General features: G+C 49.5%; 4 protein-coding genes across 4 annotated transcripts; all 4 read right to left on the bottom strand.

Moving 5' to 3' along the window:
* Positions 1 to 3,241: 3,241 nt before the first annotated feature.
* kita (KIT proto-oncogene, receptor tyrosine kinase a) lies at positions 3,242 to 20,696 on the bottom strand. The gene is given in 22 exon segments (XM_062450452.1): positions 3,242 to 4,126; positions 4,430 to 4,535; positions 5,080 to 5,179; positions 5,249 to 5,360; positions 6,178 to 6,300; positions 6,600 to 6,727; positions 7,245 to 7,339; positions 8,551 to 8,692; positions 8,895 to 9,007; positions 9,251 to 9,352; positions 9,736 to 9,866; positions 10,158 to 10,225; positions 10,228 to 10,263; positions 12,419 to 12,603; positions 13,338 to 13,452; positions 13,591 to 13,706; positions 14,990 to 15,176; positions 15,906 to 16,101; positions 16,370 to 16,509; positions 17,008 to 17,292; positions 18,015 to 18,269; positions 20,583 to 20,696. Coding segments are annotated over 22 exon segments (2,985 nt in total). The 5' UTR covers positions 20,638 to 20,696; the 3' UTR covers positions 3,242 to 3,931.
* Positions 20,697 to 32,293: 11,597 nt separating this feature from the next.
* pdgfra (platelet-derived growth factor receptor, alpha polypeptide) lies at positions 32,294 to 50,230 on the bottom strand. Its single transcript, XM_062450443.1, has 28 exons — positions 50,005 to 50,230; positions 47,432 to 47,509; positions 47,043 to 47,330; positions 46,416 to 46,679; positions 45,519 to 45,649; positions 44,592 to 44,754; positions 43,875 to 44,097; positions 43,575 to 43,690; positions 42,908 to 43,204; positions 42,340 to 42,743; positions 42,033 to 42,201; positions 41,727 to 41,916; positions 41,381 to 41,496; positions 41,178 to 41,304; positions 40,858 to 41,054; positions 40,377 to 40,471; positions 39,968 to 40,100; positions 39,408 to 39,512; positions 38,930 to 39,040; positions 38,647 to 38,800; positions 37,824 to 37,978; positions 37,350 to 37,465; positions 36,689 to 36,811; positions 36,242 to 36,353; positions 35,867 to 35,966; positions 35,614 to 35,719; positions 34,579 to 34,802; positions 32,294 to 34,191 (listed from the first exon to the last, which is right to left on the bottom strand). Exons 2-28 carry the CDS (start codon positions 47,487 to 47,489, stop codon positions 34,053 to 34,055), a joined length of 4,416 nt encoding a protein of 1,471 aa, XP_062306427.1. The 5' UTR covers positions 47,490 to 47,509; positions 50,005 to 50,230; the 3' UTR covers positions 32,294 to 34,052.
* A 3,034-nt stretch (positions 50,231 to 53,264) lies between these two features.
* LOC134011039 (pancreas/duodenum homeobox protein 1-like) lies at positions 53,265 to 54,230 on the bottom strand. Its single transcript, XM_062450451.1, has 2 exons — positions 53,882 to 54,230; positions 53,265 to 53,710 (listed from the first exon to the last, which is right to left on the bottom strand). The coding sequence occupies exons 1-2, from the start codon at positions 54,228 to 54,230 to the stop codon at positions 53,439 to 53,441; spliced, it is 621 nt and encodes a 206-aa protein (XP_062306435.1). The 3' UTR covers positions 53,265 to 53,438.
* Positions 54,231 to 57,157: 2,927 nt separating this feature from the next.
* gsx2 (GS homeobox 2) lies at positions 57,158 to 58,472 on the bottom strand. Its single transcript, XM_062450735.1, has 2 exons — positions 58,087 to 58,472; positions 57,158 to 57,886 (listed from the first exon to the last, which is right to left on the bottom strand). The coding sequence occupies exons 1-2, from the start codon at positions 58,463 to 58,465 to the stop codon at positions 57,546 to 57,548; spliced, it is 720 nt and encodes a 239-aa protein (XP_062306719.1). The 5' UTR covers positions 58,466 to 58,472; the 3' UTR covers positions 57,158 to 57,545.
* Positions 58,473 to 67,569: the final 9,097 nt, after the last annotated feature.

Raw genomic sequence — 67,569 nt, forward strand, 5'->3', positions numbered from 1 at the left:
GGCTGGGTGATGGGGACCTCCAGGCTGGGTGATGGGGACCTCCAGGCTGGGTGATGGAGACCTCCAGGCTGGGTGATGGGGACCTCCAGGCTGGGTGATGGGGATCTCCAGGCTGGGTGATGGGGACCTCCAGGTTGGGTGATGGAGACCTCAAGGCTGGGTGATGGGGACCTCCAGGCTGGGTGATGGGGATCTCCAGGCTGGGTGAAGGGGACCTCCAGGCTGGGTGATGGGGACCTCCAGGCTGTGTGAAGGGGACCTCCAGGCTGGGTGATGGAGATCTCCAGGCTGGGTGAAGGAGATCTCCAGGCTGGGTGATGGAGCCCTCCAGGAGACCACCCAGGTCATCCTGGGTGATAAGGTGTTCATCAGCCCACACTGAGGAGACAACACCACACCTAACACGGGTGTAAAACAAATCCCAAACATGACTTGTGGACACAAATACAAGAAGTGAAGCCACTGATTTAGACACAGAATTGAAAAAGTCACAAAATCGAAGGAGAAAGTTGCTGATGTGTCGGAGGTTGTGAGGCCTTACTGAACACAGAGCAGCCAGCCATGCGGAACCCGTGTGTTCAGAACAGCAGGTGGCTGTGGCATGACAAGGCCGGTGTGTTCCTCAGTGTCTCATTCCAGACCACTCGCCAGTCTGAGTCATGAATGCATTCATTCAGCTCAGCTTCAACGGTGGGATTTCCTGCCTGTCTTGTCGAAGGCCTATGGAGGCAGAAACAATAGAGGCTAGGCCTCCCTCGAGAGACCTGTGGTGGAACTCTGGCTTGTCCTGTCCTGTAATCTGTCCCCAGGCTAATTTAGGTTCAGATCCCCCCCTACCACACAAGATTAAATCCCCGCTCCAATTTCAAGCCAAATCAAACTGTAGAGCCATTTTTACCACAAGCATTGTTACAGAGAGCTTGACAGAGACCTTGGATTCAGTCTCCTACTCCTGCATCAGATTTAGGATCCTCCTCGTTCAGGTGCTGATCTGTGAGCATCTGTGGAGCCCATTTTGGCTTTGTCCTTTGTAAAAAAGGACGACACAAGTGAAACTTGATTTGATTCTACAGTACATTAGGTTCAGATCCCCCACCACGACGACATGGCATCACAGCTCAGTGAACCACCAATCAGAGGCCTAGTAGGTTTCCGTGACTACGCTCCAGGGACCACCTGCTCCGTTTGGGCACAGATGGCTGGCAATATGCCTCCAATCTACCATGAGACTGGACACATCAAGCAGCTTCAGCGCATTCAAAAAGTCACCCTAATAATGAATGGGCAAGCTATGTCTTGATATTTTCTCTTCAGTTCAGATCATTTCATCGATGATTATTCCCAAAATGGTCAACCGAAACATTTGTAAGATTTGAAAAATGCTCATGCCAAAACGATTGAACACGTCTTTATTTAAATTAAACACAAGATGCAACTTGTCGTTTGTGTGCGTAATAAACACATAGCCTCATTGGTCACTTAAATATACAGCAAAATGCACACAATTGAGGAAAGCCTATTTTGATTGACCTGTCTAGAACACCCTGCTGTGACCAGAGGTGAGGCCTGCTGTGACCAGAGGTGAGGCCTGCTGTACACTGAGAGGATGGTTCAGTATCGTAAAATATAGATTTACTGTAGAATTCAACTTTGTTTTAAGGTGAAATGATGTGACATGTTTGTACAAGAAAAATGATGTGTCACTGAAGATAGAAGCCAGATCAACACTTTACATTATCTTCCATGGAACTACATAGCAATACCTATAGTAACAACTCTGTATGCACATAAGGAACTGCTATGTTTTTCAATTTCATTACAGTAAAAGTTAATACGCAGAAAACTGGTATTTTGTGTAGGTTGGGCTTTGTAGGGCTAAGTGGATGTTAACGATGACCTTGTTTGGTAACAACCTTCAACTGCCCCTTTCCAACATCCACTCACCCCTTCCACATATTGTGTCTTCTTACACTTTTGTAATAACTTAGACCACTTACACTTAATCTAACTTAATCATATAGCAATTCTTATGTGCCATGTTTTTCCAACAGGTATTGCTATCCATTTACATGGTACTTTATATAACCTTAACGTAAAGTTTTGCCAAAGGCAGTAATATAACATTATGGGATAGGCTGTGTACTACAGGCTGGTTGTTAGGAGTTACATAAATGTACCATATCATATGAAAACAACACGGATAAAACACTGCACCCTATACACATTCATATTTACAGAACATAGCCCCAGGGAGAAGACCAGGGAGAACGTTATGATTAGGATTCATTTTGTGGCACCTCTGATTTACAAATGGGACACGCATACACACACACTCTCTCTCTCATACACACACACACACACACACACAAATGAAACAAAGAAGCATACATACACACACAGAAACAGACACACGTATTCAATCAGAGAGGTCCCCAGGTGCTCTCCACAACAAGCCAGGATGAGTGAAGGGGAAGTCCTGGTTCGGGGAGTCTGGACAGACAGACCTCCGGTTGGGGCACGCTGAAGCCAGAGTTCCTGGCAGGAAGCAGCTGGAGGCAGACGACAGAGGCTTCTGGAAAGTCAGCGAGTGAGGGATGAGGGGGTGAGGGGAGCAGGGAGAGAGGACTACTGTAATCTGGCCTTGTCTCCATAGACACCTGAGCCATGATAACCATGACAACCCGCGGAATTCTACTGGCTATATATTTGAGCAGCACGCTGTCTTACAGTAAAGCTTATGATTGGTTTCCCCCCTGCACAGCAAAGTCCCCGATTGGCATCTTAAATTAGCTTGAAGCTTCCTATTGGCTGAAATGGAAAGACAGAAGGGGCCCTGGTGACTGGACGAGCAAACAGAAATGACAGTCACCATAGTTACCCTCCAGAGTTTCTGATTGACGTCTAATAGGCAGGGAGGGACAGGAGAGTGTATGTGTGGAAGTGTGTAGTAGAGTGTAGTGTGTGTACTGTAGGGGAGTGTGTAGGTCTATAGGAGTGTGTATGTGTGTATAGGGGAGTATAGGAGACTGTATGAGAGTATTATTGTGTAGGAGTGCATAGGTGTCTGTGAGTGTGTAGGAATGTTTAGGCAAGAACGTACCTGCTTAAAGAGTGTTGTAAACAAGGGCCTCCGATACAAGAATACGTATTTACACATTTACAAAGTCTCCCCCTGCAGCCAGCGTTCTGAAGCTGTCTTTGAGACGGGGAGAAGGAACATAACTAGTGCTGCTTAAGAGTCTCCCAACCGCTTACATCTTACATACGGTGGAACCACCGTTAAACGCTTTACCGAGGACAGTCTATACACAGGCAGACACACTAACACTGCAGTACCTTCATACCTGATCCAAACAGTTGGAAACACCGGAAATCTGAATACATCTGGACACACCTTACATTGCAGACCCCGGTTCAGCAACAGTAGCTGAAGCATTTGACTCGTGAAATATCAGACACGATAAGTTCTTCATATAACCATGGAAGTGAATGTTTGGAATAATAATACTGACAAAAGTTCATGCAGTTGAAGCAGCCAAGCAAGATGACAGTATAATCTCCGGGTTATTCAAATACGAAAACGATCACTTTTCCATCTCCCAAGGATTCCTTTAAATGCAACAAAACTTATCTTCAGAGTAATATAAAAACAAGGGGGGTGGAGCAGGAGCCGGGGCTAGAGTGGGAGGGCAAGGGGTCATTTGTGGATGGACAGGAGAGATAGATAGTGAGATAGTGGTCAGGGGCAGAACAGTCTTCCAGGGGAGCCCCAGTCCTTGCTGGCCAGACCTCCAAGTCTGGGGTGGGGTGCTGGCTGTGGAGCAGGTCCCTCTGCAGGTCCAGTCAGGACAGAGCGTGGGGGGGGAGGGGGGCTCAGGAGCAGCTTGGTGCAGGCACTTTGAGGGGCAGCCCTGGGTCAGGGTTGGGGTCCTTACACTCTGTGGGCCCTGAGGCCGGTCTCCTCCAGGAACACCACGTCGTGGAAGAGGAGGGGCTGGGAGGACACGTTGCTGCTGCCCGCTGAGTTGAGGCGCTGGAGCGCTGCATTCTGGGTAGTCTGGTCCTCAGGCGTGCTCGGCCCCGTCCCAGCATGCACTGGGAACCTGGAGCTGAAGTTCAGATAAATCTACACACAGACAGAGAGAGAGAGAGAGAGAGAGAGAGAGAGAGAGGGAGAGAGGGAAGAGAGGGGGGGAGGGTTAGCATCTATTCTAAAGACAGTTCAGCTCCACCCACATCACTTCAGCCCCACCCACATCCCATCCGCCCCGCCCACATCCCCTCAGCAGATCCTAGCTGGGAGACTGGAGAGGCGGGGTGTGGATGAGAGTAGAGGGAGGAGGGGTGGGCGCAGAGGGAGGTGGAGGAGGCGAGGTGGGAAGGAGTAGAGTGGAGGGAGCAGGGGCAAGAGAAGGGTGAGGTCACCTACGTGTTTGGTGGCATCAGACAGCTGCTGTTCAATCCTCTCCACCACGTCCCTAAAGGGAGGTCTCTGCACCGGGTCAGCCTCCCAGCAACACCTCATGATGTGGTACCTGCACACACACACACACACGCACACACGCACACACGCACACACGCACACACGGATTAAACATATCTGCTCCAAGCTGCTCCAGTTTCTTTTTTCTGGAATGTTTGAGTGAATGTTCAAACTTAATAGACCCCTTTAGAACTTTCAACCTTTCAAAAAAAAAACTAACCAGAGCAAACGCTGTTGTCAGGCAACATTTCCAATTATGCAAAGTATGGACTTCATATTTTGTGGAGTTCAACCTGCATGTCACAAAGTTTCTGTCTTTGTTTGATACATTTTCAATTAGCAGCTCTCCTCTCCCTACTTTCCTGGCTTTGAATGAGCCATCTGCTGATATCCCGTGTACCCAAACCCTCACATACTCTCACACCCACACATTTCTCTGCTCTCTCTCTCTCACAAGCACAGACACACTTTTACGCACACATACGGACACACAAACACACACCAACACCCACATGCACGCACACACACACACACACCCACCCACCCACACGCACACGGACACAGAAACACACACTGACACACCAAAACAAACTTACATTTCACTGGGAGCAAACTCTGGTGCCTCCATTCTGTGTCCTTCCTTAATCATCTTGTAGAACTTTGAATCCACCGGCATACCAGGATATGGACTGTTTCCTGTGTGACAGACAGGAGATATCAATGAACTACACAAACACACACACACACAGGTAGGGCAAACCTTACCTAAAGAGAAGATTTCCCAGAGCAAGATTCCGTAGGACCACACATCGCTCTCGAAGGTGTACACACACTCAAAGATACTTTCCGGGGACATCCACTTGACAGGGAGGCGAGCCTGAGCAGAACAAACATCGTCACACACCACAGACACACATACTGTACATCATCATACACACACCATCGACATCTGCAGCCTCCCGTGATCACACCCCAACCCACACACCTCCACACCCAGAGAGCTCTTGTTGAAACACCTTCACATCTCTCTCTGATGCAATTATTAGAGATTTCACTCGACACGCACAGTGCACACACAGATATTACTCCTGCCCTCCCCTCAGAGTAACATATCATGTTGAGAACATAACACCTGTCAGAGAACCTGGAGGCTTCAGAGTGTCTTGGGACTTGATGGATTGGTGAAACAAACGTGTTGTTGTTCATGCCTCGCTACCTCATCCCAGGAATCTCTGACATTCCAGAAAGATACAGACTGAGCTGAGGGCAGTTCCCCCCGGACAGGTGGGACACCTGACTGGGTTTTCCCATCGGACACCATGAACCTTTGTGTTTTGGTTTGTGAAAAGTACCAAGCTTTAAAAAAATACCATATGACGGAACTATTTGACATGCTAAATGTATGGAAATGTAATTTTTTGGCCTGTTTACAACAACAAAAAATAGCTTGCCACCCAGCTCACTGACCTGGGTATCATGGCTAATGCTATGAAGCGAGATTGAAATGCTAGTGTGGCCCGGGGTCCCTCAGAGCTAGCTGTCCCTCAGAGCTGGCTGTCACTCAGAGAAAGCTGTCCCTCAGAGCTAGCTGTCCCTCAGAGCTAGCTGTCCCTCAGAGCTAGCTGTCCCTCAGAGCTAGCTGTCCCTCAGAGCTAGCTGTCCATCAGAGCTAGCTGTGCGGCAAACACACTCACGTTTCCTTTCACCACATAGTTTGAGTCGGTGGTGATGTCTCTGGCCAGGCCGAAGTCACAGATCTTCGCCACCCTGCCCTGAGTCAGCAGGATGTTCCTGGCAGCCAGGTCTCTGTGGATGCACTGGAAACACACACACACACGCACACACACACACACACCCAAACACGCACATGCATATCAGCTTAGTGCTGGAATACCCTGGCTGGAAGTCTTGCATGTGTTACTGTGTGCTTTACACGCAACTCTCCGTGCCACATGAATGTGTCTCGTTTGATCTCGGTCTACTCACAAATGCGCGCGTGTTCATGAGTTGCAAGTGTAGCGTGTGTTACTGAAAGAGTGTGCTCTGTGGTTGTTCTGTGTGTCGCTGCACGTGTCGGAGGTGTTTCAGAGAGAGAGGCGTGCAGGTGTGGACTCACGTTCTTGGAGGCCAGGAAGTCCATGCCTTTGGCCACCTGGTAGGAGAAGCTGAGCAGGTCCTCTGTGTCCAGAGACTGCCCATCCTCCAGGAGCATCTCACTCAACGCCTCAGCCTCACCACAGGAGCCTGGAGAGGGGACGGGAGAGAGGGGACGGGAGAGAGGGGACGGGAGAGAGGGGACGGGAGAGAGAGAGGGGACGGGAGAAAGGGGGAGAGAGGGGACGGGACAGAGGGGACGGGAGAGAGAGAGGGGACGGGAGAAAGGGGGAGAGAGGGGATGGGAGAGAGGGGACGGGAGAGAGGGGGAGAGAGGGGACGGGAGAGAGAGGGGACGGGAAAGAGGGGGAGAGAGTGGACGGGAGAGAGAGGGAGAGATAAAGAGAGGGAAAAGAAAAGGGGGGGAGAGAGGAGGAGGAGAGAGGGGGGGCGAGGAGACACCGAGGGAACGAGGGGGGGGGAGAAAGATAAATCAAAATTAAATGTTGATTTATTTTCCTTAAATGTGTATTTTACCACAGTTAAGCGACACATGAGAAGCATAGGAGGATGTGCCACGTGAAAGTATTCACTGGAGTAAAGTGCCATATGCGTGCCTGTACTATAGTAAATATACGAGTGTGAGGCGTAGGAGGAAGTGTCTTGCCGTGTATGGAGCGTCTCTTCTCGGAGGAGGAGCCAGAAGGCATGGTGCCAGCGACAGAAGGCCTCATAGACATGTAGCCGTTTCTACTAGCGTCTCTGAGGAGGGAAATGAGCAGTTAGCCTGGCTTCATCTCCCTATGCCAGGGGTAGTCAACCCTGGTCCTCGAGAGCCGCTGTCCCGCATGTTTTAATGTTTAAGCCGGGTAATGACCATACATTAGAATCAGGTGTGTTGGAGCAGGGAAACATCTAAAACATGCAGGACAGCGGCTCTCGAGGACCAGGGTTGCCTACCCCCGCCCTATGCTGTCCCAGCAGCCTGGCCATACTCTCACTGCTCACCTGGACCCCCCTCACCTGGACCCCCCTCACCTGGACCCCCCTCACCTGGACCCCTCCTCACTTGGACCCCCCCCTCACCTGGACCCCCCCCCACCTGGACCCCCCTCAGCTGGACCCCCCCCCACCTGGACCCCCCTCAGCTGGACCCCCTCACCTGGACCCCCTCACCTGGACCCCCTCACCTGGATCCCCCTCACCTGGACCCCCCTCACCTGGACCCCCTCACCTGGACCCCCTCACCTTGACGGACCTCACCTGGACCCCCTCACCTGGACCCCCTCACCTTGACGGACCTCACCTGGACCCCCTCACCTGGACCCCCTCACCTGGACCCCCTCACCTGGACCCCCTCACCTGGATCCCCCTCACCTGGACCCCCCTCACCTGGATCCCCTCACCTGGACCCCCTCACCTGGATCCCCTCACCTGGACCCCCTCACCTTGACGGACCTCACCTGGACCCCCTGACCCTCTCTTTGTCTGTCAGCCTGTCTCATTCAGGACACTGTCATCACTCACGGTCCTCCCTCTCAAACCACTGGAGGGACTTTCCACTTTCCATGCCAGACAGGCACTGGAGCAAAAAACAGACCGCACACACACACCTTTTATGCACACATACACACATCCTCTGTACACACACACACACCTTGTACACACACAAGTCTGTTTTGCTGCATCTTGTGAGGACCCACAATTCAGTCAAATTAAAAATTGTGTTCTCCCTAATCCTAATGTAATTCCAAACCTAGCACTAATTCAAAACCCCTCACCCCTAGAAATACTATTGAAGTTCCCCAAGAAAAGATCCTTAATAATGAAATGTTCTCTTGGTTTACTGTTCTTTTGGGGACATCTAATTTTCACAAGAACAGTTAAACCAACACACACACACACACACACACACACACAAGTACACACACACACGAGTACACACACACACGAGTACACACACACAGTTGTACCCAGCAGCCTCTCTCTGAAGGAGGATGTTCCTGTAGTAGCAGTCGTCTCCCAGCTTGGAGCACAGGAAGTACTCTCTCTTCCTGCGCAGGAAGTTGAGGAGATCTCCGAAGCAGCAGTACTCTGTGATGACCAGAGTAGGACCTGGGGACAGAAGCACAGGAGTCACACACGCACACACACACAGACCTCCCTCTCTCTCACACACACACACACACACACACAGACAGACCTTGCTCACGCATACATGTAATACACACTCACACAGAGACCTCATACGCACACACCTCCTATGCATGCACGCACAGACACTCACCCTCCCAGAGGAGTAGCACCTCAACCTCACCTCCAACAGTGCAGGCTCCCAGCAAGTTAACAATGTTTATGTGGTTTCCTAGGTAACTCAGGACCTTCAACTCCGACATCAGAGCCTCCTTCTCTGTGGCATGGGCACTGGCTGTGGACACACACACACACTATGTGAACACACACACATCGACAATTCCTTCACACTGTAATTTGTATATTTACTCAGAATGTTTGAGTATATTGTTAAAAGGTTTACAGTGTAAAAATATGATTCCAATAGAAAATGATGTAATGATGTTAAATATTAGACAAATGTCAGTTGTGTAAAAATAAAACGTTTTTTTTTGGCTTAATCATAACTTGTTTTCTTTCAGGGTAGAAATCTGTCTTACGTTCAGCATTTTGACAGCAACTGTCATCACAGTGTCAGCTTTTGAGAGTCCGTACGCTGTCGCTTCCACTACCTTCCCAAAGGCTCCAGAGCCAAGAGTCTTGCTGAGGGCATGTACACACACACACACACACAGACACACACGCACACACACAGTTTTAATAGCAGGGTGTGAAGGCCCTGGGGCGAGCCAGCAGGAACCAGGACATGCGGGATCCTGCTCAGGAGGGCCAGCATCATTAACATACACGCAGTGCAGGTTTGGCTCTGGCTGCTGCTGTTACCCAGCCGAGAGGAGGGAGACCAGACAGGGAGAGACACGGGGTGGATTGGGGAGGTGACAAGGAAACTAATGGGGATGGAAGGAAGGGGGCGGGTGAATGGCAGGAACTGAGGGGGGCAAGGGAGACTGGAGGAGTGGACGGAAGGAAGTAGGAGGGGCAAGGAGGGGGGGGGGGGTTCAGGGAAAGGTGGGGGGGGCGGACACTCACCAAAGCGCAGCTTGTCCCTGGGGAACTCCCACTGGTGGTCATACGGAAGCTGGGTGGGGTCAATGTACACGTAGTTGTTTCCATGGATACCTTCGATGACCTTCCACTGGATCTGGTATTTGGGTTTCTGGGATGAAGGGGCAGGGATTGGGAGCAGAGGTGAAAGGTCAGGGTTAGAGAAAGGAGGTGAAGGGCAAGATATGGAGAAAGGCAGATGGTGACATCTCCATTTAAAGGTACAAAAATCTAAGGAACATCATAGCTATCTGCTGGGTCTGGGTCTGGGATGTATTTGTATGGGCTGAACTTCTGATGCTTGATATCACCTGTACTTTCTATGAGCACTATATGTCGCTTGGGATATAAAGCCGTCTGCTGGGGGAATAACATGTAAAAAGCTCCCAGCTCCAGTACCTACCTGCAGGTATTTGTAGATGAGCATCATGAGGACAAGGCAGAGGATGGCAGCTGCAGACACGAAGCCACCAGCAGAGGAGTAAAGAGATGGTGAGGCACCATCCTCTCTGTAGGGGGAGGGAGAGAGAGAGAGCGAGAACGAGAGAGAGAGAGAGGGGGAGATGAGAGAGAGAGAGAGAGAGAGAGAGAGGAGAGAGAGAGAGAGAGAGAGAGAGAGAGAGAGAGAGAGAGAGAGAGAGAGAGAGAGAGAGAGAGAGAGAGAGAGAGAGAGAGAGAGAGAGAGAGAGAGAGAGAGAGAGAGAGAGAGAGAGAGAGAGAGAGAGAGAGAGAGAGAGAGAGAGAGAGAGAGAGAGAGAGAAACAAAGAAAGAGACAGATGGAAATAGAAACAGAAAAAGAAAGATGGGGAGATAGAGAAAAACGGGTCTGAGTTGTGATGTCGGGACTGTCTGCCCTGACAGAGAGACAGCTCTGTCTAGCAGCCCAGAGCCTCAGGGTAAGAGTCAGACGCTCCACCCAGGTGAGCTGCACCAACAGATCCTGGTCCTGATTGTTAAACTGATAAGGGCTGTGTGCTGTATCACGGTGAACTGATGACAATCCTGAGCACAACAAAATAATTCTGTTATTCAATCCTGTTAGAACCCCTGTCTGAGGTAGGCCTGAGTTGCCAGTCTTAGTAGCTTCATATCCTCTGCGTTGTTCTGCATTGTAGCAAGGCTCTAAGACCGCCATGTCAGTGAATAGGTTCATTTAATCAGTGTTTGTGTGTTTGTGTGTGGGCGTGCTGTGTTATTGTTGTGCTCCTCTGTACAGTCGGTGTAATAAATAAGCTGTTTATCTCTAAGGAGCTTTCTCTCCATATCAAACCTGAGAATGCAGAGTCTGCAGGAAGTAATCCTAACTGAGCCTGTCAGCTCCCCATGGCTCCCTGCAGCTCTCTGACTACAGCAACACCCCCCCCCCCAACCTTAACCCTAACCCTCCAGCCAATGCAACACCTCCAGCTAACCAACCAGCCAATACAACAGCTTCAGCCATTCAGTCAGACAGCCAGACAATATAACGCCTCCAGCCAGCCAATACAACAACTCCAGCCAACCAGCCAATCAGCTAGCCAACACCTCCAGCCAGACCAGGCAGCCATCCAGTCAGTCCGTCAGCAGACTAGTCACCCACCCACCCAGCCAGCAAGTCAGCCAGCCAGACCAGTTAATCAGTCCGCCAATCACCCAACAAATGAGCAAGTCAAACCAAGTCCTCACTGGCTCCCTGGCGGCACAACTAGCCTCCCAGAAGGCCCACCCACAAGCCCACTGTGGCCTCCAACCCGCCCCTCCTCCTCCTCCTCCACACTGTTGCTCCCCTGTGATGACCTCCTCTCCGTCCAGACCTCCATAGAACTCCTGCTGCCACTGCCAGGGAGCCAGTGTGCTACTCAGTGGATTAACAGGTTGTTCTTGGGATTTGCAGTTGACGGGTGAACGAGGTTGCAGCAGAGATGACTGTGGTGACATGCTGACAGCGGACTGTCACGGATGTGGTATCTTTTCTTTGTTAAGGTTTACACAACAGGATTACAGCCTGGATCCGTGTTAAACAGTTGTGGGTCCCTGGGTAGAATATATATGTCAAAGTCTCAATCCTTTGTTTTTGATCTGTACGTTGCTGGATGTAGTGTAGATGGTGAAGATGGATGACCAGGTTCACATCACCTGTAGCTTCTAGTCTGAACAGGTTAACATCACCTGTAGCTTTTAGTCTGACCAGGTTAACACCACCTGTAGTTTCTGGTATGACCAGGTTGTCAGTGCAAGATTACGGATGTTTGGAGAGGGGGAAGGCAGAGAAAGTGTGGAGGAGCAGGAAACTCTCCTTGCATCGTCACCTTGTCAGAGATGTTGACAGTGCACGTAACATTAATCCCAAGGTGGGGATCTGCAGAGGATTAACACTGAAGTTTAAAAACAATCTGAGAGACGGCTGACGCCTGGACCCCCCCCACCCCCCCAGACACCCCCCCCATCCCCCCAGACACCCCCCCCACCCCCCCAGACACCCCGGCCCCAATCCCCCAGCTCCCACAGACACCTCTACCATCCCCCCGTTGCCCCGTTCTCCCGTTTCCCCCCTCCAGACACCTCCTAGACCCCTCCACGTTTGTGTGCGTGTCTATATGTGTGTGAATGTGTCCAGTACGTGTGTGTTTGTGTGTACAGAGTGTGCGTGTGCATGCGTGCGTGGGCGCGTGTGTCAGACTCACCGCTGATGGAGAACAGGGTGTATGCTTGCTCCCCCTCCACGGTGGCCACACACTCCAGGGTGCTGAACCTGCCTCGGCTGACGTTCAGACGGCTCTCCACCTCCGTCTTCCCGAACATGGGCCGGAACACCGTCACCGTGACGACGTCCTGCTGCTCCTCCGTGGCGTTGAGCTGGTGGGAGCACCTGGGGGGGAAGGGGGGGCGGGAAGGGGGGGGGGGAAGGTTGGGGCTGTCAGAAGCTGCACACCTGGGAGAGGGGAGGGGGGGATATGTACCTGGGGGGCGGGGCTGTGTGCCTGTGGGGGCGCGGTAAGTGTGTGTGTGTACGTGTGGAGTGTGTGTGTGTGTGTGTGTGGGGGGGGGGTGTAAGGGTTGCTGAGCACGCATGACTGACCTTCTCAGTGTCTTTGAGGGTTTCTGTTGCGTCAAACCGTTCTAGCATGTCAAGTCAGAATCATGTTGTGTACTATCACAGAGGTTACTGTGTCTGTGTGCACGGCTTCCTAAGTCCGCTTGATAATAATTCAAAATGATTGGATAATGATTGGGTAATCGCCTGTGACTAACTTCCTGGGATTGGTGCTGCCATGGACACCAGGTAGTCCTCCTACATGTTTACCATGACTCACTGTTACTTTACTAGGAACAGGATGTACTGCTATGACCTATCTCAATATAGTCCACCAATCACAAGTCACGCCTGTCCAGTTGCCCAGTGCAACATCCTATCAGCATCACCTCTGGTTCCTCAACACCGTCCCTTAGCTCTGTCTCCAGGACTGGGATGCTCCTGCCCCAAGGAGCAACCTGAGCAGCTAATTGACTTACCTGGATAGTTATCTGAACAGAAGTTAACTGAAATCTGAACAATTTATTGAGGAACAGTTACCTGAGCAGGAGTTACGGAGAGCGCCTCACCTCATGTACGGCTGCTCGCAGTAGAACCATGTGATCTGAGGAGCGGGGAACCCCTCTGCGACGCAGCGCACCTGGCCGTCCACCGGTCCCTCATGAGACACGATCTCCGGCTTACCTGGCGGGGCAGAGGAACGGCGCAGAAGAACATCAGAAGAACATCACAGCAACATACGGAAGCCAGTCCAGCCCCCTGTCTGTAATAACAGCACGGTTGCTGGGCAACACCGAACTTTTCGTCAAGCGTCCCACTTACTGATCACGTAGACGGTGAAGGAGCGGTTGACACTGGCGTCGCCGTTGGAGGCGGACAAGGTGTAGACTCCGCCCTCTGACATCTTCAAGCGCACCAGCCTCAGCTTGCTCTGGTACCTGTGGATGAGCACGAACATGAACTTCTCAGCTCACGCATGAACACACAGCTCACTGAGAACTGGCTGCTGGCAGGCCTAGCTGTGTCATAGGTAGCTGTGCACCAGCTAGCTGTGTACTAAGTACTGTGTGCCAGGTAGCTGTGTGCAAGGTTCAGGTCTAGCTGTGTGCTAGCTAGCTGTGTACTAGCTGAGGCTGTCTGAGGAGCATGCAGCATTACAGCACAGCACTGCTGTACAGCAGGGGGGCATTCTGCTCTCCACATCAGTTACTGCAGCAACACTGGGAATGTTTCACCTCACTGAACGCGCCACAAATCTTTCGTTTGTTTTTCAACTGCTAATTTCTTTCTCGGGCAGCCTCACACTGGCCCCGACCTCACTGCAGGACTCTGTGGTCCTAATGAACTCATGAGGTGTAACTCTCCTCCACTCTTCTACCCTTTTCTCCTCTCTGTCTACTCTCCTCTCCTCCACCTCCCCTTTCGTCTCCTTTTCGTCTCCTTTTCTCCTCCTTCTCTCCTCCTCCTCGTCTCCCCTCCCTCTGGACCTTCAGCAGGTCTGGAGGGAGCATGTGACAGGCCATCATCAGCCTGCCTGACCCAGGGCCAGCTGGACCCCGAGGTGTTACATTTCAGCCTGAGGGTGTAATGAACACACACAGCTATGCGGTATGGCCTATGTGCGTGTGTGTGTTTGTGTGTGTGTGGGGTCTGTGGTAGGGACTGTGTGTGTATGGGCTTGTTTAACTTTTCTTGTTGGGACCAGAAGTTTGTTTAACATAAAAGTCCCTGTGTGTTTGAAAGAAAGACAGTGTGTGTACAATGTTTGTATGTGTTTGAGTGAACACCCTTGGCTATGTGGTAATCCTCTGCGTGTTTGTGTGTTTAAGAAAGAGGAAGAGACAGCAGTGTGCGTGTACATGTGTGTGTACCTGTGTGTGTACCTGTGTGTGTGCGTGTACCTGTGTGTGTGTGCGTGTACCTGTGTGTGCGCGTGCGTACTTGTGTGTGTGCGCGTGCGCACCTGTGTGTGCGCGTGCGTACCTGTGTGTGTGCGCACCTGTGTGTGCGTACCTGTGTGTGTGTGTGCGTGTGCATACCTGTGTGTGTGCGTGTGCGTACCTGTGTGTGCGCGTGCGTACCTGTGTGTGTGCGCACCTGTGTGTGCGTACCTGTGTGTGTGTGTGCGTGTGCGTACCTGTGTGTGTGTGCGTGTGCGTACCTGTGTGTGTGTGCGTACCTGTGTGTGTGCGTGTGCGTACCTGTGTGTGTGCGTGCGTACCTGTGTGCGTGGTTGAGCGTGGTGATGACGTGCTCCGAGGTGTTCTTCAGCCTGTGGCTCATGAAGCTCCAGGTGAGGATGTGAGGCCGGGGGTAGGCCTCCATCTCCACCTGCAGGGTCAGGCTCTCCCCTGCCCGCACGCGGACGGTGCTGTTCTCCACGGGAGCCAGCTGGATGAAACCTTTCACTGCAAAGACAAATAACCAAACCGCTCTTTCATTCCGCAAACAGGTTCTGTATCGCATCCAAGTGTTTATTTACTTATTTTTAGGTCTTTCTGAGGTTGCACGCGGTATTCCTGGAAGACAACGAACATCGAGTCCTCAGTCTAACAGTCGTTCAACCTGTTTTGAGCTTTCCTGTAGGCTACGGACAAGAAACTTGACTTTCCGAGCAAATTAGCTCTATTACTTAATTGTGTATCTATATGTATGTATATACATACACACACAGGATGGCTGCACTAAGAATCCATTATACATACATAGACTTTACATGTATACTATATTTATAGTATAACATTATAAATCTATGGTGTACTGCACAGTATCTGTGTGGTATACGATCTGTCCCCATCAACTCGTGCTTCTCTCACTGTGTCCTCCTGAGACAAGCCCACCTGTTTACTTCTTGCCTGAGTCAAGATATTAGCCAGATATTAACAAGATTGATCTTGCTCACAGACCCAACTGGAATCCCTCCAGGTTATAAACAATGTTGAACTTGTTCAGATCTAGGGCGCATAACCCTTACTCAGATCCTCCCTGTCAACTTGAAACCTGGTACTCAGGGTCAGACAGACAGACAGACTGGTACTCAGGGTCAGACAGACAGACAGGCTGGTCCTCTGGGTCACACAGACAGACAGACCCTCAGGGTTAGACAGACCCTCAGGGTTAGACAGACAGGTACTCACGGTAGACTTCCAGCCAGACAGACTCGGAACTGCTCCCCCTCTCGTTCTGCGCCTCGCAGCGGAACCGTCCGGCGTCGCGGGTCCTCACGGCGGGGATGTGCAGCGTGGCGCTGCGGACATGGGTGATGGGCTCCGTCAGGATGCGAGACGCGTTGTCAACCGATGGTTGCTGTGGATACGAAGCCCAGACGGCACCCTGTCAACGCCCAGAGATCTCTAGAGATTAACACCCTGCCTACACATGCACATGCACACAAGCGCACACACACATGCAATTACATACATGAACCAGCAGCAGGCCTCTGTGAAACCAAACGCAACCCCACGAGTCTCCTGAGAGACAGGAACACTCTAGAGTCTAGACCCAGACTCTTCCATCTCAACCAATCACCTAGAGGTTCTAACTCGTGGCCACGCCCACCAGGCGCACAGAGACATGTGATTGGAGGAAGGGAGGTTCTTACCGATCCAGGGGGGGCGGACCACTTGAGCTTGATGTCTCCGTTGACGTTGGTGGTGATGCAGGACAGAGCCAGCCTCTGCCCCTGGAGCAGCACCACTCTCCTGGGTCCAGGGACCTGCACCACCGGGGGCGTGTCTGGGACTGCAACACCCCCCACAAAAAAATAAAAAAAATAAAAATCCTTCACTGCAATCCGAGCAGGCGGCGTATATCATACCCACACAAGACAGGGATCACTCGCCATGCACAAACACATGAGGAAATACACGATCCGCCCGGAGAGCAGACAAGACACAAGCCCACACTAGGCTGCGTAACATTGTAGATGAGATGTTATTGTCGACGCTCCCCTGCCTGGTAGCTGAGATGTTATTGTTTAGTAATGTACCCTTGTCGTTTTGTGCTGTGCCTGGGAAATACAGACCCTGACTACTGAAATACTGTTAGATCCTCGAGATCCTGAGCTGATCCTCGAGTTCCAGCTGTACTTTCTAAATGCACTATTTGAGTGTTTCTGTGGATCCAATAAATCCACTGAAAGAAGAACCCAGGAACGGTACGACAAATTACGATCAAGAGATCGTCATTTGGTTCAGATGACGATCAAGAGATCGTCATTTGGCGTCAAGAGAATTCTACCTGGCCGCACGATGAGATCATAGTTGTGTGACCTCACAGGGGCGTGGCCGAGCCGTCCCGAACACACGTAGCATCCCTCGAAGGACTTCTGGGTGTCCAGGATCACGATGCCCATCTCCAGCCCAGCCTCGTACTGCAGGCCCGGGGGAAGGGGTCCTCCAGGGCATGTCTCCAGTTGCAGGTCCAGCATGCCTGGGTCCGTGGCCAGACACGGGATGGACACGCTGTCCCCCTCGCGAGACAGGATGTTGAACACCATCGACTTCCTGAAGGCGTTGTCGGGATCTGGCGGGAACACACACAGATTCGGAGGTGAACACATTCCAGATCCGGTCAAGCTTGTGTTTGCCGTGCGTGGATAATCATGTATGCACCATTTGCACTGGTAGTGCTGATGTGTGGGTCCAGGAATCATGGGGAGAAGGACTGTTCCAGAATGTTCTGTTCAGTCATAGAACACGGCCAAAACGTTATTACACCTCACAGAGTGGGTACCTGACCAAAACAAACTCAGCTGAACCTTCATGCTCAAACACACCCACACTGTGCACCTTTACCATCCTGACCAGTTTAGGTTTCTCTGCTTCAAAGGAATGTGTTTTGTTCCCATCCTCACAAGCACAGCATCGTCTCATGTAACATACATTCCAACAACTGCCCAAAACAAACAAACACACACGTGCACAAACACACCAATCTACAGGCACACGCACACACTAGCACTTGTCTGAAGACACGCAAGCAAGCATGTCTGGTACACTCACACATATATCCTGATTGACACACATGCTTGCTCACACACACACTTTGATTCACACACTAACACCGTGACTCACACACACACACTCTCCCTCCTTCACACACATACTTTCCCACCTTCAAACACACACGACCTAACACACACAGACCCTTCCTCAACACCCTAACACGCCACATCACACACACTCTCCCTCCCTGACGCACACAGCGCACTTCCTCCCTCACACCCCCCCTTCCCGGCGTACTACCTTTGACGTAGACGTAGATGGAGCTGCCCTCCGCGGAGGCGTCCTCGGTGCAGGTGTAGCGGCCCATGTGGAGAGGCTGCGCCCTGGGGATGTAGAGCAGCGAGGCCCCCGGGCTCCTCTCCTCGCCCCGCACCCGGGGCCGGTCCTCCCGCTGCCAGCGCACCCCTGGGCCTCCCTGGCAGCGCAGGCTGAGGGGGGCGTTGAGGGGGACCACCAGGGGGGAGACGGAGGGGGTGATGGAGGGTCTGCTGCTGCCTGAGATAGGAAGGGAGGACTCAGCTACACCACGCTGCAGGACATCCCCCTCCCCCTCCCCGTGATCCCTCTGCCACAACTCCCCCTTGTGATGGTGATGATAACTAGATGAGGAAAGTTTTCTGAAGGAAATGTGTTTGTGGAAGCGGTGGATGATGATAGCGCTGTGTTCATTTGGCAGACAGTTTAGGTGAGCGTTGGGTTGGGTGAGGGTTAGGTTGGGTGACAATAGTGAAACATGTAATAATGTATTCATTTAGCACACACTTTTATCCAAGCAAAGTACAGGGGAGATTCGAACATGTGGTTTCTTGATCTGCATGATATCTTATTCAAATCCTTACAAATATTAATTCAGCCCAAAATTACCATGCTGCCATTTGGGAGATGGGTATAGCTCAAGGGTGGAACATTTGCCTACAAGTCAAGAGGTTGCAGGTTCAAAGCTTGTCGCTCTGGATAAACGTGTCTGGTAAATAAACACTTAATTTTTATTTCCTGATGCGAGGAAGACTGAGCTACTGTGCGCTACACACTTCATGACACCTCTTACTCATGTCCAGGACCAACGGGTATAGCTTAGTGCTTAAAGTATTTGATTGCAGATCAAGAGATAACAGGCTAAAAATCCCATGCATCGCATTGAATAAAAATGTATGTGAAACAAACACTTAGTAATGTTATTATATCCATACAAGCACTCATCAAGTACTAGTTCAAGAAAATATGAATACTGACCAAAACAGGAAGCCTGAGCTAACACACCTGCATTATAATAAGGTGTGGGATTCAAACCTGTGACCTCTTGATCTGCAGTCGAATGCTCTGCCACTGACTTTCAATAATACCTCTAATTCATTTCCAACATGCTAAATAAATAACACACAATATTATCACTCAATCCAGGTCAAGCAGTACTGCAGGGGAATGCTGCATCTCTCTTATTGTTAAACCGCCACACAGATACCGCTTATTCTCCACCATCAGCCCGCTCAACACATTAAAACGGACACTACCAGTAAAACGTAAAACGTTTCCACAATGGTCTGAAAAAACAACAACAGTGTGGTTAAAGTCATAATCAGACGCGGGTAATTATCGCCTGGGACTCGTAATGAAGCCAGCCGACTGTCACAGCGGTGCGAAACGCCCTGGAGTGTTAACAAGAAAGGCTGAACGGTTGGTGGCAAGACGGCGCACGAGCGCACCGGTCACTGAGTACACACCGTCCCCCGACTCAACAGACTTGCCTCACTTCAGAGGATTGGCCCGCGGGGCTTAACGAAGGTGTCTCTTAAAGAATATTTCTGAGGCATACAAACACAGTTATATAACATTGATAGGCACAACGGCAACCAACTATCACCTGCGGGTTATAGGGGCTGGCCAACCTTGTTCTTGCAGATACCCTCCTGTAAATATTCATTCCAACCCTAATCCGGCGCACCTGATTCTAATTTAGCTAGTTAACAATCTGATTTATCTTTGTGACATCTTCGGTGTCATGAGAGTGGAACTTTTATAGATGCTTTTAAAAACGAAAAACTAACTCCAGAATGTGCTGTAGCCTAGAGTGGCTTATTTGCAAAGCAAGCTTAGATAACAAAGGTAGATCATGGAATACAAAAAAACACATCGTTGACGCATGAAACAGAACGCGAATACAGAGTACTGCAGCCTCAAGTCCAACTAAATACTTTTCTTTACACAATTACATGTCACTGAGGATACCAACATTGCCTACACACGTTTGAGGCAGAAAAATAACCGTTTATTTTCTTTACTAAGTTCTGCAGGTTGTTTGTTCCGAGTTGTATGAATTATTGAGAGGGTCGCAACTTGAGTCTCAGCGCACAAATATCTAGTTTCCACATTGGGGGTTCAGTGACATGGCATTGCAATAGTACAAGGGAGCTAACAGGCATACCAACAGCAAGAGATGAAAAAGCAGCGGAACATTCCACAACCTGGCAGCGCATGCAGTGAATATGGAAACTTCTTGGAAAGGTGTGATAGCCCCGTTAATGTCTACAGCTTCCCATCTCTGAATTGGAGTTGTAGGTACAATGTAGGCATTGCATTGCAGGTTAATTCCAGTCACAACGTATACTTAACCTACGTAAGACACTATGAAAATCGAACTATTCAATTGTATTCTAGTATGTTGTATTATATTATCTATGTAATTTGTGACTTGTGTGCAGTAAGGAGTGGGTAGGTAAATAAACTTAGAGCAAGGTGTCTTACTACGTATTAATGATGAAGAAAATGTCGATGTTATCATCGATATTCTAGAAGCCGTTGTTGTCTTACCTGGATGGAAGGTTGACTGCAATAAGACAGAGAACAGTATCCAGTTATATTCCATGTTTGCTATTCCATCTATGTTGCTGTGAGGTCTGCCTGCGTCCACTCTGAACTCCTCGAGCTTCTAAATGCCGCGGAGTGCGCGGAAGTTAAGAGCCTCTTCTGCCACAGCGCTGAGGTGCTGCCTGTCTGTCCCTCCTTCTGCCTGCCTGCCTGCCTGCCTGTCTCTCATTCTGTCTCTGTCTAACTGCCTGCCTGTCTGTCTGTAGTGGACTCTTTCCAGTGGATGATTTAGTCCACAATTATCAATAATAACAACTGATTACAAAATACATTAAGGTAATTCTCAACATTAACTTTTGTTTATTAAGTATTCGAAAGACGTTATTGGATTTAGGCTATGTTTATTGATTCAAATGTTGTTGATATTATTGATACAACCGTTTACCAGCTGTCTTTAATACGTTATTATGGCTTGCCGTACTACATGGTCGTCATAAATATATAACCTGTACGCTCAGGGTGGGATAATGGATCACCATATCTGCACTGTTCTTTAACAACATTGTCTCTTGTCAGGAAAATTTGAATCATACCAGGAACATATCATGTAAACAGAACATTTACCCAGACTTGGACATTTCATCAATATGGAGTCAAACTTAACTTGCCAACATTTTAAATGTGTTTGTCAAAGCTAAATGGCTTTTATGGCAAAGCCTGCTCAAACAAAAAGGAGGGTTGACATGCCTGACGACTCGGAAATACCTAGGCTGTAGGAGAAAACAGTGCCAAGCACCTCTAAGCAGAATGTTGGTTGTTCATGGCTCTGAAACCTTACTGTATGATAGTATTCAGCATGCAGTCTGCACTTTTCAAAGATTTTTTTCTATTTTTTCTCTGAGTTCTCCTGGGAGTTTTTCCTTGACTTTCTTGAGGGTTTCAGGTTGGTTTAGGTGCAGATCCATGGTCATCTGTAAAATCCTCTACGGCGTTACTTAAAAAAAGGGGCTTCATAAAATTTGCTTTGAAACTGGAAACTCAAACTCATTTTAACCATCTCAAACAATTATACCTCTTTGAGACCTCAGAGTGCTGCGCTCAATTTGTCATATGGACTAAATCTATTTAATGACTCATAATTTCATTTAGATTATCTTACATGTCAAACATACTTTATTCTTCCTCAGGCTCAGAGGAGCATGGTCTAAATGAAACATATTTAAAATAAAGTATTTATATTAGCGCTAGTAGAGATGGTGGATGAGTGCTGTTTGCTAGTACAGATGGTGGATGAGAGCTGTCTGCTAGTGGATGAGTTCTTACTGATGGAAACAGACTTCTCTTTGTGTCTCATGGCATTGTTTTGAAATATGTCCCAACAGCTATTTATACACAAAACTGCATCTTCTCCCACATGACCATCCTAGCTGTGTGTCAGATATACATCAGACTTGTATGTACATTTTTTATATGTAAACTGTTAAAGTGGAAATCCGTAAAAGAGTGAGAGACAGAGAAGGAGGAAATAGAGAAGGAGATAAGAAAATGTTCTGAGTGAAGACAGGGTGGGGAGGGGTGAGGCAGGCTTAAGAAAGTGGGGAGTGATGAGGAGGGGTGGAGAAAGGGTCTGTCAGGGTGAAAGGGGGTGAGGAGGGGTGTGGAAGGGAGGGGTGGTGTGGGGAGGGGCGAGGAGGGTGAGGACGGTGGGGAGGGGGCTGTCAGGCTGGGGTGCTGGGGCTTGTTTTAGTTGTGCATGTGATCAAGTGGACATCCCCCAAGGAGGCCTACCAGCAGAAGAGCTGCATAGCCAAGCTTTGTTCCCTGTGCACAGATCAGGAGGAGAGCACACAGACACACAGATACAGGGACAAGACTGCAGGAGAGGAGGAGGTGAGGGAGGAGTCCTGGCCTGCGCCACCAGCTGTCTGTCAGAGGCCAGGGGAGAACACTATGAGGGCAGGGGCCAATACAGGAGACCAGGGGCCAACACAGGAGACCAGGGGCCAACACATTTTGGGTGCCGGTTCGGAGCCGGTGCTTAATCTCGAACCAGTTCTTTCTCTTTCGAAAGCCTGAGAACCGTCTCCGAACCAGGGAAAGTGGTTTGCAAGTAGCACCACTTCGGAGCTGGGCTAGAATGGGAACCAAGTAAGAACCGCTTGCGTTAGGGGCGGGGGTTACCGTGACCAACAAGATGAACAGAATCCCTTGACCGGCATTGCTGTACGTTTTTACAATTCATATTTCAGCTAAACGGTACGTGTAAATCAGCATCAGAATTAAAATATGACGAGAAGTGGCCAGTGTAGTTGCTGAAATGTGCTTATTTTATTGATGAAACGGCTAATTTGTAAATTTGCTCCGACTTTTTGATAACCTAGCTAGCATCGCAGTGCAGTGCAGACACTAGTTGCTGCATTTAATCAGAATCCTATCAAACGAGTGAAATGACAAACACTAATTTTGATTTTTTTTTTTACTTTATTAAGTATGAGCCTATATTTAACACAAATGTAATACACAAGCACTATAAAATATATATTTATAAAATGTTGCATTGATAATGCCAGTGTTGTCATACTGCTGTGAGTCCAGGGTATTGCGCGATAGCCAAGAAAACACGCATCTCAACCTCGCGTTCTTAGCGTTCTTCGGATTGATAAACAGCCTTTAGACGGGCTCTGCTTTGTGTTTGGCGCTGCCGCACTAGCGTTGCTGGGAAAAATAAGACATATACAGTGACATACTGACGTGGCTCTGTGGTGGCTCTCTAGCCCGTGGAAAAGCAAATCGGTTCTTAGAAGGCTCGCAAATTGAACCAGCTCCGAACCGGCTCTAGCACCAGCTCCGAACTAGCTCCTGGTTCACTTTGGTGGAAAGGGGGTATAAGAGAGCAGGGGCCAACACAAGAGACTAGGGGCAAACACAGGAGACCAGGGGCCAACACTATGAGGGCAGGGGCCAACACAGGAGACCAGGGGCCAACACTATGAAGGCAGGAGCCAACACAGGAGACCAATGGCCAACACAGGAGACCAGGGGCCAACACTATGAGGGCAGGAGCCAACACAGGAGACTAGGGGCCAACACTATGAGGGCAGGGGCCAACACTATGAGGGCAGGAGCCAACACATGAGACCAGGGGCCAACACAGGAGACCAGGGGCCAACACTATGAGGGCAGGGGCCAACACAGGAGACCAGGGGCCAACACTATGAGGGCAGGGGCCAACACAGGAGACCAGGGGCCAACACTATGAGGGCAGGAGCCAACACAGGAGATTAGGGGCCAACACTATGAGGGCAGGGGCCAACACAATGAGGGCAGAGGCCAACACAGGAGACCAGGGGCCAACACTATGAGGGCAGGGGCCAACACAGGAGACCAGGGGCCAACACTATGAGGGCAGGGGCCAACACAGGAGACCAGGGGCCAACACTATGAGGGCAGGGGCCAACACAGGAGACCAGGGGCCAACACAGGAGACCAGGGGCCAACACTATGAGGGCAGGGGCCAACACAGGAGACCAGGGGCCAACACAGGAGACCAGGGGCCAACACTATGAGGGCAGGAGCCAACACTTTTAACTGTAGGACTTCAGGGGTCAACACTAAAAGAACAGGGGCCAACACCATTACACACAGAGACTTTATGTCTTTAGAACAGGAAGCTAACTACCGGTATTTTTTAAAATAAAAAACAACTTTAGTGTCAATTGAGGACCTCATGGCTGGTAGTATTAAATGTATATAGTTGGAATTTTCCTTTCATTGGGGTTGTTTGATATGTGTCACATGGTTTAGCTCCCAGCGCTGGTAAACAGCAGTGTGATTGTTATCAGCAGTAAACCTTTCAGCATAATGTTAATAGATGGTTATTAAACACGTCTGGGTGCCAGGAGAGGGGAAGTGTGAGGTCTGACATGGAAGACCAGGCAGAGGGCTGATCCCACACTGGAGACATCTGCCTGGCTGTATACCACACACACACACACAGACGTGCACACACACACAGGCTGCACCATAAACACACAGACACACACAGGCGCGCACACTTACTTTCCCAGGCAGGTCATTGTGGTTCATGAGGTAATGGTCAACCTTGACAAAGTATAGTGCCGTATTGTCAGAGTTCTCACCTGCTGTCTGTCACAGTTTATTGCTGTCACACGCTGCCTGACACAGAGAGGATCAGTTAGCCTGCAATAGGGATGGAACCAAAGCCTGATATGTTAATCGTATGAGCACAGACAATCAAGTTATCAGGTCATATTTGGATTGTGATGATTTTATCAGTTTCCCTGCAATCTCACAATTGTAGCAATTTATTGTCAAAACAAAAGTGAAGAACACAAGCCAAAGAGTTGCAGGGTCTCTCCCATGCTAGTCCCCCATTTCCATAGCTATCTATCTTGGGAGTGGCCCCTGCAAGTATTTGACTAGTTCTGCTTCCCTTGCTTCTTTGCTTTCCTGGTTAGTCCCATGGTACTATTTCAATGAACATAAAGTGACTACAATTGTAGTTTTAATTTGATCCCCTTTAATTAATTGTGAAACACAGATAATTACACTGCTTTCGTGTAAGGCCCCGCCCACTTCCAACGTCTATCCAAAGACGGATGCAGCAGATCGTTTTTCGGTAAAGAGACACAGATAACGACATCTCGTGACACCCCTAGCCTGCAGGAAGGCCTACACTGTTCCTCTCCCTGGTCTGAAGGCCACTCCACCAGTTCCACCAGATCCCCACTCCTCTGCCAGCCCTGCAACGCCTTCACTAACGCATCCCAGCCAGGACCCAGAGTACTTTACAGTGGAAGAGAAATATGAAGCTACGGTGATAGCGAGGCGTGTCTGATTGCAGTGTAACTGAGACTAATGAGGAAATAACAGGGCATGATTCATGAGCTTAGTGAGAGGCCTATGTCTGGCCTTGTCTGCCCTACGCACACCTCCCCGAGGTAGTACTGAGGTAGTATTGAGGTAGTACTGAGGTAGTACTGAGGTAGTATTGAGGTAGTACTGAGGTAGTACTGAGGTAGTACTGCTGTAGTATTGAGGTAGTACTGAGGTAGTATTGAGGTAGTACTGAGGTAGTACTGAGGTAGTACTGATGTAGTATTGAGGTAGTACTGAGGTAGTATTGAGGTAGTACTGAGGTAGTACTGAGGTAGTACCGCACGTCTCCTGGGATCGTTTTGAGGTAGTACTTAAATGCTACCACCTCCTTGAGGCGGTATTGAGGAAGTACTGAAGTCATGTTTCACACCTCCCTGAGGTAGTGTTGAGCTAATATTACACATCTCCCTGAGGTAGTGTTGAGTTAGTATTGCACACCCTCCTGAGGTAGTGTTGAGTTAGTATTGCACACCCTCCTGAGGTAGTGTTGAGTTAGTATTGCACACCTCCCTGAGGTAGTGTTGAGCTAGTATTGCACACCTCCCTGAGGTAGTGTTGAGTTAGTATTGCACACCCTCCTGAGGTAGTGTTGAGTTAGTATTGCACACCTCCCTGAGGTAGTGTTGAGCTAGTATTGCACACCTCCCTGAGGTAGTGTTGAGCTAGTATTGCACACCTAACTGAGGTAGTGTTGAGCTAGTATTGCACACCTCCTTGAGGTAGTGTTGAGCTAGTATTGCACACCTCCCTGAGGTAGTGTTGAGCTAGTATTGCACACCTCCCTGAGGTAGTGTTGAGCTAGTATTGCACACCTCCCTGAGTTAGTACTGACGCAGTACTGAAGCAGTATTGCATACCTCCACGAAGTAGCATTGAGGTAATATTGCATACCTCCCTCAGGTAGTATTGAGGCACTACCACTGTAATACTACACACTGAAACTCTGAACTGAAAATACACTCAATGACATGTACACACACATGCTGACATGGACACATACATGCTGATATGTACACACGCTCTTACATACATGCGCTGTGAGACGAGCGTCAAAGATGGGGAACTCACTGGTGTTGTCTTATGACATTAGAGGGATGGAAATTGATTGGTTTTCGATGGAGGAATTTCATAGAGTTGTTCTGTTGAAGACCGCTTTCAGCTGAATAAACATATTTTGACAAAGACGCTCTTTTCATTTCACAGACAAGCTGCTAATTATTCCCAAGCATACAGCTGTGGCTTTGGGGGGATATGGTGCAACACTCACCATCAGATGATTCAGATATATCTTTTAAACGTTTTCTTTTTATAACGGTCATAGCTGAAGCATGATATCCTGCCATTGTAAACTCAGCAGAACAATATGTTAACTCCACAGTAACTCTGTCTCGCTCACCCCCGCACAGTTCTCACAGCCACACAACACCACGCCAGTGTCACACTCGTAACTCTGTCATCAGACTCTCCCGCAGGAGAATGGACATTCTGAGGGCGCCACACAATCGTTTGATAAAAATACACTGTCTTTTTTGTCTTTTTTTTTTATCAGCTCGTGATTCGCAGGCACGGTGAATCCATACAGTGGACAGGGGTGAGAAGTTTGTCCGTGTTTGAGTCTGGTTGCTGCCTCCCGTGCTCTCTGCAGCAGTGCATCATGGGAGGTCGATGCATGGACGGGGCGGATTGCTGTGGCAGTCGTTTTCTTGACAGATGAGGAGAAAGGGGATGGAGGGATGAGAAGGATGGAGGGATGAGAGAAGTCTCAGCTCAGAGCCCCGTGGGGCTGGCACTGTGCCAAATCACTAAAGCTGCTGTCTGCCTCCCTGCCAGCCTGCCTGCCAGCCTGTCTTCCTACTCGCCTGCCTGCCTGCCTGCCTGCCTGCCTGCCTGCCTGTCTGTCTGTCTGTCTGTCTGTCTGCCTGACCTTCTTGCCAGCATGTGTCTGCATGGCTAAGCTATGAGTGTGAGGGTCCAGGTGAGCACAGGAGGATTAGATTTCTTCTCTGGACCAAGATGTGTGTGTTTCAACAAGCCCCTCCCCCTCCTATAAAACCTTTGCACCAATCCCCCCCACACCCCATCAACACCTTCCCTTTTCAGTACACTTTTTTTTATAAGCGGACACTTTCATTCAAAGCGCTGTACACTCAGATAGTGCAGGTGATAAGTGTAGAAGATAACCAAGATTAGTGATTTAGTGTATCGGCACAGTACCTTAGTTGTTAGTGTCGAGGCTATGTGGAGATGAGAGTGACTAAACAGCTGTCACAATCAATATCATTTTTATTATAGCTGAGCTGCCCCCCCCCTTCCCCTCCCCCCCCCCCCACCCAACCATACACACACACAAAACTCACTGGTCACATGAGCGAAAGGGGTGGCACCCCCAGGCAAGTTAAGTCTTGGAGAGCACATGACCACTGCACACACACACACACGCAGACACACAGACACACACTGAGACATGGGGGCATCTAGGTCAGTATCCTAGATTGTAACAATGGTGTTTAGTGTTCTTTTCCTCACCATGGGCAACAGTGACACAGCAGAACAGGCCTATGTCTCTACGGATGTTCCCAGCTTTCTGCAACCTCCCTGGGGTCAACAGTTTGGGGCTGCACCCCCCCCCCCCTACATACATACATGCACACACAAACACACACACACATACATACATACAAACCCGAACCCAGAGGGCATTCTGGGTAATACCTGTGTAAAAACGAACAAAACCGAAAGACCCAGCAGGGCAGCAACTGGTCAAACTGGATCGAAACGTATTATGTTGTATTTCATTTAGCATCGTACGGGAATCTGCAACCTCTTGATCTGCAGTCGAATGCTCCTCCTCTGAGCTAGACCCCTCCTTTGGCTCTCAGGAAGATTTAGAAACATGTTTTCCCATGAGGATGATGAGGGAGAACATGTCAACATTTTATAATTTAAGACCTTCCACTACTGTGTGCAAGAGTACAACACGGACAGCAGAGAACACAGGCACAGTGTTAAGTGTGTTCCTGTTCATGTTCGGTGAGTCTGTTGATGCCAAGAAGGTCCTGCAGAATGTCTGAGATGTAACGGACTATGGAAGAGATTGTTTGCACTTGAGCGGAACCAGCTCTCTGACACACATCTAATGAGTTCAACTGCCCCCCCCCAATCAGAAAGAGTACACTCAAATGAAATGTATTCTATAAGAGCTGGATTGGAAGTGTCCTTAAAATGTACTGGTTTTATTGAGTTTGACTTAGTGACAACTTTAATATTCTCTGCTTGTACTGAAACTTTGACAGTAAAATTGTTCACTTGTGCCGAGCACAAGGTTTTATATGAAGCCTTCATATAAAACCAAAAAGCAACAGTCTGTTTTTGTGGTGCACCACAAGACTCCTTATTTCAATCCTTGTTGTGCCTCTAAGTTGTTGTTGGCAAAAAGGGATGGCAATGAAGTCGATTTGTGTAGGTGCGGTGAGCCAGCCTATATTGTGAGTTGAAAGTCTCTTGGTTCGGGGCCTGTCTTCCTGCCTCACAGCAGCGTCTCACATGATCCAACGTGTCGATGCTGGGCAACGTGTTGGTTTGCCTTCTTACCTTGCAGCAGCTTGACAACAAACATAACGTTGTTCCCAAACAGCAGCTCTGGTGTGTATGTATGCATGTATGTGTTTGCATGCGTGTGTGTGTGTGTGTGTCACAAGTGGGAGCGTGTGTGTGCTCCAGCGTGAATTTCTTTCGATTTGACTCCCGTTATTTAATTTCAAACCAAATGAAACAGAAAGAGGTAGACACATGTCAAACACGGTGCTCCTGTCACTCCACATTCTCACTGCACTGTTTAGTTACAAACTCTGCTGTACGCTTTTAATGTGTTCTCTATGTAAGAGTGCGTATGTGCGTAAATACAAACTTAAAACAGAAAAGCAATCAGACCAATCAGAGTGCCGACGTTTCAAAACTCTTGTACAGAAGCCTATTGGTGTGTGACAGTGACATTTGGGGACTGCCCACCCTGTGCAGACAGATCCTTACAAATACACCATAGTGAGAATGTGGTGTTCAGACATTAGCTCCAGTATGTGTGTATGTGCTTGTGTATTTGAGTGTGTCGCATGTGCACGGTGTGTGTATGTGTGTGAGTGTGTGTCTGTGTGTGTTGATTCTTCTCTTGTAGCTGTGGCTTGTCTGAGCAACAAATCAATGGAGGTATCACTTACAGAGCTGGTGTTTTAATCTGGCCCGCAGCCTTGCCAGTTCTGCCCCACAGGGACCCGGGGGGAACTGGATCTGGGTCTGGCTGTAGCCAGAGACCGAACCAGCAGTACCCAGCAGGACCCAGCGTCCCCTGGGGAGCCTGGCCAGCGCTGGGCCAGGGAGGCTGGCTGACTGGCCCCTCCGCAGCCTCGAAAGCATCCAGTTTCACAACAGAGCCTGATGTTACATATCAAACAAGACAAAGAGATTACTAATCCGATTATCTCCCTCTCGCCCATGAAGCCAAATACATCAAAATCGGATTCCCTCTCACTCTCGTGAAAGCAGATGAAGATCGAATCTAATTTGCGTTGGGTTTCCTTCCCTCTTCCAGCCACTTGGCTCGGTGAGTTATGGCCAGGTTGAGACTCTCAAACTCTTACTTACCGTTCAAACAGATCGTTATTTCTCATCCTAAATCATATCCAGGATCAATTAGATGATGTAAGGACCTGAGGAGGAGGAGGCTGGCGTCTCCCGGGTTACACGGTTGGGTCTGAGAGTTACATTTACATTTAGTCATTTAGCAGACGCTCTTAGTAAGTACAGGGACATTCCCCCCGAGGCAAGTAGGGTGAAGTGCCTTGCCCAAGGACACAACGTCAGTTGGCATGACCGGGAATCGAACTGGCAACCTTCGGATTACTAGCCCGACTCCCTCACCGCTCAGCCAACTGACTCCCGGGTTACGGCTTATTGACACAAATGGACGAGAGGAACTTGAAGATCTCAGCTGAGTATGTGTGGGCAGGTACATTGGACATCGACAACCCTCCAATTACCTTGACTCTCCCGGTAACCTGACCCTCCCAGTCCCGGACCCTGCCAGTACCTTTCTAGTACCTTGACAAGCGCAGTTGGTAGGCGTTCTTTGGATCAGGGTCCAATCACACGCCAGTGATTGTGTTCTGCTGGGACCACTCCAGCCAATCACACGCCAGTGATTGTGCGTGTTAAGGGCTAACCAAGCGAACCCATGAGTTCAACCATGATCATGTGCTGCCAGGGTAAATAGTGTGGAATGAGGTACACACCCTTTAACACACAGGGTTGTTATTGAGAAGTTCACAGTTAGACACCTGCTTTTGCTTTGTGTATTCCACCAGCCCTGTTCACCTGACCTCCTTCTGCTTTACATACACCAGAAACACACACACACACACACACACACACACACACACACACACACACACACACACACACACACACACACACACACACATGCTCACACAGACACACACACACATACTCACACACACACATGCTCATACACACACACACTATTTTTATACTTTATCTATTTCAGTTCCCTAGAAGTTGGGATGAGAGGGGTTTTACATAATGAACCTGATAAAGACAGCACACACACACATACATAAAAAGCAGCAGATATGATTGGAGACCGTCAGTCTGCGCACTCAGAAACCAACTCCTAGGACCAAAACATGTTTTTAACAGGAGCCTTTAGTAGCTAACTAGTTAGTCTAGCTAGTTTGCAAGAATGTCAATACACTCACGTTTACAAAAGGCGGAGACTGGGGCAAACCTCACACCAGGAAACTGAAAGATAAATAAAACTTTGGAAAGAAACCAATTAAATATCCCAACAAAGACTTGAGTAATAGTGCGTTCTATGCACCACTCCAAACATCATATAGCCTACCATATCGCTTCCTGGTGGACCAACTTGGTACATACACAGCGTTAATTCATTTTATTCATTTAGCAAATGCATTTATGCTACCCGACACATAAATAGTACGAATGGAAAGTATAGCAGACAACGAATAGTCAGAAGTGCATAGTTTTAAAAGTAAATCAGTGGTGAGAGCCAAGAAACGCTGTTTTTACCAGGCACAGTGCAAGATATACACTTCTCAACTGCCTGGCATGGTAAACAAATGTCTCAATTTATTTACAATAATAACATCTCAACTGCAGAATTAGGTAGTTATTATAGTGATGTTGCACTACAGGAACTATTCTTTCGAATTAAACATGCACACAACCGTTGGAGAACCGCTGGGGTAAACCCTTCCGTGGTGGAGTTTGGCTGCCCTCTAGTGGTCATTAATAAGACTGCAGAAGTTGTGACTAAAATGGTAATCCAACCACAAACAAATCTCCAGTCACTGCAGCTGGATAGCGCTGTTTCTTGTCAGCTTTGCCAGTTTAACATCAACCTTTTTGACATTCACATTTGAATACATTTAGAGGGTGCATTTATCTGAAGTGACATACAAAATGGACGTCTCAGTGTGTTAAAAGATACCAAAAAAGTTAATTTGTCACCAATTCAGAACTTTTGTTTGTGTGTGGAGTGTGTGTTTGTGTGTGGAGTGTGTGTTTGTGTGTGGAGTGTGTGTGCGTGTGTGGAGTGTGTGTGCGTGTGTGGAGTGTGTGTTTGTGTGTGGAGTGTGTGGAGTGTGTGTGCGTGTGTGGAGTGTGTGTGCGTGTGTGGAGTGTGTGTTTGTGTGTGGAGTGTGTGTGCGTGTGTGGAGTGTGTGTTTGTGTGTTTGTCCGTGTGGTGATCTGAGACAGAAGCATGAGACCTATGATTACTTTATAAATCATTTATTCAAATATAAACCATCTGAATGTACATAATGCTTATTAAAACATGAGGGTAACTACTTATAATTACACGTACTGTACCATTGACAGAGGATAACTACTATAATTACAGATGCTGTACCATTATATATACTTCTGTTCTCCCTCCAACACTCCAACCCCCCTTCCCTCCTACACCGTTGCCATGGAGAGAGAAGGTTCCAGATCCCCCGTAAACAGAAACAGGAAGATCCAACATGGCGGCAGAACGCCACAGCTAACCAGTCCAAGCTGCACGTTAGCAAGCTACCGTTGAAGTCTAACTGGTGTCTTTATATATATATACACATGTATCTACCATGTATGTCCTGTTTCTCTGCTGCCTCTCCACCCAGTCTGGTCCTCCCTACTCTGCCTGGAACGAGCAACTCCTGTCAGGCCAGGCCAGGCCAGGCCAGACCAGACCAGACCCTTTGGCATGAGTTCTGAGAACTGACACCTCCTGAAGGCCAGGTCCTACAGACTGTTTTTCCTTACATATAATATATATGACATACAAATATGGTCAAATGAATGGGGCCAAAGGTGTAGACAGCAGACCAGGATTTGATTCCTCCAGCTCACCAGGTCTCTCCTATAAAACTCTGCTAGTATTCACATTCCAACTCATCCATGCGCTGAGAACCGCCAAGCTCTTAAACCTGCCACTCCATAAGCACATTATACATATTCATCATTAAAGCAAATTACGACCATCCTTCCGATATTAACAACATAATACAAGTTTACATGTAAGGTACGAGTAAAAAAATAAAGTTTGGACCATTGTACTTATTCAGCTGTAGACAATATATAGTCATGTAGATAAGAAGCATACAGGGTCCAGATATTGTGCTTTATAATCTAGTATAGCTAGTGATTGTGCCAGCAGGAAGTGTGTGTCCAGGAGAGGAGAGGAGGGGACGCTGTCCCTGGCTGGACACACTCCAGCTGGTCGGATGCATTTCAGCCTGTCACACTGTAGTGGTTGGCATACTGGTGTAAACTGGTATATACTGGTACATACTGGTATAAACTGGTGTATACTGGTACACACTGGTATGCACTGGCATAAAGTTGTATATACTTGTACATACTGGTATATACTGGTATAACTTGGTGTATACTGGTACATACTGGTGTATACTGGTATATACTGGTACATATTAGTGCCTACTGGTATAAACTGGTATATACAGGAATATACTGATACATACTGGTCTAGTACATACTCATATATACATACAGTATACTGTTTTCGAATGCCCATTAGCTTAATGTTCTTTCCGAACAGAGGACACAGCCCTCGGCACATGAGTCCTTCCTCCAGACTGCAGGCCAGGGCAGGGCTCAGCGTCCCACGGTCTCTGTCCCTCCAGCCCAGCAAGAGGGCGCTGTCTGGGGATCTCATGGTGCACCACAATCTCCCCGTACCACAGACTTGTCCGAGCAGTGAAGTGGTTTCGCCCTTTACTCGGCGTGGAGTGAGGACAGGCTGGGGGGGGAGGAAAAGTGTGTTTGTGGAGGTGGGGGGGGGTCTTTAGATTGTGTGTCAGTCTGTCCTCCTATGTGTGAGGCTGTCACAGGAAGCTGTCATCCTAGCTGTGGGCGTGCCACAGGAAGCTGTCATCCTAGTTGGGTGAGTCACAGGAAGCTGTCATCCTAGGTGTGGGGGCGTCACAGGAAGCTGTGGGGGGGTGCGACAAGAAGCTGTCCTCCTAGCTGGGCATGTCACAGGAAGCTGTCCTCCTCCAGGTCCCCAGAGTGGAGCTCCTCCAGCAGGGTGATGTCCTCCAGGGTCTCGCCCTCCCTGCGGGCCAGCGTGGAGCTGCTACCAGTCTCTATGGCACTCTCGTCCGACGTCTGGGAGCTGCGGACACAACCACGTCACAGCAGGGTGAGGAGAGGCATGAGGGAGGAGGGGGAGGAGGAGGAGAAGCTGGGGGGGGGGCGGAGGGGGAGGTGGAAGAAAAGAGGCGGAGGAGGAGGAGGAGAGGGAGAGAGAGGAGGAGGAGAAAGGGAGAGGGAGAAAGAAGAGGGAAGGGAACAGAGAGGAGGAGGAGAGGGAGAGAGAGAGAGAGAGAGAGAGAGGAGGAGGAGGAGAGGGACAGAGAGGAGGAGGAGAGGGGGAGAAAGAAGAGGGAAGGTAAGAGAGAGGAGGAGAGAGAGGAGGAGGAGGAGGAGAGGGAGAAGACAGAGGAGAGGGAGGAGGAGGAGGAGAGAGGAGAGGGAGGTGGAGAGGGAGCAGGGGAGGTACCTGTGGCGGTTCCTCTTGCTGTAGCCCAGGTCAGGCTCCAGGTCGGGCAGGGGGATGATGTAGCCGCTGTCCGAGCTCAGACGCTGCTCCTGCTCCTCCCGGCTCTTCAGCTTGCCCTGGTTCTTGTAGCTGATGCCCACGTAGGCGTCGTCGCTCTCCACGCACACGCGCGTCACCGCAGGGTGGTCACTCTTCAGGAAATCATGGTTGATCCTCTCGTAGCTCTGCAGGGAAACGGGGCACAGAACGTCAGACAGACGGAACATCAGACAGACAGAGAGACAGACAGACAGTGCTAAATACGGTCTAGGAGAAGTAGGGGAGGGGAGGAGGAGAGGGGAGGCGGAGGGGAAAATAGACTGTCTCCTGTTTGGAAGAACTCTGGGAACACAAACATCTGTTCCCAAATCACAGAACTCATAACCCTAACCATCGCTCCTAAAGGTGACCACCTAATCGTCCCCAGAAACAGCTGTCACCAATGTGTGGTGTGTGTGTGTGTGTCTGTGTGTGGTGTGTTCCCAATGTGGCAGTGTGGTGAGACCCTAACCACAGCACATTTCCCAGCCTGCCTAACCCACCACGGAGAGAGGTGCTAAAACAGGACCTGGTTCCCCCTCTCTCCTCCTCCATCTGTTCATTTGCTCTCTTCCTCTTCTCTCATCTCCTCCTTGTCTCCTCTCCTCCTCTCCTCTCTGCTCCCACTCCCATCTTCTCCTCTCTTCTCCTTCCTCCTCTCTGCTCCCAATCTCTCCTCCTCCACCTCCCTCCTCCTCCTCCTCCTCCTCCCCTTTCTACTGGCTGTGAAGGGCCTTTGGGGGAAGGGCAGTTTGATGTGCCATGTGCTGGCTGGGTTTAACAATCTCACTGTGGCTGGCCCTCTAATGACAGGCTAGGCTGCTCCTGTCGCCCAGAGCAACATGTGCTTCACACCCTGCACAGGAAGTGGCTGCCTCCCGTATAACAGAGGTGTCATTGGACTTCCTCTCTGTCGGAGCAGAGGGGTGAGGGGTCAGAGGTGAGGTTGAGACGTACCCTCTTGTAGCTGGCGGGCAGCAGGGAGGCCACTGATTCGCTGAGGCTGAGGAAGGAGGGCCTTTTCTCTGGCTCGCTGTTCCAACACTTCATCATCATCTCATACCTGGACACACACACACAGATGGAGTACATGTTATACAACAGAAGTGTACACAGCAGTGTAACCAGGGTAATGAGTATTAGAACAGGATGCTGTGTAACCAGGGTAACGACTACTAGAACAGGACGCTGTGCAACCAGGGTAACGTACACGTGGGCAGCAGCATGCTCAGGCTTGGCCATCCTGTAGCCACTCTTGATCTTGTTGTAGAAGCTGGAGTCCACCACCATACCAGGGTAGGGGGTTCCACCTGCACGCACGCACACACACACACACACACACACACACACACACACACACACACACACACACACACACACACACACACACACACACACACAGACAGAAGAGAGAGTGTCAACACACTGCCTGAAACCAATATATCTTAACATGAAAGTGCTTAAAACCTCATTAGTAGGATCTCATAAACCCAACCTCCCCCTGACCCTGGCCATAACCCCAACCTTAACCTGACCCTGACCCAGCCTCACCCCCAGCCTCACCCTCCTCGGCACCCATTCTTACCCAGAGAGAAGATCTCCCAAAGCAGGATGCCATAGGACCAGACGTCACTCAGGCTGGTGTACATGTTGTCAAAGATGCTCTCAGGAGCCATCCACTTCACTGGCAGGAACGTCTACACACACACACACACACACACACAAGTTAAAACACACTGCCTAAGCACACACCTAGACACAGATCTGATGCTTAGACCCAGACAGGGGAGGAACTCACACACACACACACACACACACATACACCCCTCGTAGACAAGGCAGTTCAAACAAGGCAGTTCAGACAAGGCAGTTCAGAAAAGCCAGTTCAGACAAGGCAGTTCAGACAAGGCAGTTCAGAAAAGCCAGTTCAAACAAGGCAGTTCAGACAAGGCAGTTCAGAAAAGCCAGTTCAGACAAGGCAGTTCAGAAAAGCCAGTTCAGACAAGGCAGTTCAGACAGGAGGTTGACTCACGCTGCCCTTGGAGACATAGTTGTTGTCATGCATGATGTCCCTGGCCAGACCAAAGTCACAGATCTTCACTATCTTCCCCTGGGACAGCAGCACGTTCCTGGCAGCCAGGTCTCTGTGCACACACTGCAACACACACACACACACTTTGTTAAGCATCAGTCGGACTTTCCCTCTTTCTTTCGATGTTTCTCCCTCCATTAGATCCTGTGCTTCCTGTCTATAAACAGTCCTGCAGGGTTGACCACCACAGGCCTGGCGCCGTGGAGATAATGACACGCTGCAAAGGCCCCTGGGTAATTTGAGTGTGTCCAGAGCTATATGAGGTGCTGGCGCGTCTGTGTGGCCTTCATGGGCCTGCTTCTCCCTCCCTCCCTCCCTGCTTCCTCAAGCCTTCTCTCTCTCCCTGTCTGCCCTTCTCCCTCTCTCCATCCCTCTCCCTCCCTCCTCCTTTCTTTCCTTCCCTGTCCGCCCCTCTCTCTCTCCCTCCCTCCCTGTCCTTTTCTGACCTGTGTATCTCTGGTCAAAGAAGCGCAGCCAGCCCAGAAAAGAAACGACATTAGAAACATTGTGGTGACCAACCCAATGCTCTCTCCTTCCCTTCTATAGTCTTTCCTTGTCTCTCTCTCTCTCGGCCCTCTCCCTCTCTCTGATCTGGACTCACGTTCTTGGAGGCCAGGAACTCCATGCCGCGGGCCACCTGGTAGGAGAAGCTGAGCAGGTCGGTGGTGCTCAGACCCTTGCTGTTATCGTCCGGCAGCAGACTGTCCACCTCGCCCTCTGGAGCACACACGCACGCACGCACACACACACACACACACACAAACATAAAACAAACATATAATAAGGCAGCAGCGGGTGTTTGGGAACATGTAAATATAGACTGGCGGTTCTAACCTGCACCTTCCTAATAGCAGGGAGCTCCAGAACGCTGCTGTCTGTAATTACAGAGCAGCGACGTGACCCCTGACCCCACACTGGGTGAGCAGGGGGAGGAGGTCGAGGAAGGCAGAGGGGTTCAGAGGGAGAAGGAAACGAAGATATGCAGGGTAGAAATGATGACCCCTGACCTCACTGACTCCAGCAGGGTAGGGAACACCAAGATACTGGGGAAGAGAGAGAGAGAGAGAGTCCTCACCTCTCTGTCTCGGCGAGGGCGGGCTGTCGTAGCTGGAGAGCTGAATGTCGGAGTATTTGGAGGGATCGTTGATCTCCAGCATGGGAACGTACTGCGTGTCCACCTGTTTCATGTCCATGTAGTCTCCTCTGCCCTCGAAGGACAGGACCACATAGCTGCAGGAGAGAGAGAGAGAGAGAGAGGTTCACATAGCTGCAAGAGAGAGAGAGAGAGGTTCACATAGCTGCAAGAGAGAGAGAGAGAGGTTCACATAGCTGCAAGAGAGAGAGAGAGGTTCACATAGCTGCAAGAGAGAGAGAGAGAGAGAGAGAGAGAGGGTCACATAGCTGCAAGAGGAAGACAACGAGAGGAGAGAGAGAGAGGAGAGAGAGTGAGAGAGAGAGAGAGAGAGGAGAGGAAGGGAGAGGATAGAGTGAGGAGTGTGGAGAGTGAGTCATGCTGGGTGGTCATTCTGAGGTGCGGTCAGTGTGAGTCAGTCGTCACACTAGATGACCCAAACAGAGCGGCCGGAGAGAGAGCCAGAGGAGAAAAACAGATAGGGAGAGAGAGCGATGAATGGAGACGAGGGAGGGGGGAGGGGGGGGGGTCTTCTCTGGTCAGACACAGGGAGAGGAGGGAGTAAGGGTGAGGGCGGGGAGAGGGCTGAGACACAGTTGAGAGTAGCTAACAGCTGAAAGCACTCAGTGAAGACCCCAGACAGTGTCCTCTGGTGACAAGATAGGGTTATTCATCTGTGTGTGTGTGTGTGTGTGTGTGTGTGTAAGTGTGTTTGCGAGTGACTGTGCATGCCTCTGTGTGTATGATAGTGTGTGTGTGTGTGTACCTCCTGTTGCTCTCGTCCACAGGGTTGATGCCGAAGATGTCCAGGTCCTTCTTGGATTTCTCCGGATGGACACTTAGGAAGCTCTCCCTGTTCTTATGAAGGTAGTTCACCAGGTCGCCATAGAAACAGTACTCAGTGATGATGTAGATGGGACCTGGGGGGAGGGGGGGGACCGTTGAGTAGAAGTGTGTGTGTGTGTGTGTGCGTGTGTGCATGCTTGTGTGTGAGTGCATGCTTGTGTGTGTGCTTGTGTGTGTGCATGCTTGTGTGTGTATGTGCTCACCTGTCTTGGTGCAAGCCCCCAGCAGGTTGACGATGTTCAGGTGAGGGCCCAGGTGAGTCATGATCTTCAGCTCCGACATCAGGGCCTGCTTTTCACTGGAGCGCGCAGTGGCTAAGGAACAGCAAGAGCCTTCACTAACCCTTCAACATTCACTAACCCTTCAACATTCACTAACCCTTCAACATTCACTAACCCTTCAACATTCACTAACCCTTCAACATTCACTAACCCTTCAACATTCACTAACCCTTCAACATTCAGGTAACCTTCAACATTCACTAACCCTTCAACATTCAGGTAACCTTCAACCTTCAATTAACCCTTCAACATTCAGGTAACCTTCAACCTTCAATTAACCATCAACGTTCAATGAACCTTCATTCAACTTTTACTTAACCTTAACCAAGTTCCATCCATCCTTCTATCCCCGCCTCCCTCCCTCCCTCCACCCAGGGCAGCCACAGGGGGGTGAACTCACGTTTCAGCATCTTCACAGCCACCTTCATGACCGGCTGGGAGTGGCTGAGTCCGTAGGCTGTCCCTTCCACCACCTTCCCGAAGGCCCCGGAGCCCAGGATGCGGCCTGAGACAGAGAGAGCAGGTCAGTGACCCTGCTGGACCTACCTTCCCCTTCCTACACCCCTGCCTGTACCCCAGCTCCTACCTACACCACTACCTCTACCCCAGCCAGTGTCACTACCTCTACCCCAGCCAGTGTCACTACCTCTACCCCAGCCAGTGTCACTACCTCTACCCCAGCCAGTGTCACTACCTCTACCCCAGCCAGTGTCACTACCTCTACCCCAGCCAGTGTCACTACCTCTACCCCAGCCAGTGTCACTACCTCTACCCCAGCCAGTGTCACTACCTCTACCGCAGCCTCAGTACCCCAGCCTCAGTACCCCAGCCTCAGTACCCCAGTCCCAGTTTAGCCCAGCCCCAGCCCCAGTACCCCAGTACCCCAGTTCCCCAGTTCCCCAGGACCCCAGTACCCCAGGACCCCGGCCCCAGGGTGGGACCACCAGAGCAGCAGCTCACCTAGCACCAGGCCGTCTCTGGGGAACTCCCAACGGGAGTCGTAGGGCAGCTGCATGGGGTCCACGTAGATGTACTCATGGCCGTCTGGACTCACAGACTCGATCACCCTCCAGCGGATTTCATATCGAGGCTTCTGTTAGGGAGCAACATACGACAGCTCAGACATAGCCCCAACTCTAGTCTCAGACCCAGCCCTAGTCCTTATCCTAGTCCTAGTCCAAGTCCCACCTCTAATAATCATGGACATAGGCCACGCCCCAAACCTAGTACTAACTTCAGCCCCAGTCCAAAATTCCACCTAAATGACAGAAATATTTTGAGTGAGTGAGTGAGTGGGTGAGTGGTGGAGTGAGTGACTGAGTTGTGGAGTGAGTGAGTGAGTGGAGTGAGTGAAAGAGAGAGACAGTACCTGTTTCCATATGATGACGAGCACAATGAGAGAGATGATGACTATGACCAGCAACACCAACACTGCTGCAGCCACCGTCAGCTCTGAGTGAGGGCCTGCACACACACACACACACACACACACACATACACACATGAGTGAATTGACACCAGGATAGAGAGGTGTGAGTTTAATGGCAGTGTGATGGGATGGTGAAGGGTGTTTCCTCTCAACAACTGAAGAAGCCAAATGGCCTGAACGTCTGTACTCGCTTTTCAGAATAAAAGCCTCTAACACAAAGCTGAGCTTGTCTCACCTCCCCCTCCACACACACACATGCACTCACTGAGTCTGTCTGTCTGTCTGTCTGTCTGTGTGAGTGTGTGTGTGTGTGTGTCTGACTGCTTGTGTGCATTTGTGTCTGTCTGTGTGTTTTTGTGTGTGTGTGTATCTGTCTGTCTGTGTGTTTCTGTGTGTGTGTGCGTGTGTGTGTTCTCCTCACCATTAGACACCAGCTTGACCTCCCTGCTGACGACGGCCATCTCGTTCCTGGCCAGGCAGCGCACGGCCAGTGTGTTGTCAAGACGACCGAACATCACCTGGCTCTCCAGCTGGAGGTCGGCGTCCAGGTGCGTTTCCACGGTGATCTCCGTGGAGTTGGCCGGGAGGGGCACCCACTGGGAGGAGTCGTTGGCACAGCTGGACAGATGCAGGACACGGTGACCGTGTGTGTGTGTGACAGAGAGTGTGTGTGACTGTAGAGGTGCATGAGTGTGTGTGCGTGCGTGTGTTTGCCTGTGTTTGTGTGTGTGTGCTGCTTACTGTTTGATGTTGCTGCAGATGAACCACTCCAGCTCAGGTGTGGGCTGTCCCCCAGCGATGCACACCACGGCCTGACCGAGCGAGGAGCCGTGATGCAGGTCCATGAGATCCACGATCACAGCAGGAACTGTGGGGTGGAAGTCAGGGGTCAGACAGAGGACAGGCTGGACAGAAGGCCGGTGGGGGGCGCGGCCCTGGCTCACCTTTGACCTGCAAGCTGAAACTGTGGGTGGTGCTCAGGTTGCCGTTGTCCAGTCGCAGAGTGTAGTTCCCACTATCCTCCTGCTTGGCCCGGATCAGGGTCAGAGTACTCTGGTACCTGCAGAACCACACACACCCCAACATCATTCTAGAACTTTCTACAACCACACACACACACATGCCAGAACTTGCAGAGCGACAACGGAACTAGACCTCAAGCCCCCCCCCCCCGCCCCCCCCCCCCCCGACCTCAACAGCAGCCGTGGAACCAGAACCATGATCCTCTAGAACACACAGGTACAAGCAGGAGAACACCAGGTGGCAATGTCACGCAGGGTGAAGCCTCACCTGGTATCGCCGACCTTCCGCAGGCTGCTGCTGATCTCTGCCGCCACGTCGTCCAGAGGGCGGCCATCTTTCAGCCAGGTGACCCTCGCGTCGGGGAAGGACTCGATGTCCGCCCGGAACTCCCTCACTTCGTCGAGCTCCGCAGTCTCCCGCGGGCTGAAGGAGGGGCGGAGAGACACAAAGGCGCTCTCTGCGGAGTAGAGGAGGAGGGGATGAGGAGAAGTGGAGGAGAGGAACGGAACGACGTGGACGCAAACGTAAGAAAACGGAGGAATGAATCGGCCCTCCGCCGGAGGTGACAGCTACCGTAGACGTTGATGACCAGCTCCATGGTCTGCGTCTTGTCGCTGATGATGTCGGTGATAGTGCAGGCGTAGGAGCCGCTGTCCTTGGCAGACGCCTGGCCGATGGTCAGCGTGTACTGGATCTCCTGCTCGCGCTTGTTCTCCCGCACTGACTTCACGCCGCGGTTCGTCTGGAAAGCCAATTTGCCCGCTCATCAACTCCCACTAACATCAATCTTAGTAAATGTTTCCATGGGCCCATTTCTCTTTCTCACTCTTCCCTTCTCCAAGCCCCCCCCCAGAACCCCCCTACCTCCCCGCCCGCTCACCTGTCTGCCGGGGTACTTCCATTGGTCCTCCAGGATCTCGGAGGATCCCCGCGCCAGGCAGGACACGGTGAGGGTCTCCCCCACCAGCAGGGCCTTCCTGGGGGCCCGGAGCTCCACCTCCAGCCCCCCGGCGCCCTCCACCCACCCGTGAACAATGTACTCCTCGCTGTAGTGCTCCTCGTCATTGATCACTGCCCGGCAGGCGTAGGTTCCCGGGTTGAACAGGCCCACGGCGCCGCGCCGGCTGTCGTAGGAGGAGGGGACCTCCTGCTGGGTGTCGGCGTTCACCAGGGTGACGTTGGTGCCGGGGTCGGACACGCGGCAGCCGATCTCCATCTCCTTCTGGTCCGTCAGGACGTGGTTGCTGTAGGGCACCAGCGAGGGCAGGAAGGGAACCTCGGGGTCTGGGGGGCGCAACACCATGGGGGGGGGGGGGGGGGGCAACACAATTAGTGCAGTTCAACTTTGAATTCGACTTTATTCATGACAATGAACACACTCCAGCACGTATGAAGAAGGGCACACATGACCAGCAGCAGGCACTCCACACGTGTGTGTGTTCACCCACCCGGCACGTAGACATAGATGCTGCTCTGCGTCTCCTCCGAGCCGTTGCCGTGGTGATAGAAACAGGTGTAGGCGCCCGTGTGCATGGCCGTTGCGTCCTCCACGGTCACCGTGGTGACGAACAGGCCGCTGTTGTCCTCCTCCGTCTGCTGGGGCAGGTAGAGGGGCGTGTCCCATTCCAGCTCCGCCTCCCCGTGGCAGGTGAGGGTGAAGGGGGCGTTGAGGGGGACCTGCATCTGCTCCACCCGGGGCAGGAGGAGGGGGGCGGAGGAGGGCTGGAACGCCACGGAGCCCGACGCTGCAGAGACATGGGAGGACAGCTGGGTAAGACTTCATCACACACACACACACAGATCCATCACAAACACACACACACAGATCCATCACACACACACACACACAGATCCATCACACACACATACAGATCCATAAGACACACACACATACCCATCCATAGCACACACACATACCCATCCATAACACACCCACACACAGATCCATAACACACACACAGATCCATACAGTCCCACATACAGTTGTGTTCACCAGGAGACCTTTCTGAAATGCTGTTAGAACTACGCACTTCTCATTCTTAAAATCTTCTTCTGTACTTTCATTCTACTTTGAGGGAAATGACAGAAGTGTAAAAATGTCAAACAAGGTCTCACCTTTGACCTTCAGCGTGAAGGAGAAGTGTTGTGACTGGGAGCCAGCCAGGGCCATGATGGTGTAGTTCCCACTGTCAGCCTCTAGGGGCTGCCTCAGCGTCAATACACTCTGATACCTGGGGAATACACACACAGGTCCATAACACACACACATACACAGACAGGTCCATAACACACACAGAGGTCCATTACACAAACACACACACAGGTCCACAACACACACACACAGGTCCATAACAGACACAGATACACACACACACACACGTCAGAAGTGTGTCCCAGCCCCGCGGTGTGGCCTACCTGTGGCCCTGTAGGGGCGTGGCCTGGAGGGGCGAGACCTGGAGGGGCGTGGTCTTGGTCAGGACGTAGCTGCTTCCCGCCAGCTCGCTGCCATCCTTGTACCATGTGACCTGGGGGGCGGGGCTGGCGTGGATCAGGATGGTGAACTCTGACTCCACCAGCAGGCTGGCGAACTCCACCGCTCCTATCCCAGCATGCTCCAGGGAGATGAACGAGTTCTCCTCTGTGGGGGGAGGAGGGAGAGGAGAGAGAGAGAGAGAGAGAGAGAGAGAGAGAGAGAGAGAGAGAGAGAGAGAGAGAGAGAGAGAGAGAGAGAGAGAGAGAGAGAGAGAGAGAGAGAGAGAGAGAGAGGGGGGGGGTTAGCAAAGGGACAGGAGAGGCAGAGAGAAGAATTAAAGCTTGGCCTCCATCTGTTGTAGCCATCTGATGATTCCAGCAGATGATGGAGAAACCAGTGTTCTGAGAGGTTTCCCCACTCTGACAAACAGGACTAACACTGGGACAACAGAGCCTTACCCACTCCTTCCTACATCTACACACTCCTTCATCCACAAACACTTCATCCACAGGATTGGTAAGACAACACTATTTTATTCTGTTTTACTCTATTCTAGGCAACTCTATTTTATTATGTTCTTCTCTTTTCTATATTTCTCTGTTCTATTCTGTTTTACTCTATTGTGTTCTGTGTGTTTGTGATGGCTGCGTAGTGCGTACCGAAGACGGTGACCACAACTCTGCCTGTGCGGATCTCCCCGCTGTCGTCATTGACAACGACGCACTCGTAGACTCCACTGTCCTGAGAGGTGGCTTCTGGGATACGGAGGATGTAGAGCACCTGATTGGTCAGAATCTCCTTCATCGCCACTGCTCTGACAGCCTGCAGGACAAAAACCATGTTACAGTTATATCTACAAACACACACCTACATGCACACACACATGCCGACATTCACACACATGCATGCACACATACCAACACTTAAACCCACACACACCCTTACATGCATATGCACGTGCACACTCACATACCTTCATGCACACACACCACCACACACACACATCAACACACACACACACCAACACACACACACCAACACACATCTTCCTTAGGGCATGTATCTGCTCAACGCATCCAGAGGTCAGGGAGGTCACAGGAGTTATGACCCCCTCTCTATTTCTCTCTCCCTTTCTTTCTTTCTTTCTTTCACTCTCTCTCTCTCTCTCTCTCTCTCTCTCTCTCTCTCTCTCTCTCACTCTGCTCATCCCCCCACCTCCTTCTCCTCCCGCTTTACCAGAGAAACTTCTCCTCCTCCTCCCCACCTCCCCCTCCTGCTCCCCGCTTGTCATAAATTGTAGAGCAGTGGTCTTCCACCCTGGTCCTCAGGGAACCCCTGTCCTGCATGTTTGAGATTTTGAATGACCTGATTCAAATGAATGGGTCATTATTTAGCTCTGCAGAAGCCTGGTAGTGACCCATTCATTTGAATCTGGTGTGTTGGAGCAGGAAGAAATCTCAAACATGCAGGGCAGGAGTCTCTGAGGACAACAGGGTTGAAGACCACTTCTGTGGAGGGTTAGACAGGTTACACTCTGCAGGGGGGGTGTAGGCAGTATCAGAGAGAGACCGTCCCAGCTCACTTGCCTGTTTCTTGGGGTGGAGCCACTGCTGCTGGAAGGCTGGTCCCGGAGGGGCAAGGCAGGTGATGTTGACGGCCTGTCCCAGCCTCACAGCCTCCTCGCTGGCCCCCACCTCCACCTGGAAGGCCTCCTCGCCTGCACAGAGATAACAAACACGCTCAGAACACTCTCCCATGACCGGCCGCCAGCCACGATCCCAGCTCGCCAGGACCAGAGACGGATGACATCACGCCCTCCCGACAGCAGCCGGGTGAGGTCATCTCCCCTTGGAGCTGGTCACATGATGTCACCCCTCCGTCTTCCAGGAAGTGACATCACCCGGCCCCACCTCCACCCCAGGGAGGCCACATGTGCTCGCCTTATTAGAACCCTGCTCTTTCTCATCTGTCTCTGCTGCCCTGGTTCTAGAGAATTATACACATAGAGTATATATACAATATGTAGTTATATATGTATATATAAGGGGAGTCAGGTGGCTGAGCGGTGAGGGAATCGGGCTAGTAATCCGAAGGTTGCCAGTTCAATTCCCGGTCATGCCAACTGACGTTGTGTCCTTGGGCAAGGCACTTCACCCTACTTGCCTCGGGGGAATGTCCCTGTACTTATTGTAAGTCGCTCTGGATAAGAGCGTCTGCTAAATGACTAAATGTAAATGTAAATATGCATAGTGATATACATTTATAGATGTCTGTACATAGATGTCTGTACATAGATGTCTATACATACTGTAGAGTTGTATAAACACTGTATATAGTCATATAGATATGAGTTATATACAGTTATAAACATTTATAGAGTCATATACATAAAGTATATACATAAAGTTTATGACTCTATAAATATAGAGTCATAAAATTGAAATTTGTTGAGTTGTAAATCAGGACAGGACTCCAGCACGCACCTGTGCTGTCCTCCACCCTGTAGGTGTCACTGTGGACAATGACCCCGTCGACCACGGTCTCACACTGGTACAGTCCTGCCGGCATGCTGCCCACAAACCCCATCCTGCTGTCGTACGGGGCAAGCACTTCCTCCTCACCGGGCACGCTCCGCAGCGTGACCTGGGAGGCCGGGTCGGACACGCGGCACGGGATGAACGTCTCACCCACAATCGCCGGCACCATCAAGTTTTCCGGCTCCTCCGGGACGAAGGGAGCAGCAGGATCTAGAGAGGATGGTCCGTAGGAACAGGATCACCACAACGTCTAGACAGGATGGAGCTGAGTTGCTCGACTGAGCTGGAAGGTACAGTAACTGCTCTTTTTGAGTGAAACCGAGGAAAAATGGCTTCAAAGTGTTTAGTTCAGGTTGACTTTTAGGACATTCTTGCTGATCACATCCCATACTTTCTCTAAAACAATACAGCTGTGACATCAGATTCAACCATATGTCAACACAAGCAATGGTACCACAAACAGCAGTATACCTTCATGTTGACCAAGTTGGCAGTTACTGCCTTTTTGCTTAGGAAGGCAGTGGGGTTTACTTTTGAAAATCACAACACTTTAAGGCTCTGTGGCGCCGTTACCTGGAACATAGATGTATATCTCTGCCTCGTAATCCTGCTCGTTGTTTTCATCTTGGTCATCTAAGGTCCGGTATCTACAGGAGTAGTATCCGGTGTTGGCAACGGAGGCGTTGTTTATGAAGAGCGTGGATGTGTTATATCCGGGATTCACAAATGTGTTGTCCGGCAAGGGTTCAACCCACACTACGCTCCTCTTCCCGATACAGCTAACGTTAAAAACGGAATGCCGCTCGAGGACGAACTCTTCTTTGTTGGATGCGATGGTCGGCGAAAGTATTCCGTATGTAACTGAAAATGTGACAGTTGAAACACGAATTATAATGACTTAAGTTTGACATCAGACTAGGCCGCCCCACACACATGTGCAATGACTAGGTAGGTTTGCTTACCTGATATGAACCCAAACAGCACTACCCCCACCACGAGAAGGGTCTTCATGCCTGCCATGACCTCCGACGCGTGGATCACTGTGAGAGAGAACACACATGTATTCACATTTACATTGCATACACTTAGCAGATGTTTTTTTTTAATCCAAAGCGACAGGCTACAAATATTGCATATAGAAAGTAGAGCGCTTGACGCGATGTTGTGAAAGCACATGGACGCGTAACAGCTGTGCCTGTTTAGGCAAGTTGGCGACTGTTGAATCAGCGCCGCAGCGCCAGCATCCTTTTCCTCCCGATGCGCGCATTGAGCGCGGTTCCCGGAGCGGATACCGGGCCAGGCCGCTAGAGGACGACAGAGCCCACCTCTTGGTGCTTTGTGCCGTGTTTGCTTTAGGCCGGACACCTCTCGCTCTCTCTCTATCTATCTCTATCTATCTCTCTCTCGGAATTGAGGGAACTTTCCGTTACATTAGGATATTGTAATTTGTAGAACAGAACGATTTTGGATCAAATGTATAAGATACAAATTTAATAGATTCGTTTGTTTTTTTGTCGTCTCACGAAATCAACTTTTCTGTTGAGGAATTCTATCAGATAGTCGCTGAGATGATTATGATGGATCGTTATGAAGTCGTTAAGATAGGCCTACCTGTGGACTGAAAAAAATCTTTAAATTACTGCAGGGTTTATGTAAAGTGCTGTAAACGCCACAAAAACAACACTGATAATGAACGATTCTAAGGCCTCGTCTCACAGACAGACATTTTCGGTCTCTGTGTTATCTATCCGTCTGGCGCACGGACCCTGTGATGTTCAGATCCTGGATTCCATCAACGGTCAAGCGAAGCGAGCTGCCCGGTTTAGCGGAGCGCTTAAGGTTGCATTTAGAAGTTTTAAAATTCGAAATTTATTTTTTAGCCTTTGCCAAATTGTAGGCTTGTATTGAATGTACATGAGTTTAATACACCACAACACCATGTTTTATTGGCTATTCTTTAAACCCATTCTTTAAAGATAACAATCTCAAAGGCTTGGGCCAGGAATACACTTATCAATAGATTTAGGAAAACTATATTCATGAAACTGCCTGAGCGTAAGGTGACGCTTGTGTTTGCCCGCTCAGGCGCAACAGGGCAGGGTTAATTACCCCTGGAACCCGGGCTTGGCGAGAAACTCTATAATTATGAGAGCAACTAAAGAAAGAGGCTGATACGGCTCGCATTTGCGTGGGAATCCTGTGACAAACGTCTAATTCGTTTCGACATGTTTACACACACTCATTGTCTTCGGAAAAAAGGTGGTTTTGGTCAGGGTTTTCCTTATACGCTTCCTCCCACCAAACGCGCAGTCCCAACAAATGTTCAAGCTACCAAACGCTCCGTTCAGCTGAACTCGCAACAGCTGGGGGTTGTTTCAGCTAACTGTCCGCCACAGATCCAACTGTAAAATTAAATCCCACACGTGAAGAATAGATTTCCATGGGAATATTACAAAGAAAGACGTAGTCTAGTCTAAAGATAGCACTCCTCAGACACTTCTATCTGGATGCTGGAGCCTCAAAGTTGTCACGTAGGCCTACCCCATAAATGTGACTGTTATGGACAACAGATTTAGGCGGTTCCTCGCGTTATTTTTCTCAAAATTCTATAATTGATCAAAACACAGCTAACGTTTCTTTGCAGCGGATATTTCGACGCGTATGGGTTTCATCCCAGCATGACAAAGACCCCATGCTGCTCCCCACTCAGAAAACAAAAGAGTGGAACATAGAACCATATGCAACAAAAGAACAACCGCCTGACTGTAAGGTTCCACGTAGAACCCTGATCAGAAAGATCAGAAAGAACGAGCTGAACAATGTTCTACCTCGACCATTATGGGATGTATGTATTCCAGTGGGTTCCTCTGTGGTTTCAAATGGTTATATAAAAGCATTGCTCTCTCCACACACACACAAAATCCTTGTCACTCCATCCCGCTGCGCCTTGAGTTCCATCAGCAAGTTATTCCATTGCACAATATTCCTTTATAATTCCACGGATTCCACGCGCAGGAACGAAAACAACTTGAAATCGACTTCCCAATATGTTTCCCATTAATGCCAGACTGGACCCCACAATGGAGCCTCAGTCCTCGAGGTGACAGCTCCAGCTGTGAGGCCGACATCGAGTGCTTTCATCCCGCCGAGTCAGCGACATCTCTCCGCTAGAAATCCGGAGGAGAGAGCCCACATGTTGCAGGGAAAACTGAATTCCCTGAAAAATATTACTGCATCTAATGCATAACTCAGTGCCCGCTGATTACGCATCAACCGTTTGGAAAAACTTCCACGTAGCGAATGAATGCCAAAGAGGATGAATGTAGACGCAAAAAAAAAAGTTTTGGGGTGTTTTTCAAAAAGTTGCCCATTTATGAAATATCACCAAGAATCTTAAATGGTTTTATCCGTTAACATTTTCTCAACACCTTGAAAATGTTTGCCTTTTTACAAAACATCGGATAAATAGGCTTACAAAATGTGAGAACATCGCCGAATTGATTTGTGCCAGCATCTTCCTAATCTAATACTTTACCTTTTTAATTTCCTTTTAATTGTTCCTCTTGATAGAATAAATCCAGTAATGAATAAAGCATACGCTCTCTGCTTTGCGCAGTGATTGCTTCTCCGGTGCCGTTAATCCTCACAGCTCGAGCCTGCTCCGTGAAAGCAAGCATATGTGCGCCACTCCGTCTGCGTCCGCGGCTGCGCTCCCAAATGCGCCTGAGTTGGAGCGACCTGTAATTGATTCAATGCTACAGTCCAACAGTCCATCCTCCTAAAAAAAACTAAATATCTGGCTCAAAGTAAATAACTCTCAGGAAATGACCCCCCCCCCCCCCCCCCAGCGCTGAAGGAACTTTCAAAGTAAGAGTCTTTTCTTCGCATTGACTGCAACGAAGGGTCAAATTTCTCTGCTGTTAACAGTTGGGAGACGAGGAGAAATGTGTTTTAAAATGTAAGAGACGGCTTTTCGCACAGCATTTTCAAAGATGCTGATGCAATGCCAAATTGAAACTGTTTTCTACGTGTAATTGGAACTTTTGAAGAGTTACTATGGGCCTATTTAAAAATTATTAAAAACAAGAGCAAAGTTTAAAACACTGTCATGTTCTTTGAGTTAGCGGTTAGGCGATTCTTTTGTAAAGTATCAACGTTCGGCGGAGGTACACAGAGACGCCAAGTCCAGATCACCGACTGAGTCATTGCGGACCGACGCCGCGTGCAGAGGGCGCTCTAACACCGTCATATCACATCCCAAGCGATCTGACTTCAGAACAACTTTGCATTCTTACACGTCTGCGCAATTTTTGGAAAACAAGATGGTTGTTAATAACCTTTACAGGGTTGTGTCTGTTGTTTAGTTGAGTAACCCAGTTCCTCCCCAGGGGGTCTCCGTAAGGATAATGGATCCTTATATATCTCCTAATTCTCGGCTCTCAATGATGCAGAGCCACGACTGCCGGCTGTGTTCACGGAGTTGAGCCCCGGGGCCGAGGGCTCGCCAACCCCACTGAGCATCCAGAGGTGCCCTCCCCACGGCTCGCCCTCGAAGGCAAACACACAACCCCAGCCGCTTTCAGCACAATTACTTCCACATGTTCAGTGAGCCAAAGAGCGCAAAAGAACAACGTCCCTTGTTCTCCAAACAAAGAAGTTAACTTTTAGTGCCTCAGATAAGTTTAGGTTCTAAATCGGTTTATCTTACTGTATTTTAACACGGGCGTCAACGCTGTGCGTCTGTTTTTAATCAGGTTGACATCGAACTAAACTGATATATGTTCACTGAGCAATTCTATAGTGTTTTTCCCCTGTTGGTTGGGCCCCAGTTCAGAGCTCATCTCGAGAGCAACATCCTAGTCTCTCTGGAGACGCGCCGTCAGGAAGCAGAGACACGCTCCACAGTCATGTAAACATGAAGACGTATCATATTTAAGTTGGGTGTTTGTGCAACATTCCTCACATTTCAACTGGAAGGAATGTGCCTCATGTCACAAAGCGACCTTTAGTGTGTGTGTGTCCTCGTTCTAACTGCAGAGAGAGGGGGGAGTTGGAGAGAGAGAGAATATTGAATTGAGAGACAAGAATAGAAAGAGAGGGGAAAGGTAGAGAAAGAGAGAGAGAGAGAGAGAGGAGAAGAGACAGAGAGGGAGAGAGAAGAGTAAAGACAGGATGAGACTGGAGTGGGGAGAGATAATGGAGGGGTGAGAGAGAGACATAGGAGGAGAGATAATCAGGATGAGAAGATGGAAGAGATAAAGGTAGAGGGGGAGAGAGAGGAGAGAGAGGGGCTGAAGAGGGAAGGAGAGAGAATGTAATAACAAATGGAGAAAGAGTTATAGCAAGAAGAGAAAAACGTCCGTCCATGAGGGGGCGTTTATTTGCTTGATCAAAGAGCTGGGCTGCAAATACAGTATAGGCCTAATGTATGGTCAAGCAGCCTACTCAGTACATGGTCTATACTAGTGGTTTTGCTTTAACTTGAAATACATTCAAATATTTGCCTCTATGGGCAATGACAAGTCTTCTTTCATGGGTCACCTCAGTGCTGTATATCATGGAATTAAATCATTTTCAATCATTTCTCAATTTCAGTCATTTCATACATGTCTTGGTCTTACCCTACATAACACTCCTATACTGCTGTATCTGCCTGACACAGTATATACCTGCACGTCCGACAATAGATTTGATTTTAACAAGTTGGTCCAAATGATCTGAGCTGAGACAGTTGTCAAACACAACATCTATTATCATCGTAGAGGGTGAACATTAAGCTTTAAAGCTAATCCTGAGTTGGACAAATCTGGAAGCGGTTACACATCCAGTAGTAGCCTATCTGTAGAACAGGTAGTGCTAAGAGTCTCTGTTCTGTTTACTCCTGTTTGTGTGTGTGTTGCTAAGCGACATGGGAGGCAGAGGTGACTATTGTTTGCTCAAAATCAGGATCAGGAGTCACGTCACGGCAGAATCTTTGGTCTTTTGGTCCGAGTGAAACATGGATTCTGAACTCAATGGCTTATGGTAACAACTTTTCTGATGCATAGGCTGTATAGCTCAATGGGACATTCTATACGTTTAGGTTTTTACAGATGTCGTTTATGGATCTATCATAGCCTAGCACAATTTTGACACATTCTACCAGGTTCTGTAAAATAATGAGTTACTATGCTATTGTGGCATATTACCTCGTACCACCCTGGTCATAGTATAAACATTTTTTTGTATTTTTACCACTTCAAATGTACTTCAAATGATTCAGTGATACACACAGTCATCCAGAATTAGTTGTCATTGTTACATGCATGCAAGCATGTGTCGGTGAGAATAACACATAAGTTACATGGACACACAATGCATGTGTCTGTGCATGTATGCACACTTGCATGTCTTTCTCTCTCTTTCTCACACTTACACACACACATCCTGGTGGGGGAGGGAGGTATACTTCGCACTGACTGTCCCATGTTACCTTACTAGCTGTCCCATTTCACCTGAACATGCAATTCGAGTGAGGTAGGGGTTCTCAATGTGTTTGAAGGTTTTACATATTTTCGTTATGGAAATAGCTTATAGCAGAGATCTATAACACGTTCTAAAAGTATCAATTTAGGTAGTATTCTGAGTAATTGTCATTTTCTTGGTTACTTACCAAAAAGTATCCCAAATTACCTGACTTCAGCTACAGTATGGCTTTTATATGGTGCCCGTGTTCGTCTGACATTTTAAATATCTATATGAAAACTATATCAAAATATAGTGCTTTACCCAAACAGTTAAAATAGATGCCTTTAATTATAATCCATTCTCTGTAAATACAACATAATAAAAACTTTTTAAATTAAACTGATGTAGCCTATACTTAAAATGAACTGTGAAGCCTGCACAAGTAGCTCAGATAACTAAATCCAGCAAACTGAACTGGACAGCCCATGGCTGAATATCATCGGTAAACAAATTGTTTTCTGTTCAAACGTTATGTTGGTGGTGAGTGCTCGGTTCCGTTCCGGGACGTGAGGCCTTTCTTATTTTCGGTTCTTCTTTTTTCCACTTCATCCGACGGTTCTGGAACCAGATTTTGACGTGTCTCTCGGTAAGGTTAAGGGTGGTTGCTAGTTCATATCTGCGGGGCCTCGAGATATACTTGTTGAAGAGGAACTCCTTCTCTAGCTCCAGAAGTTGTGCGCGGCTGTATGACGTGCGGCTCCGCTTGTGCTCGTCCGGATTCTGCGAGTTGAACCCTTGCGAGATGGAAATAACATTTATTAGTTCAGATTTGTCATGTTTGATCTCTCCGCTGCCTTTTTAACGAACTTGATCAGTTATGAAGCCATATGCACGGATGCATCCAGACATTGCGGTTGTCTCATAATTAGGCAATATTTCATCGTTTAGAATAAATGCTGTCTTACCAGGAAGTGACGGGTAAGGCCTAACCCTGGAGCTCTTCATCCAGGGGAACGGCGCCTCCCCCTGGCCACCCCGGCTGCCCTGCCCCTCTTGCCCCGCAGGGTAGTGCCCCCCGCTGCCCGAGTCGGGTGGGTCCTCCTGGGGATGATTCTGACTTGGGGTCAGGTACTGGCATGGAGGTAGACTGTAGAGCAGCGCAGACCCCTTGCTGCGAAGGTCTTCCGTAGGGCACGGTGGCACGGGTATGTGCACCTGGCCGGAGCTGTAACGACAGGAAGGATTGTAGTCATATTCATCCGGTGGCTGCAGCTGGAAGCGTGCACCGTCATAGTAAATATCCGAAGCATCCATTATCGACAAGACGGTGTTTTAATGCATCCATGCGCGTCCCGGCAACGCTTTAACCGGTGTCCACCTGGTTCGCATTAGCTCGCTTATTAACTATGCCGAGCTAATCTGTGTTCCTCGCAGGAGTTTAAAGAAACGCGAAGATATACATAATATTAATATTCCTATACTAAGATCAGAACATTGAGACTGTAGCACTGTGAGGCCCAGGTACGTCCTCCGCTGAGCATGTGCAGTGAGCTTTGGGGGGGGAAACAGGAGAGCGTGTTGCCCACTTGGCCTCCATCACCCACCTTTCGTAAATATGTAACTGTCATTCGTGACGGCTTTGGATGATAAGAACGGACTGGCCTTTTATGGAACAAAGCCGTGACTAAATCCAGTTTATTAACAAAGTACACAGACACACGCACACACATACACAAACACAGATATTTGAATGACTCACCAATGATCGTTCAGTTTGTGGACTGTGAAATGTTGAAACTGTATTTTAACACCGGCCTGTTGAATGTCAGCCTATACGTGTAGGCCTACTGTTTTAAACAGCGAGTCGTTAAAGAGGGGACTAAATGCAGTTGATGATTTAAGAGGCACGCTCTACCCAACAAAAGAATCGATTTTAAAGTGGTTGACACTTTATAAAAGGTCTCGACTGAATAGCCTGACAAAGGCTCATGGCATATATTGTGCGGTGGCTGGGCTCCATTAAGTTGGACAGCATTGATGAGGCGCGTGTCCAGAATCCACAGTTTCATCATCGTTGAAAGCAGCGCCTCACCTTAGACACCTGATTCACGCGCCGCCCGTTTAGACCTCGGGACTGTCCGCGGGTCCTCGAAGCTTTTGGAGCCACCGAAAGCCTTGTCACATTTGTAGAAAGTAAACACAATCGTAGTTGCAGATTCATGATCGAAGCAGAGGTCTTTACGGTTACGCAGAACCCCGCCCCCGTCCTGTCACGGACTCTTCAGCTTCCTCATGTGGCTCCACGCGAGACGCCAGCTGCAAGCGGCTGAAAAGCAGTCGTATTAATTGTCTTTTGTCATGCGTAATTGCCACATTTTCAATAGTAATTCTATCGTCTTTGGAGTGCTCGACTTGTTCGCCTTTGTATTTGAGTGGGTGTCTTTTCCCTCATCAAAAGTAAGAATATTTCGTTAATCGCCTGTTTTGGAGACGATGGATCCAGTGTTCATAGACTCTGGCCAGAGAGTGCTTGACAGGATCCAGACCCAGGGTACGAGGTAATATGTTATAGTGGAGCTAGATATCCCATAATACTGTGAAAGTGAACTTCAGGTTTTTATGGCGGACTGACAGTTCGAGGTCAGGCTGAAAGAGATTGCCTAAACTTCAGTTAACTCCATTGTTAATCCCTTTTAATGGGACGGTGGTCTTTCTCACTCACACCTGCAAGGGGTGAACTCTAATTCGATTAATAGGAACTTCAATATATATTCATTAGATGGCTTTCCCTCAATAATATATGATCACCAGCGGGAACTGAAAGGAGACTATTTATTCCTCCTCTGAATGGGTCTGCGTGGGACCAAAACTTCACCTGCTTCCCTTCTCAATTAGGAATGTATCCCAAACTCCGTCAGAAACGAGTTAAATTAACCGTTAGCTAATTTCCCATCGCCCCTCCTACGTAATCCCTCCATTTTCAGCATGCCCCCTCAATTTAACATAAGTTGAAAGGTTCAAATAGTGCTTAATGAAACAGTGACTAAACCGTTCTCTCGCTCTCAGAGGAACCCTGTAGCTGTGTCTTCAAAGCCCTCTGAGACCGCAGCCGGAGGGGGTCCCGAGCTAAATGCGAGTCCCAAGCTCGGGTCTCGAGCAGGACAATCCAACCTGTCAAAGCTTTTGCCCACCTCTATATATCCTTATTCTGTGGTTTTGGACGAATCGCAGCATAATCAACTAACGTGGGACTGAAACTGCAATTAAACTCTTTTTGGAGTAGCAGAATCCTTTCAAAAGCGAACATAAAATGACGATTGGCAGCAGTGCAGGACTCTTTGTGACAGTGTGGACTCAGGGGCCCGAGCTCTGCCATATCCAATGCAGAAAGAAGACACGAAGGATATAATAACAATTCTAATAATAGTGATAATAATGATGATAATATTAATAATAATAGCCCTATAGTACAAAACAGAACATCATAATAGTACAATAACAGCATCAGGCATACCCTACGAGTGCAGTAATGATAAAATAACATAATTAACACGATAATAATTAAATTGTTTATCGCAATAATAACAATTGGAGGCTTATGAATAAATTAGACCTGCATTCATCCTCGTCTTGAGCATTCATATAATCACTTCCTTTAGACTGATCTAAACGAATTTACATATTTACATGCTTCTTGTAAGAATGGCATGTTAAATTAAACGTATAAGTTAATATTCCCCCAAATTACCAAGTTTCAGTGCATGTCGCATATAGGTCTAATAGGCCTATGCACATTACCTATAATATTAAGCTATACCCACCATCACCATGGATATTTTAGGTTTGATTATTCATGTATTGGTATCGTGCAATATTACGTAATGCCGATGCTGGAAAGTATTTTGTAGATCATTTTGGATTCAATGTGGTGGTGTCTGAACCACGAGCTGGAGCGAGAGGCCCTGGCGACCGAATGCTGACCCTTCTAACCCAGGCAGAGGCCGCGGTGTCGGAAGCAGGTGTCTTCCTCCTCTTCCTTCTTTTTCCCTTTCACCTTTCAGAGATGAATCCAAGCCCTCGTGCTATAGCCTCTCAGTGCCACGAGCTCTACGCAAATGTTGAAAAAACCGTGACAACGAAATGATTTCCAAACGAAGTTAGTTGTTACATCAATTCAGTTTTTTATTATTAAAATAAATACAAATATACATATTTTACATAACAATACTATGCACAAATAAATTCACATAACTTCAGATATCCAACATCTAAGTGCCCTCAGAGAGGTCTGAGAAGAGTCTTAGCTCTAAGGGCCTGTATGACAACTAGGAGAGTCACTTTGACGTTGGTTTGACAAACACTTGCGAGGAATTACAAATCACTACATTTTTTCTTCAATGATGTTGCTCAGGTGACGGGTTTCAACATATATTTACAAAGTGTTTTGTTTCAACAGTCACCGTGGAATCGGGTACACACAATTCAAGGAGAACCTGCCACGCGTCCCATGTTGTACCTCAGACAGAGTGTAGACTTGAACGGCCCTGAGGTGGTCTGAGCTCGCGGGCTCCCGGGGAAACGGGACAGTAAGTGCAGAAGTGGAATGGAAGTCATAAGTTTGTGATGTATTCAGATCGGTGATATCTCTTTGTCCTCTAACGCGGAGGCGGGCGAAAGGGATTCCTCATCCTCTGACCTGGGGTAGTCCGTGTGGCCGCTGGCGCACTTGCAGCCGCTGTGCGCGCTCCTCTGCGCGCCCTTTCCCTCCTTCTTGTGCTTGACCCTCCGGTTTTGGAACCAGATCTTCACCTGCTTCTCTGACAGGTTCAGATACGTGGCAATCTCGATTCTTCTGAGACGGGACAGGTACATGTTCGAGGAGAACTCTCTCTCCAACTCCAACAGTTGCGTGCTGGTGAAAGCCGTGCGCATCCTTTTTCCATTCTGCAGGTGATTGCTCTCAGAGGCGCCTGAGGGGAGACGAGGACAGTAGCCTATTAGCTTAACATGGCAACTTTAGTTGAGATTACTGCACTCTTGAACATAGAACACAAAGTGGAATGCAAATGGAGTGTTCAATGACTGCGCGTAATATTTCTGGCAATGCTGCACAACATCATTATGAAGTACCTCGGTAATACCTTATAGCCGGTAGTGCTCGAGCTCTTACCTATGGCGAGGCAGTGGTACCTTCTGGGGTCCGTGATGCTGTAGGTGGGCGTGCAGACCGGCGCGTGTCCCGGGTGCGCTAATATCTGTGACTGCTGGTGCGCTATCCTTTGACAGTATTGTACCTCCGTACCGGGAAACTGGCTCTTCAGCATCGGAATTCCGCCCCGAGGCGAGTGTATGTGGGAGGTGACGCACATCGGGCAGACGCAGAACGTCCCTGTCTTCCTCGAAGGGCACGGCGGCGCAGTGACGGACATAACGCTCGGGGAGTGCATGCTGATGGGGATGAGAAAGTCTTGTCCGGGATGCTCGTTAAGCGGAGCGGGACGCACCGTATCCTTGATTATCAAAGAGTCTACGTAAAAAGACCTCGACATGGCTGCAGTGGTCTGTGTGGCTTGATGCGCGAGATGCTGTCTCTTCTCTGAAGCCCTCGGGATGTCGGAAGGTGCTTATGTTTGATGCTGAAACAAAAGGGACCCCGGAGAGGGCTGGCCCTAACGTCACCCACGTGCGCTACCGGTTTGAAGGGCTTCAAAACTGCAAGTGACCCATACCACGTGATGCCTCACAAAACTCCCAATAAAAATCTCAGTCTAGTCCCGTCCCGGTCAATACCGACACCTTCAACTACTTTGTTCACGCACGGGGAAATGTTGTTTGTCTAGGAACACTTTGAAAACAATAAAGTTTACCCCCCTCCGCCTCCAATAAAGTATCCAATAGGCTATTTAAAATGTCGTTATTAAATAAAATTACATATTGCGCATCATAACGTTACCAGATTTTATATTTTTGAATAGCAGGCCTATTTCTGTAAAAAATAAATAATAATAACAATCACAGGAAAAAAAACAATTTACTTGTTCTTCTTTCTTGCACAATATGAAGAAATAGGGCCACAACATCTGTACCAATTTGAAAAAGCAAATATTTGAAAAATGGATAAAAAAGTCCACACATTTTTGATGAAAAATACAATAAAATATATCAGATAGGCCTAGTTAAAAGTGAAAATCGTAAAAATCACAAATCCAGTGAATATGGCCTTCCTCTACAAATATTTATGGAACGAATGGGGTCCATCTGTAATAATCAATTGCCCTTAATTCCTCCGCTGTTTGTTCGTTGAACTCAAAGATCTGAATTAACGAGCATATTATGAGTACGTAATTTTAGTGTTATTCATGTTTTTTATTGTCAAAGTAGCCTGTTTGTTCAAACACAGTGTTAGTCTACTTGTGTATGGCTTTTGAAAATGCGATTTAAAGCAACAAATCGTGCATGTGACTAAGGACTAAATTTAGTAGCTGTGTAATTGTAGCCTACCCTGTTAAGTTTGGGAAAAATTTCAACTCCAGCAATTAAAGAACTATGAATTTTTGTCGAGTCTGGTGGTGGCTATTTGATAGTGATTAGGCTTCCATTAGAAAGTGTTTATTATGGTGGGTTTCTGCAGGGTAAACAGGCAGCTATTTCAGAAATGCGTTAATCCTTCGTCTTGTGACAATAATTAGCGAGTTTGATCTCCTGTTGGGTCACCGTTGGCTTTAGCTTCCACTTTCATCTAAGAAGTAACGCCTCGAGCCTCAAGACAGAGCGCGGGGCGAGCGGCGCTCACATTAAGCAGGTTTAATGGGGCGAGCGTTTCAGGTGCAAACATCCATTCAAGTGTTTATATAAACGGACAGAATAATTTTTTTTCTGTTTTTTTTTTTTTTTTACCACAAATGAAGGGGAACTACATTTCAAACTTGTTTGTCTGTTCTGTAGCCTGTAGAGTTGTCTTGACGTGTAAATTGGGCTAGATAGAGGACTATTGCTTATTAATTGCATATAGGCCTACTCGGCTAATTTCACCCTGTTCGTGACCTTGGTTCATGCGAATTAAATTGAAATCTTGAAACAAAATAAAAATACGACTTTAAACTAGACTAAATGAGAGAAGTAGCAAACGCGTCTGTCACGCATCTGTAATTGCTATAATAAAGTGAACAGCGTATGACAAGAGAGGAGCACTGGAGTGTTATGGTCTACAGAGAGGGAGAGACAGAAAGACAGAGAGACAGAAAGGGAGAGACAGAAAGAGAAAGAGAGAGGATAAACCAAGCGGAATAATACGTGGCGCGCGCCCTCATCACACCGTTCCTGCTCTGATATTATTTTTCCATAATTCTGAACGATAAAATTTCATTGTCTATTAAGTAATCCCACAAATGAGATCCTTTATGAGGCTATAATGAGCTCTAATAGCCGAGACTAGTCGAGCCACGTGGAAGGGTTTAGGGGGCATTACACGGTGGGGTACAGAGTACAGCCTGTTACCTAGACATCACTTTCATAATTCAAGGAGAAAATTAGTCCATTTAAGGGAAAAAATCCTTTGATTCTCTTTATTCTGCTCGGGGTAAGAGGACGGCAGCTTGCGGTTAAGAAGCTGATGCAAAAAAATGGGACCAACACAAAATCGCAGTTTTTTAAACGTCAGAGTTGGAAAGGAATGTCGGACTATAAAGGGCTCGGAAATATGATTTGTTCTCTGCCCTGCGACGATCAAAACTAGGGGCCTGTTACTCAGTAACAGCTTGATCATATCTCAGTTACAGACTATATCCATATACATTTTTTGTTGCAGTTATATCATAACTTAGTTCAAGCTATATATTAACTTAGCTATAGCTGCATCATAAATCATTTACAGCTATATTATATCTCAGTTACAGGCTATATCATAAGGTAATTATAGTTGTATTATATCTCAGTCGCAGGCCTATAACTTCTTAGTTACAATGAGGGTCAAATGAGTCCTCAGTGAAAAGATTTATTTGTTTGTCCTCTCAGTGTAAAAATAAAAACCTCATTAAATAGTTAAGTGTGTTTAAGAAAGAGAGTTTGTGTAAGTGAGAGAGTGAAAGTGTGTGGGAGAGAGTGTGTGTGTGAGAGACGGAGAGACTGTGTGTTAGAGAGAGAAGGAGAGTGTGTTGTGTGTGTGAGAGAGAGTGAGTGTGTGAGAGAGAGAGAGAGAGAGAGAGGAATAGAGTGTGTGTCTGAGTTAGAGAGAGAGAGAGAGAGAGAGAGAGGAATAGAGTGTGTGTCTGAGTTAGTTAGAGAGAGAGAGAGGAATAGAGTGTGTGTCTGAGTTAGAGAGAGAGATAGAGAGAGAACAACAAACCCCCAACCTTGTAAAAGTGCTAAAGCAGCCCCTCTCATTCACCCTTCATCCCATGCCGCATCAAACCGTGACCAACTCCATTAATGTTCTGTTGAACCAGCGTCATTAACTTGTATCAACGCCTTTTTACAAACGTCGCATTGTGTCACCAGGCCGGCTTGCAGGCCATCTTTGCCAATACAGTGATGATGTCGCACCTTATTAGTAACCAGGCAACGGAGCCTGAATACCGACGTTCTAAAGGAACACTCAGCTCCTCAATATCGTCTTGGCGACGGGAAGATGAACAATGTGACTGTGGACAACATAATGCCACGCAGTGACTTTCCATCAACAATTATCTGGTCCATGTGAATAGCAGCTGCAATGGCCGCCCTCCCAGTCCTGGAGCACGATGGGGGTGGGGGGGCCGAGGGGTGGGGGGGCCAAGGGGTGGGGGGTGCTGAAAGGAATCCTGCATGAGTCAATGAAATCTAATTTATATCTCAATGAATGATTAGATTTCTATGCTAAAATGAGCTTGAAATAATTACACATGAAAATACCGTGACAACAAAGGTAAACAAAGAGAGTAAGAGAGAGAGCAACAGTTTCACGCAGACTGTGAAGACGCTATGTAACCCTGCAGTCATTGCTGAGTCGCAATATTTATTTTGCACGATGGCGTTGTCTGCTTCATAAACACTTCCAGGTTTCGGAAACGGGGTTAGTTTGAGACCTGTGGAACTTGAGAGAGCCAAATACCCGAACGATACTTTGGTTACAATTAGTCCTACGTGCCAATTAATTGAGCTGTGGAGAACAGAAGCACTTTCCCCATGAATGACGATAGGAACTTTATTCTGGCCCACTCTCCTTTGGGACCTGAAAGGGGAAGTGACACCCACAGCCCAGGGGGGCCCCGGGAACAAAGCCCCTGTGGACGCCATTGAGGGTCTGCAGGGATGATGGGATGGAGGGATGGAGGGATGGAGGCATGGAGGGATGGAGGGATGGAGGCATGGAGGGATGGAGGCATGGAGGGATGGAGGGATGGAGGGATGGAGGGATGGAGGCATGGAGGGATGGAGGGATGGAGGGATGGAGGGATGGAGGGATGGAGGGATGGAGGCATGGAGGGATGGAGGGATGGAGGGATGGAGGGATGGAGCGGGCGCACGCTAATTAAGGACAAGTCTCGCCGTCTCTGAGAGCCACTCAGCTGAGACACTCTCGACTGGAGTGTGTCTGTCCTGCTAGGAGTGTCTGGCCGCCTGCACACACTCACACACACGCCCACATGCGCGCGTGCATACGCACACACTCATTCACTCACACTCTCACACAGACACACACGCACACAGACACACACATAGGAGGATGGGTTTGAGGGCCATACCCATGCCCAGCTAACGAGGCTGCAGAACGAGATAAACAGTGGCTGGGGGAGGGGGGGGGGCTGAGGGGAGGGGGGGGGGGCTGGGGGGGAGGGGGGGGGGGCTGGGGGGAGGGGGGGGGGGCTGGGGGGGAGGGGGGGGGGATGGACGGAGCGTGGAGGAGCTGGCGTGGGTCTGTAGACATGTTGTTGTTGGAGTCTCTCATGAGGGCCCTCACGGCCCCGTCCATCTCCCCCCTCTCCCCCTCTGTCTCCCCCTCTCCCTTACTCCCCTTCTCCCTCTCTCTTTCCCTCCTCTACCTCTTCCCCCCCCCTGACCCCCCCCCCCCCCCCCTTTTTTTCCAGCAGACTAAGCAGATGCCATTACAGGGCCCAAATAAGCTCCAGAAAATAGAATAGCACTTATTCCAATCTTTCCTTGCTTGAGTTGTCAGAAAGTCTTGAAAGTCCATCCTCATGGTATTAAGCAGATATAGCTTGAAAGTCTCATCGCTGATCTGGCTGTTGAAGCTGCTGGCATCTTAGTACACGCTCTGGAAACAACACGCACAACGCTCTAGTTTAATGGATGGTCTTTTACGAAAACAATCTCATTATTAAGACTGAACCACGGGACTCCGAAAAAATCTATTTAACTTTATTATTATCTATTTTAGCCCCCAACGTATGGTCAGATTGCGGTGCATTATGATTTAAAATACAGACCGAATCGTGATGCATTCTCATGAGTGGGGCCTTTGTTTGTGAATGCTTGTGGAAGTTCTGTGGGTGAGTTTGACTGCAGGTTAAAACCAAGTGATCACAATTTGTTATGCAGACCGAAATCCACTTAGAGAGCAAATTTAGCTAAATCTTGCCATCCACTGTGACGCATTCAGCCAGCCAAAGCTGGTCCACAAGCAAGTTACTTCTGCAAAATAAGCAAAGGCTGGGTATTACGTAGACATGTCCCACCCTTCATGTATTGATCCTAGCTTTGAACCAGGAAGTGCATCCCAGAGTGTGTGACAAGTCCCTCTCCCGTCAGCCCCCCCCCCCCTACACACACACACACCGAAGGGAGAAGATATTGTAACCGTTTTCTGGGAGTGAAAGGGAGTCCCCGGGATTGAGTGTGTGTGTTGGAGCGTAAGCACGCTGTGGAATGTGAGGCAGGAGCAGACCTTTTGTCACCAGGAGTGAATAGCTGTCCTGTCTATAGGACCATCCTCCCTCTCTCTCTCTCTCTCCTCCTCTTCTCCTTCTCCTTGCTCCTCCCTAGCCTCCTCTCCCTGCTCCTCTCTCTGCTCTTCTTTCTCCTTCTCTCTACTCCTTTCTCTGCTCCTCTCTCTCCTAGTTGCTCTCCTCCTTCTCTCTCTCTCTCTCTCTCTCTCTCTCTCTCTCTCTCTCTCTCTCTCTCTCTCTCTCTCTCTCTCTCTCTCTCTCTGTCTCTCTCTCTCTTCTCCCAGGTTGTCTCAGTGAAGTCCAGGGTGACTCATAGGATAATCTCTTCTAGTCTGTTGTCTCCAAACCTCTACACATCCAAACCTAACACCTCCCTGTGATCCAGCAGGTATAGGTATACTTTTAGCAACATTCAGGGGGGATTAAAACTTCTTGATCTGCAGTCAAATGCTCTACCACTGAACTACCCCCCACCCACTGGTAAGTAGAGGCCGTTGGAGGCTGCTGGAGGCTTGGTTAGAGGTTGCAGAAGTTGTTGGAGGCTGTAGGACTGTAGAGGCTGGTAGAGGCTGTGGAAGCTGTTCGAAGCTAACTCCATCCTAACTCAAGACAGTCAGAATGTGGAGATGTTAGTCAAATTCACACGACAACCGTTGACGAGAAAGACGTTCATTTATTTCTTTATGAATAATGCATCTTTCTGATTTATTTTTCTTGCTGAGTATCCCGCTCAAACAAAGTATTGATTGGACAACTGTCAGGCCGCTATATAGTGTTTACTGTTATGGTGATGTTCATCATGGCCAGTTAGCGTCACAGCATGTGTCTGTCTGACCCCCCCCCTTCACTAACAACAGCCCCTCCTCCTCTCTACTCCTCTCTCCACCCTCCTTTTCTCCTCCTTTCCTCCTCTCTCATCCTTTCTCTTCCTCTTTCCTCCATTCTCTTCCTCAATCCTCCTCTCCTTCTTTCCTCCTCTCTCCTCTCCTCAACTCTCCTGCACTCTCCTTGCTCCTCCATCCTAACAGCCCTCTCTCCCCCACTCTCTTCCCCCTCCTCGCCATTAACCGCTCTCCTCCTCTCCTCCTCTCTCCTCACAGTCTCATCTCGCCATCGAGACGTGTCGGCACTTTTCCCGTCCATTATCCGGAGTGTTCTTCGCTGTGACGCCTGACGTGGCGTTCTCACAGCTGTCAGCGCCGCCCAGCGCCGGCCCGGCCACGCCACGCTCATTTAGACGATGATAAGTGCACCCGTGTTGTTTTGCGTCTCCGTGTCCTGCAAAGCTGTCGACGTGCCAGGGTTTCGTTTCTAGTTATTTCTGTGTTCTGCTTGTGCAAGCAAGCCTGGCTAATGGACGCGCTCCCTGATGTCTAACTCAGTAATGAGACTCTTCGGGGCTCCCTCGACAGAGGTGCCAAGGGGTTCCTCTGTGGAAAGGCCAGACCCAGTGACGGGTGGACCTTCCTCCCCTACTCCCTCCTGGGCCTCCTACTCCCTTCTTCCTCCTCTCTCCTCCTTCCTGTTCCAGCCTTTCTCCTCCTCCCCTCCTTTCTTCTCCTCTCCTGCGCCATACACAGGGACTATCCACCAGTACTAAACCCAGCCTAACCCTGCGCAGGTTCTGGTTAAAAGGCTGATATTCCCAGCTGTGCTGGAGAGCGAGGTGTGCTGGAGGACTGAAGGCATCACAGGGTTTATTGTCATAGAAAGTCATGAAGTGTTTAAGCCCAGCAGAGCTTATTACACAACAGGAGGGTGATTGTGTGGTTGTTTGGTTCATCACATGACCCAGTTGGACTTGAACAGCTGCATTAAGTCTCTCTTTTTATTTTTCTCCTGCTATGTCGCTCTGTCTCTCTCTCTCTCTTTCCCTCCTCCCTTTCTTTCTCTGAATTTATTTTATTATCTCTTTGTTTCTCTCAATCTTTCTCTGCTCACCCTAGCCCCAAACTTGGCCCTAGCCCTAGTACCTAGCCCCAAACTTGGCCCTAGCCCTGGTACCTAGCCCCAAACTTGGCCCTAGCCCTGGCCCAATACTCAACCCTAGCCATAGTCCTAGTCCTGGCCCCAAAGAGCCAGAGAGCCACGGTTGGGGGTCAAGGTTGGGGGTTTAGGGCTAGGCTTCGGGTGGGGTGGGTTAGGGGAGTAATGGCTAGGGTTGGGTGGTCAGGGTTGGGGTGGGGCTGGGGTAAGGGCTGGGGTAAGGCTGGCATAGGGCTGGGGTAAGGCTGGGGTAAGGGCTGGGGTAGGGCTGGGGTAAGGTTGGGGTAAGGGCTGGGGTAAGGCTGGGGTAAGGCTGGGGTAAGGCTGGGGTAGGGCTGGGGTAAGGCTGGGGTAAGGGCTGGGGTAGGGCTGGGGTAAGGGCTGGGGTAAGGCTGGGGTAGGGCTGGGGTAGGGCTGGGGTAAGGGCTGGGGTAGGGCTGGGGTAGGGCTGGGGTAAGGCTGGGGTAAGGCTGGGGTAGGGCTGGGGTAAGGCTGGGGTAAGGCTGGGGTAGGGCTGGGGTAAGGGCTGGGGTAAGGCTGGGGTAGGGCTGGGGTAAGGGCTGGGGTAGGGCTGGGGTAGGGCTGGGGTAAGGCTGGGGTAGGGCTGGGGTAAGGCTGGGGTAAGGGCTGGGGTAAGGCTGGGGTAAGGGCTGGGGTAGGGCTGGGGTAGGGCTGGGGTAAGGGCTGGGGTAAGGCTGGGGTAAGGGCTGGGGTAGGGCTGGGGTAGGGCTGGGGTAAGGCTGGGGTAAGGGCTGGGGTAAGGCTGGGGTAAGGGCTGGGGTAGGGCTGGGGTAGGGCTGGGGTAAGGCTGGGGTAAGGGCTGGGGTAGGGCTGGGGTAAGGCTGGGGTAAGGCTGGGGTAGGGCTGGGGTAAGGCTGGGGTAAGGGCTGGGGTAGGGCTGGGGTAAGGGCTGGGGTAAGGCTGGGGTAGGGCTGGGGTAGGGCTGGGGTAAGGGCTGGGGTAGGGCTGGGGTAGGGCTGGGGTAAGGCTGGGGTAGGGCTGGGGTAAGGGCTGGGGTAAGGCTGGGGTAAGGGCTGGGGTAGGGCTGGGGTAGGGCTGGGGTAAGGGCTGGGGTAAGGCTGGGGTAAGGGCTGGGGTAGGGCTGGGGTAAGGCTGGGGTAAGGGCTGGGGTAAGGCTGGGGTAAGGGCTGGGGTAGGGCTGGGGTAGGGCTGGGGTAAGGCTGGGGTAAGGGCTGGGGTAGGGCTGGGGTAGGGCTGGGGTAAGGCTGGGGTAGGGCTGGGGTAAGGCTGGGGTAAGGGCTGGGGTAAGGCTGGGGTAAGGGCTGGGGTAGGGCTGGGGTAGGGCTGGGGTAAGGGCTGGGGTAGGGCTGGGGTAGGGCTGGGGTAAGGCTGGGGTAGGGCTGGGGTAAGGGCTGGGGTAGGGCTGGGGTAGGGCTGGGGTAAGGCTGGGGTAGGGCTGGGGTAAGGGCTGGGGTAGGGCTGGGGTAAGGGCTGGGGTAAGGCTGGGGTAAGGCTGGGGTAAGGGCTGGGGTAGGGCTGGGGTAAGGCTGGGGTAAGGGCTGGGGTAGGGCTGGGGTAGGGCTGGGGTAAGGCTGGGGTAAGGCTGGGGTAAGGGCTGGGGTAGGGCTGGGGTAGGGCTGGGGTAAGGCTGGGGTAGGGCTGGGGTAGGGCTGGGGTAGGGCTGGGGTAAGGCTGGGGTAGGGCTGGGGTAGGGCTGGGGTAAGGCTGGGGTAAGGGCTGGGGTAAGGGCTGGGGTAGGGCTGGGGTAAGGGCTGGGGTAAGGGCTGGGGTAGGGCTGGGGTAAGGCTGGGGTAGGGCTGGGG

Source organism: Osmerus eperlanus, chromosome 24, assembly GCF_963692335.1.
Source record: "Osmerus eperlanus chromosome 24, fOsmEpe2.1, whole genome shotgun sequence".
In the NCBI taxonomy this organism is placed as follows: Eukaryota; Metazoa; Chordata; class Actinopteri; order Osmeriformes; family Osmeridae; genus Osmerus; species Osmerus eperlanus.

Bases quoted from the DNA above. Each gene is read 5' to 3' on its own strand.
- pdgfra (XM_062450443.1), bottom strand. From the start codon at position 47,489: ATGGCAGGCATGAAGACCCTTCTCGTGGTGGGGGTAGTGCTGTTTGGG. The intron at 44,755-45,518 runs GCAAGTGAGCTG...TTTGTCCTGCAG, and splicing joins GGCTCCACCCCAAGAAACAG to GCTGTCAGAGCAGTGGCGAT. The intron at 41,305-41,380 runs GTGAGCCAGGGC...TCCACCCCACAG, and splicing joins TTTCAGCTTGCAGGTCAAAG to TTCCTGCTGTGATCGTGGAT.
- LOC134011039 (XM_062450451.1), bottom strand. From the start codon at position 54,230: ATGGATGCTTCGGATATTTACTATGACGGTGCACGCTTCCAGCTGCAG. The intron at 53,711-53,881 runs GTAAGACAGCAT...CCATCTCGCAAG, and splicing joins GCCTTACCCGTCACTTCCTG to GGTTCAACTCGCAGAATCCG.
- gsx2 (XM_062450735.1), bottom strand. From the start codon at position 58,465: ATGTCGAGGTCTTTTTACGTAGACTCTTTGATAATCAAGGATACGGTG. The intron at 57,887-58,086 runs GTAAGAGCTCGA...GTCTCCCCTCAG, and splicing joins GTACCACTGCCTCGCCATAG to GCGCCTCTGAGAGCAATCAC.